Raw genomic sequence first — 72,089 nt, forward strand, 5'->3', positions numbered from 1 at the left:
ATGGCTATCAGAAGGTTTTTTTGGTTAATTGGGAGTCTGTTGGTCAACCTTGGTCCTATGGAGATCTTGGCATTAGACACCTAAAGGACCAAAATACCTCTTTAACGATAAAGTTAGGGTACAGTTTAATCTCCAAACAAGATACCTTATGGGTTAGTGTTCTTCAGTCCAAATATGATATGAAAGATACTTTATCGGATAATATCTCGTAAGGGAAATGCTCTTCTCTATGGAAAGCTTTTTCGAAGGTTTAGCCCTTAAATCGAGAAAATTTGTGTTGGTTAGTTGGTAATGAGACCAATATTAGGTGTTGAAGAGATCCGTAGATCCCGAAGGTAGGGCTTTTGATTGATCATATTTCGACCCATGTTAATATTAATCTAGATTGAATGCTTAATGATATGGTCAATGAGGAGGTTTCATGGAACTTGGAGTTTTTTCGTCTTTGGTTACCGAAGGTAATTATTAAATGTATTGTGGGTATTCCCTCACCCCATTCGTCTGTAGGTTATGACAGGATTATTTGGTCTTGGAATTCAAATGGCACATTCTCTCTTAAAAGTATTTATTGGTATATTTAGGAAAGGTCATAGATATCGAATGATGCACAGTGGAATATACCAAGGAAATTTTAGAGGCCCCAAAGGGTCTGATTCTTCATATGGCTTGTTCTAAAATAGAGGCTGATAACTAACGTGGAGTGTGCTAAGCGAGGAATAGGATATGATAGTTCTTGTGGTATATGCAGTTATCATTTTGAAGATATTTTACATGTTATTCGTGACTATCTGACATATAAAGAAATATGGATACAAGTTATCCCAAATGAAACTAGTGGAAGTTTGTTTTATAGAAGACCTTCTTCAGTGGGTAAAGTCTAATTTGCAGTGTCTTGCAAAACCAGTCGTCGGTGAGGTAAATTGGTCATGTTTATTTGCTTTACTAATCTAGTGGTTTGGAAAAATCGGAACCTTTTTCATTTTCAAGGCTTTTCTTGGAGCATAAGGGAGATTGTTAAAATTTCTTATATGTGGGCAAAATAGTTTATTTCTTTTCATAAGGAGGATGTATCCAGATGGAAGGGACAAAGCTTAAATGTCGAGATGCAAGAAAGTTGGATCAACCTATGCACTGATAGGGTGGTTCAAATTATTTCGAAAAACACTGCAGCGAGGGGAGTCATAACAATTGGAAATAAGGAAAAGATTATGGGATATAGTAGCAATTTTGGAAAATGCTCAGTCTTTGATATTAAACTGTGGGATATTTTTGATGGATTAGCTCTCATTCATAACAGGAGCTATGATGGTGTATTGATACAAACCGATAGTTTGAAGGTGGTAAAAGCCATTCAGAATTCCTTTTTTTCAAGTTCGAACTCTGCCCTCATTAGACGTATTGACCACTTGCTGCTGAATGGAGGTTCGCTGGATATTCAACATCTTCCTAGGGATTGAAAGAAAACTACAGATGTTTGGCCAAAATGGCTTTTGATAAACAGCAAGGACTGAAGACTTTTGAGGAGATTCTAAGAGAGGTGCTAGCAATTTCTCCTATAGCCCAAACAAGTGATAGCTCTGCTCAAAGAATTATTATATAGTTAAATTATCTTGTTTGTTTTACTCTACCAAAAAAAAAGACAAATAATACACCGACTAATTAAAATTAGAAATATATATTACATATTTATAAGCCCAATTTATATTATATAAATATAAGTCTAATATATTTAAATCAAATAAACTTATAACTATTGATATAATGCACCAAAAGAAAATATTATAAAAAATAATATTAATGTAATGTTAATTTAGTGTTGCAATGAAAATGGTTAAATATTTTTTATTATGTTTTTAATGTAATGTTTTTAATTTAGTGATGTAAATGTGTTATTTATTTGTTTTCTTTTAAACTTTTTGAACGAAAACAAAATAAAGAATTTGTCATTTTTTATAAGTAAAAATAATAGATAAAATACGGATATGAGAATTTCTATTGCATTATATATTTTTCATCATCTTTACAAGTAGCATACTCCTTTATATACATAGGAAGATTAGTCTCTTCATATTCTAATATATAAATAGGAAATGGGTTACAAGAATATGAAATGTTTAAGGTTAAAAAAGATGAAAGGTGGAAGGTTAAGGGAGATGAAAGGTGAAATGTTGAACATCCACTTAATAGCATTCATAACACTCCCCCTTGCATGTTCATTGTATAAAGGATATGCCTCATTAAAAACCTTACTAGTAAAAACCCTGTAGGACAAAAACCTAGTGAAAGAAAAAAGAGTACATAATCATTTGATACATAGTATATCACAATCCAAAAAAAATGTGGTGTGAATTTAATCCCTCTCATGTAAACATCACTTAAGATCTTTGAGACAATGCAATCCAATATTAAAAATTAAATTCTCTAATGTAGCAGTGGGGAGTGCCTTAGTAAAAAGAATTGTCAAATTCTCACTTGAATGAATATGTTGAACATTTATATCTCCAGTCTTTTGTAGATCATGAGTGAAGAAAATTTTTGGTGATATATGTTTTGTTCTATCACCCTTAATATATCATTCCATAAGCTGTACAATGCAAGTTGTATTATCTTCATATAAGACTGTTGAAGCTTCTTTTCCAGAGCATAAACCATAATCTTGTCATATGTGACGAATTATAGATATTAGCCACACACATTCATGACTAGCCTCATGGATTGCTAAAATCTCAGCATGATTAGAAGAAGTAGCAATAATTGTTTGTTTCATAGAGCGCCAAGAAATTGAAGTACCACTACATGTGAAAACATAACCAGTTTTTTATCGAGCATTATGAGTATCAGATAAGTACACTGCATCTGCAAAACCAACCAATTTTGTTTCGGGTAGGTTAGGGAAAAATAAACCTATATCTCTTGTATCTTAAAGATAATTAAAAACATGTTTAACCCCATTCTAATGTCTTCAGGTTGGACAAGAGTTAAACCTTGCAAATAAGTTGACAGCAAATGATATATCAGGTCGCGTATTACTGGCAAGACACATCAATGCACCAATAGCACTTAAATATGGTATTTTAGGACCAAAAAAGTCTTCATCATTTTCCTGAAGACAGAAAGGGTTTTTATTTACATCAAGTGACCTACCAACCATTGGGTGCTCAACGGATGTGCGTTATGCATGTAAAATCTTCTTCGCACTTTTTCTATATATGTTGTTTGATGAAAAACGATCCATTCTTTAGGTGCTCAATTTGTAACCCTAGATAAAATCTTGTTTTTCCAAGATCTTTCATTTCAAATTATTTCTTTAAGCACTCCATTGTCACTAAAATCTCTTCAAGAGTCCCAATGATATTTAAATCATCAACATACACAACAATTATAACAAATCCTGATCCTAACCTCTTTATAAAAATGCATGGGGAAACGAGATCATTTTTATAGCCTTCCTTCAATAAGTACTCATAAGGCGATAATACCACATGCACCCAGATTATTTCAATCCATAAAGAGGTCTGTTTAATTTGTTTGAGTAATGTTCTCGAGAACATGAATTAACTGCTTCTGGCAATTTAAAGCCTTCTGGGAGTTTCATGTAAATGTTATTATTAAATGGGCCAAATAAATAGGTTGTAACTACATCCATTAGGCGTAAATCAAACCCTTCTCTTATTGCCAAACTAACCAAGAACCTAAAAGTAGTTGTATCCACCACAGGAGAGTATGTCTCTTCATAATCAATACCATGTCTTTGTGAAAATCCTTGTGCAACAAAATGCACTTTATATCTTACAATTTCTCCCTTTTCATTTCTCTTTCTCATAAAAACCCATTTATACCCCATAGGTTTTACACCTTCAGGTGTACAAACTACATGTCTAAATACATCTCTCTTTGCAAGAGATTTTAACTCTGCCTCAATTGTTTATTTCCATTTTATCCAATCATCTCTTTGTCTACATTCTTCAATTGACATTGGTTCATGATCCACATTATCATTCAAAATATCTAGTGCTACATTGCATGCAAATATGTTATCAACATCGATTTGATTTCGGTTCCACTTAATTATTGACATGACATAATTTGTTAAGATCTCTTCATTATCAGGTACTTGAGATTTTTCTAGAACTTCAATCATGTCTAAAATCTCTTTTGGAGATCCTTTTAAAGTCATTGCTTCCTCGATCTAACCATCATCTTTTTTTGCTCTTTTTATTTTTTGAGGATTCTTACCTCTGGAACCAACTGGTCTACCACGCTTCAAATGTGCTTTAGAATCACTAGCAACTAGAGTTTTTCCTTCAGAGACATCAATTTTGTTCGAAAGATTTATAGTTGATATATGTGATTTTCTCACTGTTTTTGGATCAATAAATGCATCTGGCAATTGATTTGCTAAACTTTGTAAATGAATTATCTTCTAATTCTCCAATTCATATTTTTGCGTATGAGGATCAAGATGAGACAATGATAATTCATGCCAATCTTCTTTTCTTAGTTGTTTATTTTCTCCCCTTAACGTTGGAAAAACTGACTTATTAAAATGATAGTCAGCAAATCAAGCTGTAAATAAATTCCTCGTTGATGGCTCAAGATATTTAATTATGGATGGAGATTCATATCCAACATATATTCCTAACCTCCTTTAAGGACTCATCTTAGAGCATTGTGGTGGAACAATCGAAACATATACATCACATCCAAAAATTCTCAAATGGGAAATATTTGGTTCTTGATCAAAAACCATTTGCAACAAGGAGAACTTATAATAATTTTTTGGCCTAACTCGAATTAGTAATGCTGCATGTAGTATGGCATGTTCCCAAGCAGAAATTGGAAGTTTTGACTTCACAAGTAACGATCTTGAAATCAATTGAAGATTTTTTATTAATGATTCAGCAAGACTGTTTTCTAATATCTACATATTGAAATCAAATGTCAGGTTGTGAGTTGATAACAAGGATACATGCGACCATCTAGTCGAAGCATCTAAATGGTCCACATTGAGGGTGTATAGGTCCACATATATCTTCTTGTATTCGTTCTAGAAAAGTGATAGATTCATAATTTATCTTGGTTGGTTATGGTCGAGTGGTTAATTTACCTTGAGAGCAAACATCACATGAAAAATTATTAGCTTGAAGAATATGTTGGTTATTCAATGAATGTCCATATGAATTGTCAATAATTTTTTTCATCATAATTGAATTGGGATGGCCTAATCGGTCATGTCAAATAATAAAGTCATCAGTAAACTTTTGATTTGTTATAGCATGTGCTTCAATTGTACTAATTCTCGTGGAGTACAAACTAGAGGAGAGTGTGGACAATTTCTCCAAAATATTTTATTTCCTTGAATTATACTTGTAATTTGAAGTTATTAATCATTCCATTCACTTATTGTCTCAATATGATATCCATTATGACAAATATCTTTAAAACTCAAAAACTTTCTTTTGAGACTTAGGAGAGTATAACACATCATTAATTTGAAACTTAGTTTCTTTAGGGAACAATATATTAGCTCTTTTGGAGCCTTCTATGATTTTGGTACTATCAGATATAGTACTCAGACTAGCTTTTTGCATTGTTAAATGAGAAAAATATTTCTTAATCTTAAGCATAGTATGAGTAGTTGCACTATTTGCTAAGCATAAGCCTTCACCATTTATCGCTAATTGAATTTGAGAGGTTTTCATATTCTTCAAAGAAAACAAATAAATGTCACATAGATTTTCAAAATATATAAATATTTCATAAATATTTTAAAACATAATATAATAACCATGTTGTTATAACATAACAAACTTGCATAAAATTTATTCTTTAAAACTATAATAATAAAATTAAAAGATCAATTATTCCCTTCAGAGGTGCTGAAGAAATCAGCAACTTCCAAGTGAGTTGTACTAGTGATGCCATAATCATCTTTGTCATTCTCACAAACAAAATTTGTCTCTATTTTCTTCCTTTTGTCCTTCAATTATTGTTGATATAGTTCCATAAGATGCTTTGGTGTACGACAGGTATGGAACTAATGGTTTTTACCTCCACAACGATAACATAAACTTTCTACTTTCCTAGTTGTATTTTTATCATTCTTTTCATCCTTACGATCCCACTTCTGGTGGGTATTCCTGAAATGACCACCTCGTTCACGTCCACATCCTTGATCGTGACCATCACCACGGCCACGGTCATTTCCTCGACACGACTGCTAGTGTGGCCTTTATCATTTCCATTATATGATGTCACATTTGCTTCAAGGAATGGAGTAAAGCCAGTTGGACATGAACTATGATTTTTCATTAACAGTTCATTATTTTGTTTAGCCACAAGAAGACAAGATTTTAACTAAGAATATTTCTTAAAACTTTTTTCACGATATTGTGTCTACAGGACAACATTATTTGCGTGAAATGTGAAGTATTTTTTTCTAACATATCTTCATCAATTATGCTCTCTCCACATAATTTCTACTGGGAAATGATTCTAAACATAGCCGAGTTATATTCACTCACAGATTTAAAATATTGTAATCTCAAATGTAGTCAATCATAGAGAGTTTTAGGAAGTATTACAATTTTCTGGTGGTCATATCTTTCTTTTAGATTATTCCAAAGGACACGTGGATCTTTAACAGTCAAATATTTAGTCTTTAGTCCCTCATGGAGGTGATGTCGAAGAAATATCATAGCTTTGGCCTTATCTTGACTAGATGCTTCATTTATTTCATTAATACTTTCACCAAGGCCTTTTGCGTCTAAGTGTTTCAACATCTAACATTCAGGATAAATAATTCTTTCCAGTAATATCAAGAGACACAAATTCAAGTTTTGCAAGGTTTGACATTAACAATATAGCTACAATAGAAATATAAATGTAAGTAGTTCCTTAACAAACTTTCAAGCAAAAATAAGTAATCCCTTAACAAAACTTTGATCCAAACTAACGAAAAACAAAGGCTCTTGGATTAATTTAAGCACTCATGTTGATAACGTATTATAAACAAAAATAATAGATAAAAGATGTATATGAGAATATGAATATTTCTATTGCATTCTATATTTTTTCATCTTCTTTACAGGTAGCATACTCCTCTCTATATATAAGGAGATTAGACTCTTTATATTCTAATACATAAATAGGAAAGAGGTTTCAAGAAGATGATAGGTTTAAGATTAAAGAATATGGAAGGTGAAAGGTTGAACATCCACTTAATAGCATTTATAACATCATTGTATTTGTTATCTTAGAAAAAAAAGTTACAAATTTCGGTTAATTATGTAAATCAAAACTAATTCAATTTGATTAATGATTAAGAGTTCCAAACTTCAATTAATTCAATTAATAATATTTTGATTTGTTTAAATACCCTAGCTCATTCCACCAACTTTTTTTTGATTCAATGACAATAGAATTATGTTGTAAGTATAAGAGTTTAAGTTGAAACCAAATAATCTATTCCCCTCACCCAATTAAAAAAAAACACCCTAACTCATGCACTTGATACCAATTGAAGGATAACAAAACAAAACTATAACCGATTGAAAGGAGAATAGAACCAAAAGCTAAAAGAAAAAGATTTTTGCGGCAATTCTCAAATATACCAAAGTCCTTTACATCTTAAGTCAACAAACAACTTGGAAATTGTCAACCACCACAATTACAGTTTTTTTTTTTCACACAAAGCTTAACTTACACAAAATTATATCCACCAAACATTATCAACTCAATGCGCGAAAAGGATCACAAAAGAGAGACGAGCAAAGAAGCAGATCATTGCCATTCAATGTTGTCAGCACCCAATCATTTTGACAACTCATTTTCTATAAAAGTTCTAAAAAACATTTTTTGTGATGTTACATCTTCTATTCTGCATTAAACATAAATATTTAATTCGGCATCCAAAGGTTTTTATTTTTCCCTGAGTTCCGAAATGAATACAAAAATGAATAAAGAATAATAAAAACCCCTTTGTATGAATATATTATTCATGGAATTGCATAACTTTAGGCGCAAACTTTAACAATCTGTACAAAGCATCGGGCGAGAACTTCCTGGCGAACAAGTGACAGATATCTGTGGTATTTCCATTATACTGGCATTGGCTTTGGCTCCTCAATCTCTCCAAAAATTCAACTGTCACATTTGTCCTTATGAACTTAGCTGGGTGAGGCCCTCCTTTGGACCAATCTACCCATGTTAATGTCCTGTTGGAATTCTTGTTCGCAAATTTCATGGTCACGAAAGTCGGCAAATAATGTTCATCAGCATAGCAAGCGCCCTTGCAATACTTTTGGAACACTGGGAAATATATTTGGTCTGAAACAACTTCAATGGCGAGGTCACGGTCCATCTCGAACCATTGAGCTCCTTTCCTCCATTGTTGAATTGTGACCTGAGGTCTCATTCTCCGACTGTATCGGCCTCGGCCGACGGGGCCTGGTAAATCGTATGACTCTACGAAACTCTGAGAGGAGTTGATGAGGTAAGAGTAGACAGTGGAGAAGTTAAAGAGTGGAATACATGCTTCGGATAGAAGAACAAATCTTTGGTTAGAGTAATCCATCAGTGCATTGGCTAGAAGCCGGCGCTCGGCTTCGATCATGTTCACATTCCCCCATTCAACTTCCTGCATGCATCATCAGGTAATGCCAAAATAAAAATAAGCTTCACGTCATTGATAAAATCACAAATTAACAGTAACATGTAGGACCCGGTTGGCTGTGCTGTAATACTTTTAATATAGGGCATCTTACATATGCCTACCTTTCACTGTTGTGTTTATAAAGTATGCACATGGTGCTTTAATGATTTATTGTCATCAAATTCAGGGCATGGATCATTCTTATCTTTTCATTGTAAGTACAAATGGGCTCCACTACTAAATTAAGAAAAAGTTGTTTGATTAATGGAAATTCAAGGCAACACAGTTTAAAGCCTTTTGGATCCAAAAAAGGGTCAAAAATAAGGGAAAGCAAATAAAGTGACTGTGAATATCGAAAAAGAATGGCAACTTCAATAGAGCCAAAATCTGGTGCCAATGGTGAATTCTTAAGAATTCATTGCCGACCTAAATGAGTTTTATATTTGTTTTATTAGCCCAAAAGTGTGTTTTTGTACATGTATAATATTAATCGAAGAACAACAAAAAACAGATGCTTCCTAAAAATAGCGTACGCATTGAATTTCCATGTTCACAATAAATACCTTTTTACCATTCTCTACAATGTTGTTTAATGGCAGGATTTATTATCAGACGAGAGTGAATATAATATATGCTGACATATATGAATAAAAAAGGAAATGGAAAATTAAAATCTAACCTTGCTGGGAATTCTTCTGCCATGGAACACTGAGCCTTCAGGCTCTGTTAAGTTGAAAGATGGATCGGAGTGGACATAGATGGAATACAGCCCTTGATGCCCTTTGAAGAATTTCTCCCACAAAGGAGCTAATGGAACAGGCCCTTTTGTCAAGAACAAGAAAGCAACTTTAGGAACTCGATGGAATGGATATTGTGGGATTCGAGGAGCCAAAGAAGCCCTCCATAGTAGCTCTTTATCATCCATGTCATGCATCACATGTGGTGGCTCGAGAAATTCTGTTAATCCAATGCGGTCACCATAAGAGGTTCCAGAAACCGGATTAAATGGCTGGGAGGGCGGCGGCTGAGCCAATGTTGACGCTGATCTTGTACTCAAAGGTAACTGTGTGATATGTAAAGCAAGAGAATAGTTTTTGAGATGAAAACTGAGTATGACTCCAAGAGAGAGGCCGCACCCAAATAGTAAAAAATAAGAGAGGACATTGAAGAAATGCATTTGTGCATTAAAGAGCTTCCAATATGAGATTGATTGATTGCTGTTTTCACCCTTCATATTTGCCAAACAGGGAGTTTAGTCGAGAGTTTTGTATATATATATACGGAAACTCAAAACAAAGCCTTGCAGGGAAGAAAAGGGATTTTTCTTTTCTGACAGTTCTTTTCTTTGAGGACAAGAGATGCCAATGCAGATGGACAAAAAGAAAAGAACAAACAAGACACTTGGGAGAAAACTAAATTCCACACAGCAAACTGGACTCTCAGATTATTATAACTTTTTAGCTATTAAAGAACTAACCCAATGGAAAGCTTTTGCAATAAAACAGATGATGATCGATAAAACGAAGAAGTGATGAAAATTCTAGAAAGAGAAAGAGGCAAAAGGAATGGAGAACCGTGTGAGTCAGCTGAGTGGAATTTATGAAATTGTGAGGAAGTGGCTGGCTTTCTAGACCACTGGAAAGAGCGATGGGAAGGTCACATAGAGAATAGAAAGTCAAAACTGCCATTTATTTAATTAATTAGTTAATAAATCCAGCTTTAAGGGGGAACCTTTATTTTGGGTTTAAGTTACGTTGATGCTTATTAATAAGGAAATTAGGGAAGAGAGCGTTTTGTACGTGCTACAGAACATGCTGTTTAATGATGCAGAAGCGAGTATTTGAAAAGGCTAAATGCTTTCAAAAACAAGATACCAAACTCTTCGATGTTTCGCCGCCAATCAATGAATTTTCTCTATTTCCAAATTCCAACCAAGTAAAGTGGTTTGCGTGTTGGACTTTGACCAACCCGATGGCTACTCTGTCTTTACATCTTCCCATTTTCCTTTTCCTCTTTTGTACCAGGTTTAAAATTTAATAGATTCGATAACTGGTATTGATATTGTTGTCAATGTAAGAAATTATAGATTCGAGTGCATTGAAACGCATTATTTTCCTATTGATGGGTTGGGGAGTGACTATTAATAATTCTAAACATTATATCAAAAAAAAAACATAATTATAATCTATAATGAAATTATTAAAAAAATTAAACAAGTAATTTAATCGATAAAAAATAAAAAAATTTTATAAAAATTAAAAATATATATTTTAAAATTAATTTAATCGATTTTTAATTTTCTTTCTTTCTTTCAAACTAATAACTGGGAAAAAGTCATGTTTAGGATATGGGAACTTGGTGGCTGGGAATTCAAGAGTTGGTCTTTACGTATTATCACACAGGTTCTTGGAAGATGCATGGGATGGGGTTTTTGAGGGCCAAGTATTTGTGACAAATCAAACATTCCGATCACTCAATCACGTGGGTGAATGGAGAAGATCATGATGTTAATGTACCCACATAATCAGCGATATTTGGAGCAATTAATTAGTTGTGACAATTGTCATGTTTTAATTACTTTAGCCTAAAGAAAGTGACCTCCCACTCTCATGTAACTTGCAAGGACTCTTCTTCCAACAAAACCCATTTTATTAAGTTATGAAAAATTCAATATTTTTATTTATTTATTTTTAGAAAATAGATGGAAAAGGGTACGAATATAAGAGAAACTGAAAGAAAAAGAAAGAATAATATATAATTAATATGTATGGGTTAAAAAAGGACGTGATGTGATTAAGATATGAGTTCCATACCAAAAAATAATGGAAAAAAAGGGATGAAATGTGTTGTATTATTAGCTGTCCACATCAAGGGAAAATGCAACTAAAATTAATCATATTCAGGCCAAAGAAAAGGAGATATTTAATTAAAAATAACTTCTACAATAGACATTCATTACCTTATTAAATTAATAGGTTTAAATGTGGATAAAAAAAAAGAGGCCAAATTAATACTAATTATTTTATTATCTCTTATGTTTTTTTTTAATATTTCCACGCCTGATATTTTTATGTTTATTCTTAAAAGAATTGATGCAATTGTTTATATTCCTTATTGTTTCGACAGAGTCTTCAACCAATTTATTTTTTAAGTGCATGAGGTGTCAGTTTTCTATTCATCTCTTAGTGTATGGAGGAGGAAGTGAAAAAGTAGAAAAAATAAAATAAAATTTTGAGTGTGCTTGGCTGAGAAAAAAAAATGAAAGACAGGAGAGAGAAATCATTTTCCATATCAATGAATAAAAATCAATCATTTCAAATTGAAATAAAATGAAAAAGATATGTTTAGTTTAAAATGATGCATTTTTTAAATATTTTATTTTATTTCCTTCTATTTTTTAACTCTATCAAGCAATAGATAAAAAGATAAGGTGATTTTTTTTTCTATTTTCTCATCTCTTTTACCAAGCACACCTATAAAAAAAAAATTCACTCTTTTAATTTTCTTGTCGACCTACCAAGCAAAGCCTGAAAATATCTCTACAATTCTAATCTTATTCTTTTGGCATTAAAATTCGTTCAAAATTATGTATTTGGTTGGACTCGACTAAGGTAATTTGAGTTTTTCCTTCTCTAAAACTTATTCTAATTCGATTTATGACATGCAACTTTAGGTTGGGTTTACAATTCACATCAATATATTGGAAGATGGATAAAGAGAGAGATTATAGTTTGTGGCACTGGGGTGTTACCAAGTATCAAAAATGGTGGATACACATGAATTCACCCACTGAAATCTGCCAACCATGTATATATCATGTATTCACCCACTAAAAGTTACTTCCTTGATATTTTAATTCGTTTTTTTTCAATTGGCTTTTATCTTTCCTGAATATTATTTAGATTTATTTCCTCCATTTCATCTAGATGTAATGAATCTATTAACAGTCTTGGTGAGTTCTAATTTTCCCACGTATTCTTGATTTCTCCTATCATGTGTGACGGAAAATCATCAATCTCCAAGTCAGCTATTTTTTTAATAGTTACACGAATTCTTCGTCTCTATCATCCTGAGTGTTTCCAGTATCATATGTCAATATTCTTCTTCCATCAGTCCATAGGCTACAAGTTTTTTGTTGAAGTAAATATTGGGATTTGGTCATTAAATCTATTTCTGTTTGGATCTAATAATAACTAGGATTATTATAACACTTGTCAATATTTTTTGTCAAGTATCTTTTTTCTTCTTTAGCTGCTGAAAGGTTGGGACTTCCATTCATTTTTTTAATGATCCAAATTTGATATGGTTGATAAAATTTTTCTTTTTCAGCTATACCAATAAGACTACTAATTCCAAGATGAAAATAATAATAAAAATCATCTTCATACATCATACGTAATAATATAGATTTAATAAATGCAGAAAAATCTTTTAATAAATAGAAAAAAATTTAAACTGTTATTTCTTTAACAAAACCCCATTCAATACTGCTTATATCAAATGGTCCATGATCAAGTCTAAATTTTATAGTAGAGAATTTTTCATTTAAATCGTTTGTAAAAACATAGGCTTGTAAAAAGTATTCTGAAAATTTTTTTTGAAATTGGACTTGATGTTTGCAAATAGCTCCATTTATGTTTGTAAATATTTCCATTGATAAAATTTTTCTAGCCTTATTATATAAACATAACCTAAACATTTTATTCATAATAGAGTTATTTGTTCCTTTATTAATAAAATACTGAAATATATCAAGAAGATTGTTATTGTTTATCTCCTTAATATCTAAATAATTGATTTCTAGTTCTTCCCAATCTTGATATAAAATAGATTTCAATAATAAATCACGAGCTTCTTTTTCTTTAGTTATTTTTTCAACTAAGAATTGTGAAAGCTTAGTAAGAGCTCTCCTGAAATTAGTTCTTTGTTCAATAATATGGGTTTTTCATATATCATTAATAAAATTATATAATTCTGATGGTAAGCCTAAATTATAAAAATCTTTTATTTCTTGAATTTGTTGTGGTTTCAACAAATTTTCTGATGCACAAAATTTTTCTGCTCCTTTTATGATTTCAGCATAACTAGCTTGGAATGCTGAATTTGGATCTTGAGACCAAAGGAATTGACTTACTGTCGTGGTGTAAATGATAAATGAGTTCCAACTAGTTGTTTTACCATTGGATATGGAATATAATATCCTTGGTTAGGATAAAAAGATACTTGAGAAGGAATTGTCACAAATTCTTGATTAGGATTTGTCAATTTGAATGTTTTCTCTTCGTTAGGCCTTTATGAATAGTAGTCCATTCACCGACTTTTTCTAGAGGTTTTTTACCTCTATCCATATGGCCTGCTAAGATAATCAGCAATAATATTGTTAGTTCCTTTTACATATAAAACTTTAAAATTAAAAGTACATAATTCATTATACCACCTAATTCTTCTAGGTACCGTTTCCAAACTTTTATTAGTAAGGAAATGTTTAACTGCCTGATTATCAGTTTTTATAATAAATTTTTCAGGTGTTAAGTATATAATAAAGTTGCCTTTATTGCTAATAATTCTTTTTCATATATGACATAATTAATTTCATTTAGTTTAAATTTTCCCGAACTATATCCACATATTAATTCTTCTTTATTTATTGTTCTAGCTTTTAAAATATAACCCCAATAATTTTGAGGCGTTTGTTTCTAAAATTAATTTATCACCTTGTTTAGGTAAATAAACTTTTGAAATTTGATTAATTTCTAATTTTAAATTTTTTATGATTTCCGAATCTATTTTAGACCAGATAAAGGGTTTATCCTTTTTTTTAATTTTTCATATAACCTACCTATTTTTTCAGATAAGTTAGGAAAGAAATTTCTTTCATAATTAATAATTCCTAAAAATTGTTGAAGCTGCTTTTTATCTTCAATTTTTTCAGGAAATTCTTTTATTTTTACTATAATATGATTTTGTAGTTTAAGACCATCTGCAGATAAGTTTAATCCTAAGAATTTTATTTTTGTTTTTTCTAGCTCTATTTTCTTAAGACTTAGTATAATTCCATGTTTTATGAATTCTTGAGAAATGATATTTAAATGTTTTCTATGTAATTCTAATGTATCTGAAAATATTAAAATATCATCTATATAAACTACACAAAATTTTTTATATTTAATAAATATAGAATCCATCCATCTTTGAAAGATTTGTGGTGCATTACATAATCCAAATGTCATTACTTTCCATTGATAATGTCCATTAGGTGCACTAAAAGCTGTTAAAGGCTTGCACTCTTCTATTAGCATGATTTGCCAGAATCCTGATTTACAATCAAATTTACTAAAATATTTTGCTTGTTTAGCTTGATTAATTAAAACATCCTTTCTTCGAATAAAATAACCATCAAAAATAATATTTTGATTTAATCTTTTATAATTAATAACCATTCTAGCTTTTCTTTTTTTTTTATTTCGGCATGATTTCTAACCATAAAGGCTGGACTAGAATGTGCACTATTAGTTGTTTCTATTAATCATTTTTTTAATAATTATTTAATTTGTATATCAAATTCATCTATATCTTGTTTAGTATAGATCATTGGTTTAACTCTAATAATTTTATTGGGATTTTCTAATTTAATTTCACAATATCTAGGGTTATTTTGTCATAATTTTAGTGGTTCTTCACTAAAATTATTTTCTAATATTTTAAACCACCAATGACTTGTTTCAAGTTGTTTAATTTGTTCTTTTCTTGGTGGTGTAAAGTTTTTATCACAAACAAATTTATGATTTTCTACCAATGGTATTTCTACAGAAATTTTTTCTACAGATAACATAATTAAATTTTTATTAATAGAAAATAGTAAATGTTGATATATAAAATTATTACCTAATAATATATCTCCATGCATTGTTGGAAAGCATAATATTTTAGGTATCACAAATTTTATATTATTTATGTAAATTGGTATATTTCTAGCTTTATATTGAATTATTGTTTCATTACCATCTATTCCTATGGCTTTTATTGGATGTTTCATAGGTTCCCATTTTTCTAAAGGAATGTCATTCTTTCTACAAGTACTAATTGTAGCTCTAGTATCTAATAAAGCATGTAAACAATATATTTTATATTCTCTAAATTGAAATGTAATTTCAATATATGTGTAATATTTCCTGGATTGAAAATTTGAAAATGTAATTACATCACTTGTTTCAAGTTTCATTTGTTGGATTATTATCAAAGTTTGTATTTCTTCCATTCTAGTGTTTCTAGAAGATACAAAATTTCTACTTGGTTCTGTAGGAAAAATAGGAATATGAACTGTTTTCATTCCTATCGGTGTTGAAGGTATAGAACTTCTACTTGGATTTTCCTCATCTTCCTCTATTTGAGCATATGAGGGTAAAACCAAATTATCATTTGTATTTGTTATAGTTGTATTTTTAAAATATAATTTATCACCGGACGACATATATTCTATTGTACTTACAGGTTTATAAGTATTGGCACTAATTATCCTTTCTATCATCAAATCTCTTGGTATTGATAAATCTCTTAAATGTAATAATTTTGGTTGTATTTCAATAGTGATTTTATTAGGTTCAAAGAGTTCAATAATTTTGTTATTAATTTCTTTGATTTCTACTTCTGCTGTATTTGTATGTTTATTAATAGAAGTTCAACTAATTGCTAGATCTTCTGCTAAATCATTAACTTCAGAATTTTTTGTCTGAATTCTAAGACAAACATTCTTCTATCAAAGGATCTATAATAGATATAAAGTAATTTAGTTTAACTTTAAATCTTATTACTCCTGCGTGTAAATTTGATTGAATTCTTCCAATAAGTGCTTTTATTGAATTTTCAAATATTTTATCCAATAAAACTGCTATTATTAGTATATCATAACATTTTCTAAACAAAGCTCTTATAGTTATCATTATTATTCCTAAATGTATATATCTAACTTGAGGATATTTCTTTTTAATCCTCTTAATTTTATCTTTATTAATAATCCACCTCTAGTATCTTTAGCTACTGTATTACCACTTAGTTTTTCTATATGTCTTTGACTTCATATCTCATATTTAGATATTTTATAAATTTCTTCTTTAGAAATATGATTTTTATTTATTTTTTCTATCATTTCATCAGAAAAGTCTTTTTCTTCTCCAATTATATTTCCTAATTTTATATCTTGTTGTTCATTCTTAGGAATTTATTCTAATTGATTATTAGAACAACTTCCTATATTAAACATAAATATACATTATTCTTCATCTGTATCAGAATTTGTTTTTAATATTAATTCGTATAATATTTCCTCAAGATTTATTTCATCTTCTGAACATATTTCTAAATTTTATTTTTCAAGTGTTTTAATCATTTTTCTTGCACTTTTTTCTTTATTAGGACAATCTGGGGCTATATGTCCTTCTTCATCACATATAAAACATTTACATATTTGTTTTTTAGGGTTTTTTAAAAGTTTTTCTTCTAATAAATCTCTTTTTTATTATAACTAATTTTTTTTTATTTCCTGGTTTCCATCTAACCAGCTTATATCTTCTATTTTGTTTTTCTTATAAGTATTAGGACGCGTCCAAATTCCTATTAATTTTCTAGAATTTTTGTACAATGTTTATTACTTAGTTTATGCTTAACTTGTTTAGAAGTATTGCTTTGTAAACAATACATAGTTATTCTTTCTTTTGCAAAATTAATTCTATTTCTTATAGAATCTATGCTTTCTAGTTCTACACCAGCTATTTTACTATGCTTTTTTAAATAAGAATTGTACTTTTTTATACAAATCTCATCCCATGGTGGTAGTAATTTATGAAAATATTGGCTTTGTCCATAAATTTATATTTTCATTTTTTAGTTTTTAATATTCATGAAGAAATTTTTTAGAAAATTCTTCTAGGTATCCTATGTCACATAATTTTATTTTTGACAATACATAACTAGACAGACAATCCTAATCTTTTTCATCAGTATATCCACAAGATCCTGTTTTTAGAATAAAAGTTAACCATTTTAATAAACCTTTGGGAGTTCCAATCTGATTGATTGACTACCCTTTCTGTTCTTTTCCTTATTCTGATTCTTCTCATCTTCTTAGGAATTATAAAACATCTCCTTGAAATGTTCCAACAAAGTAGTTTAAAAATTTCTTTTGACCACATCTTATTGTTAACAAATATAGTCATAAATTGTGCCCAATCATCTATGATTTTTTCATAGTCTGCTATAGGAGTATAAATTAAATCTAAATATATTCCTCCTTGAGCAACATTTGTTTTGTTTAGAATAAAAGTTAACCCTTTTAATAAATCTTTGAGAGTTCCAATTTGATTGATTAACTGCCCTTTTTATTCTTTTCTTTTTTTTGATTCTTTCCATCTTCTTAGGAATTATAAAACATCTCCTTAAAATGTTCTAACATAGTTTAAAAGTTTTTCTTTTGACCACATATTATTGTTAACAAATATAATCATAGATTGTGCCCAATCATGTATGATTTTTTCATAGTCTGCTCTGCTATAAGAATATTAGTTAAATCTAAATATATACCTCCTTGAACAACATTTCTTTTGTTTAGATATCTATTCTGTGGGACTAGTTGAGTAGATGATTCTCTTAAATTTTCAGATTTTATTTCATTTGTAGCAATATTTCAGTTTGATTACCAAAAATCCTAGTTGTATTTTCAACTAGTTCATAGCTTAGCTTTATTAAAAGATCTTAAATAATCATCTCTTTGAAGATCTGGCTCTATTTTTCTTCTACCATAAGGATCTGTTTGATCAATATCCATTTATTATGGTATTTCTATATTTTCTTCATCATCTGCTGAAGTATATACCAATCTACATTTTATCATGCTGAACCAACCACACTTCATTTGGTTTACTTTGAAATTAACCTACAATGCCATTTTGACATGTATAGTATTACTATTCCTCACAAGGATTAACATGATGTCATAACCATCCATTAACATTTCACAATCTAGATAACAATTCAAACAAATATAATATCAACTATAAAGCTGTTGTTCCAACAACCCATTTTGCAATCCATTATATATGCTAGAAAATAAAAAATAATAATTGACTATTGAATTACCATTAGATGACTGCCAGAGCCTCTCACGAACTCCAAAAACCAAATCATGCCCCTTTCCCTGTTTTACTCAAATGAAAGCATGCTTTTTTACCCAGTGAATACCCAGCAATGCCAATCACTGTCCCAGTAATAAGTAGACTAGATATCTTCAGCTTCGGACACTTGAACTGAATCCTGCTACTAACATATGCACATGTCCACCTCAGAAAGAAAGGCACCCAAGTTTTATGGAACCTCTGAACAGAAAATTCCTACAGGATTCAATTGAGCACACTAGGTCGGATAACGAAACATTCTATCCCAATAGCCAATTTATGATAAAATGCAAAACCTGAATGAGCCCCAGAAGAAAATATATAATTAAATATCACTAGTTAATTTCTATCATCAGATAATGAAACTGGTTTAGATCTCACATGAATTCATAATTGCATGTAAAATGTACTAGTTTTCAGGATCTCCTTAGCTATGTGAATCAGAGAAGCTGCATGTATAAGAAAGCCATCCAACAGAGAAGGTTGGTAGGTGAGTGGTGGTCCAATGTTAAAGCTTTCCAGAGTTCGGTTCAAAAGCAACCACAAGGCTCTCAAATGCAACCAGACTGCCAATGAAGTTTTCCATAGAGAAGCCCTGCATTTTCTCACAGTAAAGGTTCCAGTTCGTCTCAATAATGTAAAAACACTGGAATGCTTTGTCCTAACAATTTTAAATCTGAAAGGAATATCTAATTTTAAGTACCATAGGTCCCTCAGGCACATGCTACTTCAAAACACATACTAATCATTTGAAGCTACATAATCCACACTCATCAATACATAGCTATGGTGATAATGGACAACCAACCTAATTATCTAGTATCAATAATCTATAATATAATACATTCTTAGTTCCAGTGACTAGTTAAATCTTTCCTTACATACACTTACGTTGAAAAATTTTTGTATTGACAACAGTTTTACTTGTTATTTCTAAATTATCATTTCAAATATCTTTATTGTAAATATCAATAAATATTATCCAATTCGTAAAGAAGAATTCTAATTGCATCGAAGACAAATGGAAACACTCAACTTGATATAAAAGTACAAGAAACCCAAGACTTACCAATGTGAAAAATATCACTCCACACTCTTCAAGTATAAACCCAATACTAACAACCAAAAGAGAGGTACTTAACCAGTGTGACAAAACACCACCCCAACAGTTCCCTGACATGTAAGGGGGCTAAAAACCGAGAAAGGGCTGACCATATTACAAACTCATAAGAGGCAACAAGAACAAAATCACCTTGGGCTCTAATACCATGTTAAACTTCTAGTGTAAAACCAATTGGCTTTATATGGAGAGACCCAACGTAGAATCTACGACCATACGAAATCTAATGAGAGATAACAGAACACAATACCAACTAATATAGGAAAATAATCATTTAAAAGCATGCTTGAGAAAATATTCAACTATCTAATCGTGGTGTCAAGTTTCCAGCAATTTCAGATGGAACTTCTAAAAATGTTTCAACTAGTATTTCAGCATAAAGCATGCTGGAGATTCATGTATAACTATGGACCTGAAAAGTGCTGTTAAAATATGTAATTGATCTAACATTTTCCTAATCCATACGAGTACAAGTTGACCAATTTCAGTTACTTTGATTTGATTTTATATGACATTAATAATCAAACAAAAATTTTAAAGAACAATACATGCTAGATATGAGGAAAATGACGAGTAGAGACTCAGTGCAGTTTTATAAAAACATGCAATCGATTATAAGCACAGACAAATATTTTATCCCAACATTTGGTAAATAATACCTTTGGTAGCTTCTTTTGCTGGTCTAGATGATCCACATGTAGCCTGACATTTGATGCAGCAGCAGTCCATAAATTGCGGTCTACCCCAGAATACACATTAGCAACTATGTCAAACAATGTCTCTGCTCCATTTTCTATGGCTTGCAAAATGCTTTCTTCTCTACTCCTTCGGTTCCTGATAAGAAGGAATTTCTCTGTCAAGAAAAATTCTACGTTGTTTGCAATTCCATGATGCTAGAGAATCATATTGTCCATTAAAAATTATTAATGGCACCATATATACTGTTGTACAACAAACAAAATGAGGTTTGATATATATATACATACTTATCATTTCTCAAAATTGCATAACTTAGTGTAAGTACCTATGAATGATATTACCAAAATAAAACATAAAACTTGAAAAGATAAACAGAAATGAGAAATGCTAATTGTCAATTGTCAATTGTTTAGCTATAACAAGAGATTTTCTAGGGTCCCAAGACAGATTTCCAAATAATTCGGGTAAAGAAGTAGTAGCTTCATACTTGAGATATCCACAAAGCATGTTCTTTGGCCACAGGTTGACTCTCCCATGCATGGGGATCAGGGTATGTGGTGAAAGCTCCAAAAATTTGTAACTTGTTTGGAAGTATTCCTACATAAAAAGTAGAAATTTCTTTTAGGAACAATGTTATACAAAAAGGCTCAAGTAAGTAGAAAAAAAGCCCCTATACTCTAAACAACTCCTGAGCTATTCTACATTTCTTAAGCCCCTATACTCTTGTAGTAACAAGATGAGCCATTTCTTCCATTTGTACCCAAATAACTTCCTATTTCAAACAAAAGATCGATTTATATTTTGGGCTTATTTGTGCTATGTTACTCCAACTTTTCATCTTCCCTAAAATACAGGTATTCAACACCCATACCCAACACATATTCGGACGTAGATATGAGCGTATAGTTCTCCAAATATATAGAAAAGCTTAGACAAAATTGAGCATACATGCATACCCAAGTCCATGTAACATAGTATTTGAGTACAAATAAAAAGGTAAAGGGTTTTTCTATGTAAATGTCGTGGAGGTTAGGGTTTTACTCAGGTCCAAATTAAACCCAACTGACTTAAGTTTCAATATATAATAAGCAACCCCTGTTTCTCCACAGTTAGCACTGTTCCCTTTCCCCAACTGCTATCAGCACCATTCAAGCCATGATGTTGCATTAAGAAAACTGAGATAGAACCATTTCTTTTATGTTGAAGAAAATAAAATCTGCACGGCAAGATTGAGCTAATAACATAGATAGTAGCAGAAGCCATACAAAAAGATTTGATGCTAAAAGAAGCAAAACAGAAGTAACTTCAGAAAGAATGCATTTATTATATGCCAACAATCAACTTGGTTATGGTCTTGGTTCAGAAAATAAAATTCTACTATTACACTCTCAATATGCCTTTCATGTTCTCCCATAACATTTAAATTAAAAAACAATTAAAGAAAAACTTTACCTAATGTTTAGTTAAATGATAGGAAACAAGAACTGAATAAATAAAGCTTATTGAATTTAGCCACTGAAATAGTATGCCAAAAAAAGAAATACTATGGCTTTTAAATGCACTTACAGTCATGTTTCCACCAGAAGTAATGTCCAGAGCAGCACTTCCTTGACTGTAACAAACCAACAGGCATATTAACAAGGGAGTTCCATGAATACAATAAGAAATAAGAATAGAAAAGCTTATATTATTTATTTAGGTTCAAAATCAAGTCATCTTTCATGGGTTCATCTTTCAAGACACAAACTTCTGCAACCCATTGTACAATAGGAACTTAAGTGAATAATCCATATATTTAACATGCTAAAAACCTTTAAAAGCTACAGACCAATCTCAAACCATAGGTTTTAAATCATCTTCATTCATGGGATTGGATGGGCATAAGTCCCCACAACATAAAGTTCACATCCAGTCTGACGGAACTGCTCTGTTCATTAAGCAAGATTAAATTTTTTGAAACATATTCTGATTAATGAAAAATCAAAGTTGCCAAAAGGTTGCCTCCACAACTATTTCTTTAAGTAAATTAACAAAAACTTACGACGTCATCACCTGCTAGAATATATTTTAAGCTAATACATGTATATAAGTATTAAGTTTTAATTATTAATGAATGTAGGATTTGTTTGCTTAAGATGGATCTAAAAGTTTTGCTATTTGACAATTTTAATACTGAATCCTAGTTGCTAAACAATTTTAACATATGGATCTCTTTTAATCTTCAAACCTTTGCAAAAGACCCTTTTTGTAGAACCTTGTTTTAACATCTACTATAGCAAATTTATTCACAATTCAACAAGTAAAAGTTTTTTATATCTCTTTCTTTTTTCTCCCTTTACTTTTGTAATTTCATGAGCTTGTCTCACTCCAACATCCCAATGGCTAGATGACTTTAGGACTTTCATCTTGAATGACAGCCTTAAGTTCAAGCTTAGTAAGGGAACGGAGCTTATTGAGAGGAAAGAGGTATAAACCTATAGTATGTAGCCTAAGGCCTAATGGACTCATCATTTACAAAAATAAATTTCATGAAAGTAAAATTTCCAGTCATATATGATTTTGACATTATAATGAGACAAACTTCTAAATTTCTTGAGATTAATCAATTTTATTAATTGTATTAAAATATATGAATGAATAGTAATAATAAGCTTTTGTTTCCAAGTAATCTTTTTGCCTCTAGTTTCTAATAATAAAAAAAGTATACTAACATGGAGAGTGAAAGAAAGATCTCTAAAACTATATTGAAGTTGTCTCAAAACAAATTAATCTATGGTTTTATACAACTCAAATGCTATACAGATAAAATATAAATATACAATTTTTTGGATTCAGCATTTGCAATTAACAATCTAATTGTATATTTTTGAACTTTTAAATTTTTATAGCAAACAATTTTTAAAGCACAAATACAACGTGCAAATTTCAGCACTTATTTTTCAGTTTTGAGTCCCAATTTTATCAAAAACAACCTTAGTTTAATCAAGAAGAAGATAAATCTTTCTTTCTACCAAAGTAAATATATGCAAACACTCGTCTCACCAATGTCAATATGCATATCTGATTGCAAACACTCATCTCACCAATGTCAATATGCACATCTGATTGCAAATACTCATCTCACCAATGTCAATATGCATATCTGTTACAAACACTCATCTCACCAGTGTCAATATGCATATCTGTTGCAAACACTCATCTCACCAATGTCAATATGCATATCTGTTGCAAACACTCGTCTCACCAATGTCAATATGCATATCTGATAGCAAACACTAGAGTTATGTAAATCGTACTTTTCATGCACAAACATATAAAGCATCTTCTTTTAGATTCTTTTATTATTCTATACAATTATACAAGAATTTTCGACAAAGTCTTACCCCACACAATGGTCGCCCACAATTAATGAGTTAGTACTAACATCAAGCAATGCCATGTGGCTATCTGTATGTCCCTGAATTAAGAAGAATAATTTTGTTAGATCCAGATAAAAGAGAAAGTTGCATATCCAAATTTCATATAAGAGATCAAAAAAATTAGTGATCATAAAGAAGAGGGGCATTTGCTGTATTATAAGTGAACATGTAATCATTTAGTGAAGATGATATACAGATAAACTAGCCAAGCACTGCACTGATAATTATGCATTCTTATTATGTTGTTTTGCAGATGCCATATTAGTTGATAAACACCTTTATGATCTTGGAATTGTCAACCAGGAATTGCACCTTGGGCTTCCTAATACTTGGTAAACAAATGTTACGTGTCAATATGTTGGGAAAGGTCATTAATTTGGGTTCTTTAATTAAGGCTTGGATTACGCTCCTATTTTTTTCCTTAAGTTTCTTGATTATGTTTTTATTTCAGTTTATTTATTTTCCTTTGAAGAAAACGTTTCCTCTTTATGCAATAAGCATGGTCCTTATTTAAAGGGACATATGAAATAATAAAAGGCTAAGCAGAATTTCTATCAAAAACCTTAAAGAGGTTTGCATCTCTCTAAGGAGTCTTAAGGTTTCAATCTCCATTTAATGAGATGAACTATCAATCCCAAAATCATGAATGTAAGAATGTGGCATCAAAGCCAACAATCCTCAACAATGGCAAAACAATGGTTGACAGAGTGGAGAGCAGAAATACGCAAAAAACTCGAGCATGTGCAAACAAAGAACACATATTAGGTCATACATTGTAGCATATTCACAAAAGTATTGCTAAAACCAAAACCAATTGTTTGATCAAATGTGTCAAGGAATAGACAAAACAATTGCCAGTAAATAGGTTAGTAGCGGTATAATTAATACGAAGGTAAACCCTCTAACTGAACAAAACCAAACCATGGCACCTTCTACCTATCTCTCTACCTTATCCTATGCATCAAACCCTCCTAAACCCATCTCGACAAAAACCGTGGTAGTCATAACCAACTCCACTTCCTTATCTTATTCATTAGCCCTTTATAAACTCATATACAACAAGTCATCTTTTTTCTTTAAACCTGATCCAAAAAACCTTCTACTCCATTATTCACCCCAAGCCTCACAATCAAACTCAATTACCATCAATTGAAATCCAACCACAAACTAAGCTTTCATCCACCCGCCCTGACCTAAACTTGTCATCCACCCAAATGACTTAAGCCCTAGCTCTACCATGCCACCTAGCCATCTACCTATCGTCCAGAGACACCAAACTCTACTCAAACCCTATATTGATAGTCCAATTGGAAGAATTAGAGCTTCCATTGAGTTTGAGAGGAAGCTGGGACACAGGATTAAATTGAACCAAGATGCTTGAAGGAGTTGGAGGAGCGTTGGCATTAGTTACAACTTGAGCCATGAAGGAATGAATAGAAGAGTGAGCAAAGAACAAATAACGATCTTGAAGATTTGATGGAAAAGAAAGATTATTCACTCGGTTAGAGAAAATTGGCTTGTGATACCATAAAGAGGTTTTGAGTGAGAAGCCAAAAACTGATGATTTTGCTAATGAATTTAGTTACCTATTTATACAAGAAGTAAAAGCAAATAACAAAAATAATACTAAGAAAAAAGAAATTTAAATAAGAATTCACAAAAATTAAATACAAGGACAAATTAAATTTAAACAAAAGGGTGAAATAAATTTAAACTAAACTAAAGGAATTGGTCTTCAGTACAATGCGTATCTTGTTGAGAATAGGAATTCTTTTTCTTATCAATTAACTCAAGTATTTACATGGATATATATAGACAACTATGTTGAACTACTTAAGGAAATACAATCTTCACAAGAAATAGAATCAATAAAATCCCAATACTTTTAGCCTTAAGAAATCAGATCAGCCTTGATTAACAAGCCTGTCAATAGTCAATGGTCAACATATCTTCAATACAATTTGATTATGATTTTATTTCCTAGGACTTGCTTATTAGTTTAAATAAATTTTCCTAATAAATTAAGATAGTTTGCTGTTATATTTTTGCTTTCTTAGAATGGTAAACCTCTATTTAAAAGGAAAATTATTAATGAATAAAAAAAGTTTAAAGTGTCAGTACATTAAGGTAGACAACTCCCTTAGAGTTCTGCAGGATGGACAAAAATAAGAATCAAACTAAAGGCAAAGACTCTAATCAATTTTGAACCCCTAGCAGTTCAAGTTCTAAGGTTTCAATCACCCTTTAATGAGCTAGAAGGTTTTGGTCTCCATTTGATGAGTTAAACTATCAATCCCAAAATCACAAATGTAACAACTCCATAATAGAGTACAACTAATATAGAAGCTCCTGGCTTTAAGTTCTAAGTATTCCCTACTTGAGAATATCAATGAAGTTTTTCCATAAATCTCATTCAAAGTTTAACTCGAACAACATGAGGATAAGTAATGCACAAGGTTAACTTTCAAGAAAATTACTACGTCACAACTTCAAAAATATGTTCCCCATTATTTTTTCCTATCTTGCAATCTGTCTGTTTAGGTAGGACCAGGCCACAATGTCTAGACTAGAGTGCAACCTAATCATTTAATCAAAAAGAACAGAATGAACAATTTGTAAGAGATCAAGAGTTATAAGAAAAATACTGGAGCAAAAATGACAGTCAATCTGTGACCACCAACTAAAATGTCTTCTTCTCCAGAAACTGAGGTATAACCAAGAGACCAGTCACCTGTCAACATATGACCACAACTAAGCCATGAAACAAAGAATCTCGAGGTATGTCAAGTTTATGAGTAACATTATGAAAAACTATTTAATAGGGTATATACTTGTTTCAGTCATGCAATGAATCATCAGGCTTGGATGAGGCATTTACCTACTAATACGCCTCGCAAGTTAAAGAAAGAAAAATATCCTCAGTAGCCTTTTGTTGTGAATCCATAATTAAAGGAAAGTAAACTTAAGAGTTGTGCCTCCCTTTTTAACTAGTAGGGTTAGCAGATAGGCTATAGAAACAAAATGATAAGAACTCAAATATAAACACCATTTCTGACCTTTTCCAATGCGACGCATAGTATTTTCATGCGCTAGCAGTGTAGCATTAGGATTGCATTTTTGGATAATTGAAAGACCTGAGAAAAACCATAAACCAATATATTCAGTATAGACTTTTCATGACAGCAAAGCAAATGGACCATATTATGCATCTAAAAAAGTAATTATAATCATTAATATACAACTAAGAGCACGTTACTTTGGAAGAATAATCTCAGTTGGCATGGAAATCGTAAGGGGTAGCCTGAAGTATATAACATTTTGAAAAAAACATGAAAATATGGTTCCAAATTAGGGTGAGCAAAAAATCAATTAGCCAATTAAACTAAAGTGAACCGAACTGAAACCTTGTTCTAAGCATAACTATTCCAGACATAGTTATTCTCAAACAACGGTTGTTCTGAACAACAACTATTCCAAACAACAGTTGTTTTTCCGGAAGAGATATTAAGTGAAGCAACATTGCTATCTGTTCTGAGTTAAACTTTGTTATTAACCTTAAAAGCGCAATTTCCTAAAACATAATTTTATCATATCTGGAAAGAGATAAATGTTAGTAGCCAAAACTGAGTATCTACAATAAGCCAATTACTTAAAAGGCTCACTACTTCCCTATTCAAAGCTCGATACTAGATATTAGAAGATAGGTTTCTACCTATCTATAAGTCCAAGAAATTTGTTCCCACAAGATCATGATCATATCAACCTCACTATTCGTTAAACAGCCTGAACATATCAACCCTAAATCCTACATTGATCAAGGATGATTGTTCTTTTCTCCCATGAAAATAATGAAAATTTAGTAAAAACAGCCCAAACAAATGGGAGACTTAATCATGAGCCATAAGTTAAAAAGCTCCCAATAATCTACAAATAGCAAGCTGGTCGATTCAAAATTTCCCCATTTATTATCATTTTTTACAATATAACCTGAATGAACAAATGCCCTAGTGCCAATTAGATTGGAAATAAGATATATTAGTTAACAAAGCAAACTCATCACTAATAGGTAGTAATACAAGATTTTCCTTCATGATAGTACACTAACATCTAAATTATTAAGGTAATAATGGGATGAATTCCATGAAATATACAAGGCCTGGCAAAGGAATTATAAGTCATAATTATGGAATTCTTATGCATAAATTCATGTTCCAGAAAACGTTTTTGTTGAGTATTGTCAAGACAAGACATTGACAAGACAAGAGACTAGTACATGTTACCTTCTTACTTGTGAAGTAAAGAACAGATCTCTTAGGTTAAAATATGGGGATACTTGGGAGAACAAGTAGGCACTTGTTTGGGAAACAAGTTCATCGAACATGACCCATTTTGAGAACTTCACTCAGTGGAGTCATCCAGGTGTCTGTGGAAAATGTTCTCATGTGACAGTTGTGTAACTAGCACTCTGACGTGCGAGATATCATGTCATCTTATATGAGTATTCTCATATTTCAACTCATCACAAATGGGTCCCAAGAAAGGATGCCTAAGGTAAGATGTTTGGAGCATGGCATGAATCATAGTGAAGTTAAATTGAGTCACATACAGTAAAATAAACTTGTCGCAAATGAAAGGTTAAATTTGAAGCTAAAAATTCGAAAACTTCAATTTCGAAAATTTGATGACAAGTTTTGAATAAAATCCATATATGTTTAAAATTAAACAAAGTGGACAGGGTTAATTGGATAAGATAATCTCTCAATTAAGAATGGATGAGATTCATAAATGATTAAGATAATGTGTTGATTTATACAAAAAGAATAAGATAATGTATTGTTTCATACATTCATGAAAGTCCTAATTAAGACATGGGTACGATGATCTCCTAACTATTACATACTATGTCCTGACCAAATTTCTTTTAAATGTTCAAATAGAGAAAAAACTTCTCACTTTGGTAGAATTTGATCAACCAAATTTGGCTTTCTCAAAAATGACTAAATTGAAATTACAAAATTGTCGTCTTGATTTCCAAGTCCCAGTTTGAGAATTGGAACTTAACTAAACCTCTAACTCTTGTGATTGACAATATAAATCAAGCTATTCAGATTTTATATAGACTGTGAAAAGTCGAACAGAAATCAGGCTCTGAAATCCAAAGAAAAATCAGTGAAGACATTGCTTACTTGGGTGTTCGATTTTGGCTAGCCTTTAGAAGGATAAAAGATTGAATTTACTTGCTACATTAAAGGACTAGATTAATTTATTCATCTGATAAATAAATCAAAGAGAATTAATCCTAATTATATTGCCTTGGCCGAACCTATAGCTATATGAGGATGAATTCATTTAAACAGTTTAAAGTTAAATTAAACACTAGGAGTCCAAAGGTAACTGTTGTGCTTCAATATTGGAGTTTTAACACTAGTAACACAAGTAAATCCTTTATTAACTTTTAGAAAAAAAAATATTTATTAACAACTTCTAGTTTGCTTGATAATTATTTATATCCAAGACAAAGCTGCAATAGGCATTCTAAGCCCTAGCTGCCCTTGTCTAAGCCTCCAGGCCTCATTTGTTTCACATTAACTGAAACCCATAAGCCATTACAACTCTATTCAGTCAAAATGTGAAACCAAAGAACATAACTTTTGTTTGTGATTGTCGATCGTACAACTAGCATTAGAAAAACCCCAAGACTCATGAAGGCTCCAGCAATCATCCATGTAGAGCACCACTGGAGGCAACACACTAGGGCTGCTTGTGACGTAGGAGAAATCCCGAGGAGACCAACCACGTTCAATATTTATTTTTATATTTAAAATTAAAAATTATTATTCATTTTTCATGTTTGTAGATTAAAATCAATTAAGAATCTTTCTTTGTGAGAAACAGCCGAATCAAAGGTGAAAATTAAAACAAGATAAAAAAGGGGAAAAAATGACAAAACTGACCAAAGGGACTGACACCACAGCACCACAATGGGCACTATAGCACTGCAATGGGCATTGTTGCACCAAAATTTCAGCAGAGCCAGCACTGCAACGCTGTTCTGGCACTGCGATGCTGGATCAATTTAGCCTCAGGGTTTCCTTTGTTCAACCCCCCCAACTTGGCCTTCTACTCTAACCTTTGGCACTTATTTTGAGAATTTTTAGGGCAGAAAATAAGTATATTTAAGAAAGATAAACCTAGGTTTAATGAGGTAATTAGATAGATGAAAAATGTTAAATAATGCAAAAATCACATAATATCAGATAGAAATACTTTGTGAAACTGACCTTCAACATGATCAAGATGATGATGAGTAACAAAGACAATTAACTTTTCAGGCAAGCAAGCTATGATCTGCTTGAGCTGGTCAAACGAAACAATAATGTCAATATCATGTTGAGTTATAAGTAAAACATGCCAAAATGAAAACTACACAGTTAGATAACCATAAACAAAAAGAAAATCATATAAATTTCTAAGGTGTTGATAAAAGTTTACTGTTTTATAATGATATGGACTAGGTACTGAGCTAAACAAAGATTCACACCTTTATATGATCGTCTTCTTTTCCCATTTTACTTGAGTATCTAGCCTTTAATTTGTTTTTGACAAAAGAGAAAAAGTAATTGCTATAGAAATATTCCATTCATATGTGAAAATGCTCCCATACTATAAAGTGTGAAACTGATGCCACCTATATTGTAATGCACAGACTTTCCTTTCATGATCAAACTAGGAAACTGAACATTATGTAATCACTCTCAAGTTGCTTCTGTAAAAATAACTTCTATATTGAACCGAAAGACCAGTTAAATTGACATCTCACAATTCCCAGAGAAGCTGCAAGCTCACTTAGAGGTTACTGCTTTTATTGAGAGATAAACTACGAAATCCAGCAAAGAATCCTCTTTAAAGTAATTCATGGATAAGCACACCTTTTTTGTTTTCAAGGAAGTGAGGTGTTAACTTGGACAACATACTCAAACTATAACTCTGACATAGCAGAATGCAGCTCATAATGAAATTAGTTTGTTCAAGGAAGCACGGGAAAACTCATGCTAACAAATAGGTTTTTCATACCTCTTCATGGTACTCATGTCGGCATCCTGGATCCACAATCAATGCATCTCCATGAGCAACAAAGCTGCAATCCCCAACTGTATCTGAAACTTGTTTAGGTGCAAATATTACCAAGTTCGTTGTAAGGAAGGGCTTCCTTGTTTTACTTCGCATAGGTAGAATTACAACTCCAGGAGGATACTCCTGAAAGAATAAATCTCAGTCCACAAAGACATTTTAATGCTAAATTCTAAATTCAAGTAATCACAACAATTAAAAATGTCAATCCTTTTTCTCCAAGTAAAATAAGATGGACAATCTTAAGCCAAATCCTATTTTATATGTATATGTGTACATAAAGGTATACATATATGTATACGTATACACATATGCATATAATATATATATGTTCCAAGACGCAAGCATTAAGAAAGGATTCCTATGGAGACTTAATGAAAGATGTTAAAAAAAACGAGGCTGACAGCCTTTACATTCATAAAGGAATTCTTCCTTAAAAATTCCAGAAATTATGACGAATACACGTCATACAATCAATAAAAACTCTGATAAAGGGCAACCCAAAATGTATGCACATAGATGAGAAATAAATCAATTTTTATTTCTAGGATGATGTACATAGCAGAGAATAAACAACTCCATTCATAGTCTTATAGACTTATATTGTTACAAGCGCTAGGAACTACCTGTATCTAGCAACACACTAGCAGTTAAACATCAATTCTGTACACTTCAAATTCGTACTTGCTAAAAGTGTATTATAAGTTGAAAATTATGAAAAGACGTGCCCAGAAAAGCAGACCTTAAACTTCCAGAAAAACTCTTCAAGCCAACTGGACATCAGAGGCTAAAAATCTGCAATCTTAAAAGTAGTACTTAAAGATTCTTTGCCAATAGAATCTTCATTTGCTAGAAGTAGGCAGTGGACTTTCATATTCATATTTTCACTTTGAAAAATTAAGAAGCACAGCCTAATCATCTCTCCAGTAACTCGCCTTTCTGGAGCAAACTTCATCGAAGCATGAAAACAAAGAGATGGATTTCTAATAATAGGGAATTAAGAATCAATCCACTGCCCTTAGAAGTTATACTTTCATAAAATTTGGTCATAAACACCCCTAAAATTGTTAATGTCTAGACCACATTCTTCCTTATGGCTAATGCAGCATGCAGTGATAGATCATTATCAGTTAGTCACTCGAAAGACAGCAAACCTGATAACGCAACGTGGGTGGTAATGTCCGTGCAGCTGACTGCAATGAGTCATTTATAAGAGCAAAAACTACCAAAGGCCCTACACGATCACTACAAGGTTTCACCTCCAGAAGCCAGGTAAGACAGCTTTCAGTAGACATCCACTTACACAGCCCTGAACAAGTAATGGAGCATTTCTAACAATAAGTTGCTTGTGCTACAGCATATTCTGGTGACAGAATCAACAAAATCATAACCCATAGGGTTTGAACAATAACATTCTAATAAGCTATGAAGCACAGACACAGACACACAATACGGGTACAACACGATACAGAACAGGGTCACCACTGCCACTCTAGCCGCTGTCAATGGTGTCGAAATATTGTAAAATACCCTCATTATATCTCTCTGAACTTCCTAATCACATGCACCAGATTAGAGTCTAGAAAATCTTAACGATAAAGTCTAGATCTAGGTTTCAAACAGAGATTTTCTATCACTATTATGATGTTTTCAACTATTTTCAACCACCAAAATCCCGTGTCCTTGTGTGTCTTGCCGTATCTGATTTTTTTATTTTTTTCCGTATTTTGATGTGTCCGGTAGGTATTCTGGCATGTCCATGTCGGATAACGTGTTGAGATAGGTACGAGGGACTTTCCGGCGTGTGTCCGGGCTTCATAGCTAATAAGCTTTTGGTAACAATTAAAGATAAAACCTGCCCTCTTTTTGGCGAGCCCCAATTTGATCAATATTACAACTTTAACAAACTCTCACCTGAAGCCCTTTGTAGATCAAGTTAATCTATGAATTAAAAATCTCCACTTTATTTTTTCACCCAATAACTTCTCTTATGCATTTTTAGAAATAAGCATCGAGATTCTAGAAGAATTAGCCAATACAAATTTAAACCAACTATATTTAGCTTGATGAACGAGTGCAATAAACATACCTTGACAATTTTGATTTCCGTCCAACAAATTGCCCATAATAAACACAGTATTAACTGGAAACTCAGGCCCGAACTCAGCTTCCTCCACATACTTGAACAAACTCCACTCCCCTACATCATTCACCGTTAAACCCAATTTTTCCAGCACCTAGAAAGAATAACCAATTAACCACCATCAGATAACAGAAACTCGAAAATGAAATTATTTATTTAAAAAGGAAATAAAATTGACCCCAGTAAGAGCAAGTTGGACATCAAATTTAGTCAAATCAATGTTGTGAGAGGACTGGGCGCCCTGGATAACAATCCCAGAGTGGGAGTGATCGTGTTGAAGGTTGAGAAGCGTGGAAGGAAGGTCCCAGAGATCAGAATCCACATAAGAATCGTACTGGTCTTCGCTGAATTTAGGCGGTGGAGTTTGCTTAAGGAGGAGGAATTCAGCGTCGTTTGACGGGTTTTTGAGGATAACAGCAAGATTATGAGTAGCCATTTTTTTCCAACTTTTTTGGTTGTTAGAGAAATGAGAAGAAGGTTGAATACATAGTGAGGAAGGTGATTAAAACCTACAGCTTAAATGGTTGTCGGCGTAGGGTAGGCTGCGGCGGGTAGGTAAATTATTGATTAAGAATTAAATAAAATAAAAGTGCTGATACTGGTACTGAGACAGGGAGTTGATAGCTTAGTTGGCGGTTGATGACCAGGGACGGAACTACGTGGACAGACGAGGTAGGGATGCCACTGAAGCAGCGCCGGGTGGATGCTACACCACCATAATTAGTAGGCTTTGCTTCACTACTCGCTCTACAGTGAATGTTGATTTTTACTATTTATTTTTAAAATCAACTAAATAGTTAAATGTAATTCTTTAAAAAATATACATTATTTTTTTTAATAATTATATACATAAAAATAAAGTAATAATTTAATATAACATGCAATTATTATAATAGCTTCATACTCACGGCGTAAAGAAAAAATCTGCCCGTCTCAAAATTCACCCCTTATGGAGCGAAAATGGATGGCCTCCAAGTTTTTTGGGTTAAAATCCTTTTAGCTCCTGCCAATTTTAAAATTGCACCAAATTGATCCCTCGCTCCCTGACAATATCAAAATTAGACAAATTGAACCTTTCCTCTATTTTTTGCGGGGGTTAAATACCTCGTAGATCCCTTTCAATTTTAAAATTACACAAATTAGGCCATCTTCATTTTTTTTAATTTTGATGTAGGCTTATCAATTTGCCCTTCTTGATCGAATGGTTAAATTGATATACACTTTGTATAGCCCAATATTTGCCCAACCCGTCACAAAATTAAACCAACCCTAACCAAACCCAATTTAGCCCAACAGACTAAAACCCTAAGCCCAGCCCAAACCTAAACAATTTTCAGCAAAAAAAGAGAGGAGAAGAACCCTAGCCGCCGCCCCACCTTGGCCCGCCACTACCAGTTGTCTGCCACCAGCACACCCACTTGCCTCCACCACTCTATGCCTGCAAAAGAAGACAAAAAAGGACAGCAAAGAAAAACACCAAAAAATGAAATTCTTTGTTTTTTTTTTTTGGATTTTGGGCTATATAAAAGCCCTATGGTCATTGTAAAAGGGAGGAGGATTTTGATGTTTTTTTTTGGAGATTTCAAAGGGAAGAATCGGTTGTTTTTGGGGGACCCCTTTTTTTTCTTCTTCTCTCTTTCAATTTCCTAACCAAAAGCAAACAATTGATATCCGAAATACTACAATCTTAACATCAAAAGGCAGAGATTCGAACACCCAAAAATCAGTAAATCAATAAGTCAAAAATCAGAACCGGAAACCTAAGGTGGTTGTGAATCTATTCTTGTTTTGTCTTTTGTTCTATTTTCCCATATATATATACTAAAAAAATATAAAAATAACAATATAATATAAAAATAAAAAATAAAAAAATAAAAAAAAAATATTTTTTTTACCTTTTTCGGCCCCCGCGTGCGGTGGCCGGCGCCGGCGCCGGCGAGCCTCCGGTGGCCGTCCGGTGACCGGCCCCCTTGGCCGGATTTTCCTTCCCCCTCCCTTCTCTCTCCCTTCTTTCTTCCCTCTCTCTTTTTTTTTTTTCTTTCCCTCTCCCCAAATGATTTTTTGGTTAGTTTAGGCCTTATATAGCCCCCAAAACGACGTCGTTTTGGAGGCTACACTTAAGCCCCAAAACGACGTCGTTTTGGCCATGCCCGACCCATCCGACCCGACCCGCTAGAGGATCCGCGTGTTCTCATTTGAATGGGATATTTATGCGCGCAGTCCTTCCGCTTTTTCAGGGTTTTGCAATTAAGTCATTTTCTTTTTTCCAATTTGGCCCCATAATTTCTCGCGCTTTTTGATTTAGTCCCCGCTAATGTGCTGCGTTTTAATGGAATGGAATAATTGTTGTTTCGGTCCCCCTATGTTTTGTGCGCGCTCAAATAAGCCCATTTCTCTTCATTTCCTTTCACATTTGCCCCACAACTTTGTTTTTAATTCAATTTTAGTCCTTTTTTTCGTTTATTTTTATATCTTTATTAAATATCCTTGTTATTTTTATATTATTAGTATTATTAGTATTAGTATTATTATTATGTATTAGTATATATTTTTATTATGTACGTGTATACATATATATATATATATATTCATATTTAATATTTTTATTTCACTTTTATTCTAATATTTTATTAATCTTATGTTTGTTTCTTTTATATTCCAATGTTATCATTATTATTATTATTATTATTTTTATTTTTATTAGTTTATGTTTTGTTATATATTTATATATTTATAATACGTATATATACTTGACATATTTGTATATACCTCGGTAATATTATTACTAGTTTTTAATATACGCATATATTACCTAAATATTTTAGTATTATGTATATTCTTCATGTATTATATATGTGTCCTTAATACTATACTTTATTTGTGTCATGTTTTTTTATGTCGTATTATTATATTTTAATATTATATTATATAATTATATATACATATATCTTTTATATATATTATCATTGTATATATTTTAATATTATTAGTTATATTTTACACTATTATATATATTTTTCTAATATTATATTGTATATACTGTTGTTTATATATATATGTGTATGTATTTATGTAGTGTAGAAAATAGTTTTATTATCATTCTTATCATTTCTAAGGTATCCATATACTATATATGTTCTACGTATGTTATATGGATTCTTAATATCGCTAAATATATATGTCATCATCTTATATATTATTTATATTAAAATATTTTAATATTCATAATTTCAAATTGTTGATACATTTTTATAATATATTTACGTACATACTTTTCATTTATTATAAATATACTTTTTATATTTTTATATCTCATATTTTTATTTATACATAGGTATAAGCATAAATACATACATCTTAATTCATATATATGTATATATACGTACTTATACATACTTAAATATATTTTTCATATTTCATAATTCTTATATACTTACATATATTTATGCATATTTTACATCATATACATACTTATATATATTCTTTATATTCTTAAAAATGCTTTTTGTATACTTCACATATTTTATAATTCACATACATATATTTTATATTATCACAATTTGTAAATATATATAAACACATATTTACATTTTTATTTTTATAATACTTACCGATTTTTTATATATGTATATATTTATCTATGTTTTCATATTCTATAATTTATATGCGTTTCTTATTTTATGGCTAAAAATTATACATGTATATACATTTTTACATAATTGTATTTATCGTCATCATTGTTATTTGGTGTTTGTTTATTTATCCATGTACACTTGTGCTTTTTCTAAAATGTTAGTTCTATTTATTTATTTGTATGCTTTGTTTATGTAATCGCCTCGTCATTTCATTTTTGCCTATTGTATTGTTGTTACTCACTTTACTTTGCTTACCTTGTCGTATTCGTTATTGTTTTGTCAAGCATTAACACCAAGCATCAAAAGGAAATTTTTCTAAATAAGGCAATATTTCGCGTTTGGAAAATCGAGAAAACGTGCCCTAACGTGCTGGGTTTCGATTTCTCGTTCGACTAAATAGCCAAATATCCTCTTAAAGCTTCAAAGTGTGGTTTCATTAAACTATAAGGTGATATTGGTTTCGATGGTTTAGAGTATCGTGTCCTAACGTGCTGGATGTGATATTCCTTCGGAACAAGAGAATCTTATATTTCAATTCACGTTATCAGAGTTTCTTTTAAGGATCGTATTTTTAAAACTCCTCAAATTTTCAATTTTCAACACTAAGACACTAATTAATCAACTAGGTACCAATTTTGGGCGTATCGAGGGTGCTAATCCTTCCTCGTGCGTAACTGACTCCCGAACTCATTTTTCTGAATTTCGTAGACCAAAATCGTTGTTTAAATAAAATTAAATCATTTATTAAAAACAACCACTTTTTGAGGTGACCCGATCACACCTCGTCAAAAAAGGATTGGTGGCGACTCCCGTTTTCATTCTTTTCTTTAAAATCCAAGTCGACCCCGTTTTCATCAAAAAAAATGGTGTCAACACACTTGGTATGTTTTTTTCTCTGGCATACTAGCAATCAATCCGTATTAAAAGGTAAAATTGTTTGTTTTCTTTTTTATTTATCAAAATCTGTGTTTTTTCTTATTCAACTTTTAAATTTGAACATATGTGTTCAATTTTCTATATGTTTTCTTACTAAAATTTAGTTTTCTATTGTAATCCCTTTTTATGTGTATTTTATATTTTTAAACCCTTTGTTTATATACTTTTGCAAACTCATACTACTTTATTTGATAGGTTACAGTTACACATTAATAATTAATATATAAATTTATAGATGAAAAAGAAAACATCTACGATTAATCCCTTTTTCAAAAGGAATAAATAATGTTAATCCTTTATAATAATGATATTAAAACTCGAAAATTTGAGGTCAATGTAAATTATAATACTAATCCATTGGAGCATAATATCAAGATGACTCTAGTGACATATTAATAAACTTTATTCTACGTTTTAGAATCTATAACCATTTTTCGTTCTGCTTAATGACACTATATATATTTTACATATTTATCTCATACCAAATCTTATTTAAAATTAAACTTTGTATGTATTTTTATTTATAATGTATAGTAGTAATATATTAGAATATCTAAAATTATAAATCAGTTACATATATGTTTATTTAAAAACTTTATTTCTCTTCATATTTTTATATATCGTAAGGTAAATCAAGATAATTTGGATATCTTTAATTTAAGGGTTCATTTTAAAACTAGTAATGGAAAATTTTAATTTTACACGGAATTTAGAAAAATATTTTTTATTTTTTTTTTTTTTTGCGATAGTTTGGATTAGTCAAGTTTGGTTCATAGATTACATTGAGTTGGTAATAGAAATATTGATAAGAGGAGTTTAGATATTTATATAAAGTAGATATGTTGGAAGTAGGGGTCGGGTTTGTTTAAATTTCAGATAATTTTGATCATAATATTATACGGGGCGGACCTATAATTTTTTAAATTTGAAATAATTTTGATCAAGAAATTTACATTTAGAAAAAAAAACAAAATAAGTTAAATGTTAAATATGTATTAAATATTGTAATTATTTAAACATTAATTCTTTTACCAAATTAATATTTAAATATACATTGTATTAGTTTATCAAATTAAACAAAATAAATGTTATTAAATTTATTATTAAAAAATTAAAAATTTTATAAAAAATCAAATTAAAAGAAAGCTTTGGGGAGGAGCATACGTATATTTATCCTATTTTTAAACATTAATTATATGATTAAAATAAAAAGAAATTTAAAAACTAAAAATTTATCAAATAGGAGGGCGGCTCCTGCCCCGCTAAACCGTGCCAAATTTCAATGATACAAGGATAATTTCAATATTGCATGCTACTTACCTAATCTTGCTTTGACTACTGTGATGTCTATGACATTTTTCCCCTCCTTCTTAATGAGCTTGAGTCAATTTCACTAAAACTCGTGTGAAAAATAATAAATATTAATGATTCAAACTCTCTCATTTTTTTAATATTTTTTCTGGTAATGTTTTAACTATATTCATTTATTTATTATAAGTGAGTTTTGTCTATTATTATCAATTAAAAAAACTTAAAATTTGTTTATTATACTGCCGACTACATTAATTTAATTTTAATTAATGTTAATATAAGTAATTTTACATTATTTAACTATTTATTAGTTGAGAAAAAAATAATATTTTTATATTATTTAATTATTTTTAACCTCAACATAATTTAATATCTTTTTATGTTTATAATGATTAATAACAATATGGTAAAATATGTTTCTACATAATATTCCACTTCTTCAATCAAATAGCAAAACCTTACATTCTAACAAAATGAATTGAACAAGATAATCTAATATGCCTAAATATGTTAAGGGTATGTGTCACCCTTTTTTACCTTATGTAATATTAAATTATGGCACATTCATAATGTGGGTGAAAAAAAATCTATGTAACAAATATATTTGTTAAAAATTAATATAAAAATTAAATGAGGCTTTGGTTGTGATGGAGCAATTATGGTTCCAGCTACAAAAGCATTGAAACTTAAGTTCTAGCTAGGTTAAAACCATAACTTATTATATTTGGAGTTGGCAATCTTTTGAACCTTAATTGTAATTGATATGTACCTTAGCAAGCTAAATCTCATATACAAATTGTACGCTTATTTAGTTTATATGTACGAGAGAGTTAGCACTTTATATTATTCTTTTAGGAACCATCTTATGAGTATATTTTTGTAAGTAAAATACAAGTGAGTCACTTGGTTCTACAACTGAGTTTTCAAGGAGAAAACTTAGTGGAGAGTGATCTAGATCTTTGTATGAATGTTAGGTTGCTACATGGTGAGTGGTAGAACTTAAATCATCATTTGTACGTGTTTGAAGATAATGGATTAGTTCTCTAAGCAAGGCCCCATAGATGTAGGTGGAAACCAAACTCCATAACCAAACTTTTGGCGTTATTGTTCTTTACTTGTTAGTTGCTTCAATTATAATTGCTCATATATATGCCAACATATCAACTCACAAAAAATAATTGTTTTCTTCAAATTGGCATTAGAGTTTGACATTTGACGTAGTAAGTGGTGATACTGGTGTTGATTTTTGTTAACAATGAAAGGCTCTTTAGTTTCACAACCCCTATGTTGAATGGATCCAACTACGCATACTGAAAGACAAGGATAAAGCCTTGATAAAGTCTATAGATGAAAACGATTGATGTGTTGTTATCATTAGATGAGAACGTCCTACAATTAATGTTTCTAAAGTTAAAACTCCTAAATCTGAACTCATTTATACTACTAAAGAAGAGAAGCTAGCTAATGCAAATTCCAAGGCCTTGAATGCCATTTTTTGTGCAGTTGATGATGAAGAATTCAAGAGGATCTTCAAGTGTATAATACCTAAAAAAGCTTGGGATATTCTCGAAACAACCCATGAATGAGCCAACACCACTAAGTAATAGAAATTGCAAATGCTAACCACCAAATTTGAGACACTTAAAATACAACAAAGTAAAATTCTTGGTGAGTTTTATGGGAAGTTATGTGATCTATCAAATTAGGGCTTTGCATTGGGTAATGAATATTCAAAATCAAATTTGGTGAAAAAAAGTTCTTAAATATCTACTTGGGAGATTTTTCATCAAAGTGACTGCAATTGAAGAGGCTAAAGGTATAAATAGTATATACATTGATGAAATTATAAAGTTATTGCAAAACTTTAAAATAAACCTTGTTGAATTTAAGAACATATCCAAATGTGAGAAGAACATAACTCTTCAAGTTGCAACAACTGGTAACACTACTATTAGGCTTGAAAAACCAATAGGGGTGAATAGGGATTTTAGAACTTCTACAAACTTTTCTAAAAATTAAAAAGGAAGAGAGAAATGTAACACCCCTAACCCACATCCGTCGTCAGAATAGGATTTCGGAGTATTACCGAAGCTTATCGATCAAACAGACATAAATTACAAACATTTATTACCATAATATATTTAGGTCAAAAACCAATTAAATTCATACATAATGGCCCTTATTTGAGCCCTCGAGGCCCAAAATATGTGTTAGAAACAAATCAGGACTAATTCAGAAACTTAGAGAATTTTTTGAGAAATATTAAAAATTTTCAAAGCTACAGGGTTCACACGACCGTGTAGGCCGTGTGACTCACACGGCCAAGAGACACACCCATGTCTCAGGCCGTGTGGGTATTTGAAATAGGGACACATGGCCATGTTCTAGCCCGTGTCTATACCCATGTAACTCTCTAACTTGGGTCACATGGCCAAGCCACACGCCCGTGTGCTAGACCGTATGACCTTTCGAAATGGCCTCACACACCCGTGTGCTAGCCGTATGTCTCACACAGCCGAGTCACAGGATCACGTGTCTGGCCGTGTGGACTCAAAATGCACCTTAAACAAAACGTTTACCAATCCCTGCAAGCTTGGACACTAAGCAACTCAAAAACCATTTGTTTAACCAGTTCAAAACACAATTGAACACATCTAAAACATGTCAAAACAATCTCCTAGGTGTCTAACCAATGTACCTTCATAGGTACCACAATTATATCATCAAATCATATAAATAAAACATCATTCAAATTCAATTTGTAAACATGCCAATTTCGATCTATTTTACCTATTTCATGTTCATTTAAACATTAACTTAAATATGTCATATTATGACCTCAAACATAAACACATATTTATATGTATATAACCATACAATATTAACTTATAATTTTATTTATAACCATTCCACAAAATGATTAATATTTAGATGTCCTAGGTACATGCCAACATAAAAGGAAAAACATTACCACGTTTGAATTCGGGACCGTTGTTGGATGCTGAATCGGTGATCAAAATTAAGTACCTAATCTGAACACGGAAAACAAAACCGTACGTTGAGTAAAACTCAGTGGTATTTCTATAATCCGAATATTTAAAGATAAGAAATTTCAAATATACGATTGAAATATAAACACATATTAATATTTAATTATTACAACAACAATATAATATTTCATTTGTTTCACAAATATCTCAATTCTCATACTTGCTATATAAATAGCTTTCCACAATTTATTTCACATTTCATTATACAATTGCATCATCCATTCCATATTCATTTCATGAATATATAACTCATTTATTCCATATATTTGCAACATATTTCACATTCTATTTTCAATTCACTATTTCACTTCCATTTTTCATACCATGCCATTTCAATATCAATTATAAAACTTTATTATTCATTTACCCATTTTAACATGAGTCGGACTCGGACGGATATACGGATCCAACCAAAACACACTAGTTTGGCACCCAGTGCCTCATCGGATAATTCGAAGTAATAATTTGACACATAGTGTCTCATCGACTAAATCGAAGTAAATTGGCACCCAATACCTCATCAAATTAATCCGAAGTAGTGAATTGACACTCAATGTCTTATCGACTCAAAGTCGAAAAAATATCTGAACTCTTCCAATCCTATGGTATGCCATCTATATCCGACTTAGCCCGAGTTAATAGGGTTTAATTTCACAACTCAAAAACAATCAATATCCAATATCAATTTTCATATAATCACACATATAAATTGAATTCAATATCAAAACACCAATACTCACATCAATTACTTACTATAAATATTTAATCAAAATACAACAATTAATAATTAGATTTGGATTATAGAAATACAAACCAGAAATTTCGAGCTATTCCTCGTCGACTTTATCTTTCCCATTTTTAGTTGAGGGTTTTGGTACGATGTTAGCTACGGAATTAAAACAATTAAAATTCATTAATATAACACAATTTAATCTCATATTTAATATTTTAAATTTTTACTCAGTATTTACCTAAATTTAGTCCTTAAACCGAAACTAATTTTATTTCTTCACAATCAATCTTATATTTTCATACAAATTTCACTTTAGACTAGATTTAACTCCCTAATTTCACATAAATCCCTAAATTTAAAATTTTCACAATTTAGTCCCTATTACTCAAAATTTACAATTTATTTTACAATTTAATCCTTTTTCATTTCTAACTTAAAAATCTATTAATTTAATCTCTAATACTAAAATTATTCAACATAAACAACACTTAAAAACTCAATAATTTCTAAAATTTTGACATGAGTCGGGTAGTATTTAATACTGGGATTCCAAAAACATAAACATTACAAGAAAATGGACTAAATTGACTAACCAATTGAGCTTGGAACTTTGAAACCCTAATTTTTCCTTCTTTATTTCTTTTATTTCTTTTTCTCCCTATTTCATTTGGCTTTCTCTGTTTCTTTCTTTCTTTTTCTATTTCCTTTTTCTTTTTATTTATTTGTTTTATTATATTAATATAATATATTATTATATAATAATATAATATATTTACTTAACATTTAAGGTTTACTTTATAATATATATAATAATAAATTTTCACATGTTTTAAATCTTATGCCGCCTCATTTATGAGCAATGGCATAATTGCTTCTTTGGTCACTTAAATTTTTCTTTAATCTATAATTCAACTTTCACCTTATATACAATTTAGTCATTATTCCTAATTACTCTTAATTCATGCAAATTCACCCAACCAAAACCTAATTAACCACACAAAAAAATATTTACGAATTTGATTTACGAAAATAGAGTCTCAAAAATATATTTTTCGACAACCGTGACTTTCGGGTCATTACAAGAAAAGCTTGAACAATCAATTTATAGTGATGTAGAACCTAATTTCCTACCTCCACTACCTTGGTATACTGTTGGGAAATGTTCCCATATTCTAGTAAACATGTAACTATTTTCTGTGTATTTGAACGATGAATAAATATATAAATCTATTATATCTTTTATGTTTCTGTCTTTCATTTTTTGCATACATAGCAAAATTGTGACAAATAAATATTAGCTCATTGATTGTCTAAGTTCAAACTGATGATAAGTGGCACTGTAAGAATGTTTACATTACGAGAAAGACAACTTACTTCAGTAGATAGTCTAAACGAGTTCGTAATCCTATAAAAGAATCAAAGTGAGAATTTGATTCAAATACTTAGAATGATTATTATGTCGTCTACAATTCCAATTAGGGAGATGGCTAGTCTTGGCTATCGGAGCAATTGACTCCACAGGTAGATACATAGATGTACTCATTAGAAGAATGATACATTGGACTAGACTCTAGTTGAATTAATTTTGAATCCGTTTGTGAATTAATTCATGATCTACTGTAATTCAGTGTAGTAGATTAAATTAGTTTTCACATTTAAGGAGCTTGAATATAAGCATTTTTATTACATTTTAGTTAAGTTTCTTTAGTTTTACTTATATCTAATAAAATTTGCAAAATGAGTCTTTTATTGAACTTAAGGGCCAAATGAGGCCTAAGGGAGAGCTAACATACTTTGTAAGTGTGTAAGAGACCATTAGAAGACATTTTAGGCCGATAGTGGATGCTATGTTACAACATGAAAAGTCCGATGTTGCAACATGGAGAGCAAAATAGAGAAAGGATGAAACTGCATTTGTTGTCACGACACTGACTAAGGGTGTCGTGACATACCCCTGAAGACATCCCAATGAGGAGCATATTGACTTCTATGCCGTGACACAGGTCCTGGTGTGTTGCAACATCGACTCTAGGACGGAAATTAAACACAAAGTAGGGGCATTTTGATCCGCATAATCAAACTTAAAGCTTAAGAATGTCAGGTGACTTAAGGTTAAGGATGACGATCACCAAAAGGCTATAAATAGGCTCCTTTGGCACATGTTACGGACACCATTCCATTAACCCAAATTCTCTTATTAGATTTAGTTTCGTTTTCTTTCTTTCTTAGGTTTTTCAGAGTTTAGTTATTTGTTCGTTACTTTCCTTCAAGAGATCTGATTTTTAAAGACAACAAACTTTTGAGGATCGTGTTATTATTTATATAAATTAGGCTTTTCTTAAACCTACTCTTTAGTTCATTCACCATGATTTATTCTTCCATCTCTTCCATATTGTTTATAAAAGCCATGAGGAACTAATCCTTCAATTAATTGTTTTGTAGGGTTACTCAACAGATTAGTTGTTTCAGAAAGGAAGAGCGTGAAACAAACCTTAGGCCTGACAACCCCAGGAAGTCATTAAGGTGGGAATTAACCCAAAATTGGTATTGCCCATTTGTGAACACCTTTACCCTAAGCTAGTCTGGACTGTAAGGTCGGAAGATAAGTAGTCATTGCTGACTCATTATTTTAGTGGAAGATTGAAAGATCCTGCTAGGGTAGCGACTAGTTGGTTGACGAGAAACCCGAAACAATAGTTGATTGGAATTGCCAAAGCAAGCTAATCACCCATCATCAAATTTGATTCCTTCTACTTTTCCTATCTCTTGAAATTTAGCTTTTCTTTTATGTTATTTTATTTTTATTATTAGTACTATAAAACTCCCCAAAAAATATTTTATTTATGTTTCCATACTATAACTGGATTAAAGTATTAATTAGATCTTTTAGTGTGTAGGTTAAAATTGATCTAGCCTTCGCATTCCTTGGGTACGATTCTCGGAGTACTCACCCACTCCGTTGTAAAACTATATTACAACTAGACCCGTATACTTGCAAATACCGCCTCATAATTCTATATTTTAATACAGTATTTACACTCTGCACATTAGTACGTCCGGAGACGGTCAATTCACTTATGAAGTTCTTGGTGTGACTTACCTAAATCTTGAGTTAGTCACTGACCAAGCGTATGTAACTTATGTGCTTTGATATAAGTGGAGAATTATGCTCTAAAGATGATCGAGCAGATGGCAAGTATGTTGGATACATGACTTGTGTATGACATGGGTTTACTAGCAATAATGGAATTCATAGCTCGATTAAAGAGTTAATGATATCCTCTCATTGGCATTGTGTGGATTGATAATTATGGAACGTGACCATGAGTTGCTTGTTCTCAAATGAGCAATTTATCAGTCATTAGTTGACAGTGATTATATTAATCATTAAAAAGATACAACGGTGACAATAAAATGAAATAGAATTGTATTGAATGAACAAATTTAACTCAAAGGAATCAAATATATCATATGAGGGTAATACACACATGGCAAGGTCATTAGACAAAGCAGTTGGATGAATTGCTTTCGTAAAGAGTATACAATAAAGAGTTTTCAATCATGGTGCTTCTTGTGGATTGACTCCATGATTAAGCAAATTGCGAATTATCGAAACGGTGTTTTTGGACATAATTGCAATTAACTCGAGCCTAATTGTATATGACCAATTGGTCCCTTCGTTAGCTCAACAAAAGTTCAATCGGACTGCATTTGAATTAGAAGAAAATTCTACGACTTTGAAAATAATTTAATTGAGTTGATTTATTCGATGTGGAATTAAATTAGATAGTCGTGTGAATTGTTCAATTAGAGAATTTGATTAAAGAATTTTCTTAAAAAATTAATTTGAAAACTCTCAGTGATTTTTAGAAAAATTAATTTTGATAAAGTAAAATTAAATTAATCAAATTAATTAAAATAAATATGATATTTTTAAAAATTAAAGCCATGTCTCAAGACCTTAACCCTTATGTCTCGAGAAATGAACCATGTCTCAAAACCATGAACTGAATCCTAATTTGGCTTCGATATTTTATGTCTTGAGACAATGTCACTAGATCACGATACTTTAGTTCCTTGATATTTTAAAGTTTGTGTGCATGTGTGCGCATGTTTTTTTTTAATTTTAAACTAGAAACATAGGAAATATTCAAGTACCAATAACGTCTAAAAATTTCATCACCAGCCATTTGGGTGTGATAGCTTATTTATTGCGTAACCATTATATAAGTTTCAAATAACAATGCATTTGGTAGCCTTTAAATAACAAGGTCATGTGATATTTTTAGTTAAGTTGGGTGATAGCTTTCACCTTTGTCATTGTATTATTAAATATCACCTGTGTTACTCAACTTTAATTATTTTTATTCCAATTTTGTTTTCACTTAACAATCACATGTTACAAAGTGGTTTTGAATAAAAAAATATAAATGTTTTTGTTTTAAACCCAAAAATTGCAAACACAAGGTTTAATTATTATGTGCTAAATTATACATATTCTTTGTCTAGCTCTTTTTCTCTCATTTTTGTCTTGCTTCGATTTTTTTATTTTAAATCTTCTTTAATTTGGCTTTTATTCTAACTTGGAATGGATTTTAAAGTTTATAATTTTTTTCTTGAATTTTAAATTTCAAATATGATTTTAGAAATTTTTACAAATATTGTATTGGGGATTGAACTGTATAAACAACAAAATAGAAAAGAAAGAGAAGATCGAATACAAATATTTACGTGAAAAACTCCTCTGGAGAAGATAAAAATCACGGGAAAAGAAAAATTCACTCATTCATCAAACCAACAAAGAGTACAAGATGGAGAAAATAAAACCTAAAAGAGCAAAACTTAAAACCCAAATACAAAGCTCTCTAAAAAACTCTCCCCAAAATTCTTCATCAAATCTCCCATAAGAGATATTTTATGAACTCTTTAAAATAGGGTTACAAATACCTTTTAAATAGTTAATATTAAAGCCCTAATATGACTAAAATATTCTTATATTAATTAGAGGTCAATTGGGGAAAGATAACATAGTTTAACTAGGAGAAGGAACCTGGTTTTTGTGGGAAACATGTCGTAACGTACCCATTCATGTCATCACGACTTCATTTGTTATCGCAACATCGGGAAGCTTCTCGTCGTGGCGTCGCCGACTGACTTTGGTGTTGCAATGCTGAAGTCCTTATGTCGTGATACAGGTTGCCTAAAATTGTCCCAAAATGCGAGGCACACTCCACAAATCTCCACATTGACTTGTATTTACAATACATTCTTCACCAGGCCCCATCACGCGCCGAACTCGATCTTTGCAAAATGTTAACCAAGCCCAAACCATTCTTGAATTTGGAAACTGAAAGACTCTTAGTCTTCAAATCAAGGTTGTATAATGCAACTAGGGCCAGTGATACATGAATGGATGTGTGCTTCAAAACATAAGGGAAAACATCGAGGAAATCAACTCCCTCCACTTGACTGTTACCATTTGTGACCAACCTTGTAACATCCCGCCCGACGAAGTGTAGTACTTGAGTATTAATTGAACTGAGGCTTATAGTGTGACCCTCGAGTAAGGAAAGAGTTGGGAATTTATTAAGTACTTAAGGTCTGCGAATGCACTCTTGGGCAAAAACCCTGATTAAAGTGACCTCTAAGGTTTGGCAGACTCTTCGATGGAGTATACGCTGCCCTAGCGGATAGATGAAATTAGTGAGTCCTATTGTTAAAAACCTAATCTAATAGGAATGATAAATATGTTGTTATCTTATTCTCTGATTAAAGTATTTAGTTGGCCTAATGAGGACTAATCAGGATTAAACAAAATTTCTGAAAATAAAAGGACGTGTCCTTAAGATGAGAGAGAAAATTATTAGTCATGGGTACTAAATGAAGGTTAGTAGAGGGAAATAAGCTTTTCCACTAAGTTTTCCTTTCGTGTACACCCATATAAAGGAAATCTTAGCTTCGTAAGCAAGTTCTATACTTTCTTTGGAAATTCATACTTCATTTCAACAATTCTCTTTGCATTTTCTGGGAAAGCGTTAAAGCTAATGCCTGTTTGAAGGATTAAAGTTCACTGTAAATAGCTAACTTCACCGTCGTGAAACCTAGTAAATAATGATGAAACTATAGCTATTTTTGTGATTATTTACGGGACCTTAGGGTTTCATGCTTTAGGGACAAACTAAAGACTAAGGGAAGGAACCTTCGAGATTCTAGGTTTCCTAATTAAGTGTTCTTGAAAGCTTGTTTAGTTCTTCTAAAAAAATGATCTAATAGGTTAACTATTTATATTACAGTTCAAAAAACTCCCAAAAGCTCTCGAGACAAGGGCAACGGACCTACTGTTTAGTCTCTGCTACATCTTCTAGTAATTTTCTTCATATCTCGTGCATGTGTTGTACATGTCTCGTTTAAGGTAAGTTTACCTATCTAGTGAAAAGTCTAGCTCTGAATATTGGTGTAAGAAATGAAAAGGCTTTACTTCGTGCTGAGTCATTACCCACTTTACTCTGAAAAATGAACCATATGGTTAGAACAAAAGAAGTGAATTCATGGCGTTGCCTTCATTGTAAAGATGCATTGAATTGGAAGATCGCGATACATGGATGATATTATGTAAACTCTAGTAAGGCAAGTGTAATGCAAACCATATTGGCAAAACGTAACAGAGAAAAAAGGAACGAACAAACGTTATAATCTCTAAACATGAACTAGGGTTTTTTGCTAGCACGAAGGAGGCTGTCTGCATGAATGCATGGGCGGAGTATATGTGCCAAAATGAGTCATATTCTGTTAAAGTTTGTGTAAGTTCGATATTCTCCAATAGGCAAGCTACATGAAGTTAGTCTGTGGGGTATCTTCACTAATGATCGAACTATATATCCCACGGAGTTGGGAAGAGTCTTTTTGTCTATGTGACATAAATATATTCTAATGTTTGCTTTGGAACTCATTAAGTTCTATGAACTTACTCCATTTATCTCCCCTTCTCAGGAGCACCGAAAAAGTAAAAGAACCCTCAAAGACTATGCCAGAGGATACATACTATGTAAGGCTTATAGTGTTTTTTATTATGCATGAAAAATGAGGGTGGCGTCAAGACTTAAAAATTGAAAAACAATATTTTGTAAAAAAATAAAAATGTATCCGTTAAACTGTGCTTTTTCCTTAAATCTTTAGAACTTTTATGTTTTAAAAGTGTTTGGGCCCTTAAGCTTAAATGTTTTATATATTATTGCTATAGCAAATACCTATTTGTTTTTGTAAACCTGAGGTTTCATCAATTACATTCCCGAAAGGAAAAGACTTTAAGGCTGTAATGCACCATTCTTGGATCTTCCTTAAGGGTCGGGAATGCGGCGCTACAAACCTTGCTTTAAACACTCTGCTTTATTCAGAACTGCTACAATCTAGAATGTGTGATTCCATCGAACTTCTCAATATCAAAATTCGTTGTCGCCATCCTTGAATAGGTCAGTTGCGGAAATGTAACATTGCTCTTATACCAATTTGTTGGGGATCGACACGTATAAACAACGAAATAGAAAAGGTAGAGAATATTGAATACAAATATTTACGTGGAAAACTCCTCCGAAGAGGATAAAAACCATAGGTAAAGAAAACTTCACTAATTTGGTAAACCAACAAAGAGTACAAGATGGATAAATAAAACCTAAAAGAGCAAAACTAAAAATACAAATACAAAGCTCTCTAAAAAACTCTCCCCAAAATTATTCATCAAATCTCACATTAGAGATATTCTATGAAATCTCTAAAATAGGGTTATAAAGACCCTTTAAATAGGCTAATATTAAAGTTTTAATATGACTAAAATATTCCTAAATTAATTAGAGTTCAACTGAAAAAAGATAACAAAGTTTAATTAGAAGAAGAAACTCAGTTTTTTATGGGAAACACGTCGCAACGTCCCCATTTACGTCGTCGCAATGTCGGGAAGCTTCTCGTCGTAACATTGCCGACTGACTTTGGTGTTGCGATACTGAAGTTCTCGTGTCGTGATACGGGCTGCCTAAAAGTGTTTGAAAATGCGAGTCACACTCTACATATTGAGATTGCTTTCAACAAATTGAATTGTTTTTTTTTCATATCACTTTGTTTGATTTTAAAATATCTACTAATATTGGGATTGCTTTCGACATATTGGAGTACCAAGATTTCGTATTGCTTGTACTTGAATAATCTATTTTGAATAAAATATATATTATTTGGCAAATACAAATAAAAAATTTTGAAATCATATTTTAAAATTGTTTATATGTAGTATGCTTTTTTTTCTTTGTTTATATGAATTTTTGGTCCAGACTTCGACTTATACAAAAAATAATTTGATGAAATATTATAAGTTATAGAATTCAAGTTAATTTTTTAAAAATTAATGAATTTGATATATATTATTTTTAAATTTTTAATCAAACTCAAGAAAAAAAATTAATTGTAAGCTAAAATTAGAAAAAAAATATAAAAAATAAAGAAGTTATTAGTAATATGATATATTAACAAATAACACTTATGTTTTTAACCTATAGTAAACACAGGGTAAAAAGAGTAATATGTATTTCAAATTTTAACAACCAAACACTTCATTCATCATTTTGAAACTTGTGTATTATATATCACTCATCTTTAGTAAAAGTACTATCGAGGCCATTATATTAGGAGCAAGATTGCATTTTACCCCTCTACTAAAAAAATGGATAAATTAGTCCTTGTACATTATATCAAAGAGTAATCTGGTCGTTTCTGTTAAAAATTTCATCCATTTCTACTGTGTAAAAATTAGTGTGGCTAACAAAATAATCAGACGACCACGTGTACCTCATTATGACATACAAAAACTAATTTTTAATGATAGAAATGGATTAAATTTTTAGTAGAAGAATCAACTTGCTCTCTATTCTAACACACAGGGACTAATTTGTAAATATTTTCAGTAAAGAAGTTAAAATGCAATCCATCTTTTAGTGTAAAAGGCCTCTATAGTATTTTTACTCTTCTCATTTGCATTAAGTGCACCAAATGTGGCCTATTGGGTAAAAACGAGTACTAATAATGAGGGAAATGGATTGGGACCAATTACAAGCCTAAAAGATCCAAGTAAACTAAAATCAACCTAATGTGGACTTAATAAAGCCTAACGTCAAAATCCAAAACATGGATCAATTTGCATTCAGCCCAAAGCTGGAAAAATAGTTGAACTTGATCCAATCAAATGGTTGACTCCAATTCAAATAGATTTCAGGTTGGTTTAACAAATTAAGTTTTCAATTTACTAGATTCAAATTTATTCCAGTTACGTCTCTGCACAAAATCTAGTTTCTACCATCATCATCATCATTTATAGTTATTATTTAAACAAAAAAAAAAGAAAAAAAGAAACTCATTGTCGACATGCATCGAGTTATTTAAGAGTAGTTTGAGTTCAACTAAATAGATTTTATGAGATAAGATAGAAATAGCAAATGTAGAAATATCATCATTCTTAATAAGCCATTGCTTGCATCCTGCAATGGATTGGTTTAAAGTTTAATGTTCAAACACTGATAAAAGTGATGGTAAATAAATAGATTAATTTAACTTGTGATAATGGGTTTTCTAACAGAAAGAAATGAGATCTTAAAATTTGAGGAGTAGCATGAAGCACCCACGGAAGTACTCGAACTGTGTATGTTTTTAAATAATAATAAAACACACATTTTGTATTAGGCTTTATCTCATATGTGTTAGAATCCAAAATCCATTTGTAGCTTCTACTAATATATAGGTAAGACTAAGACCAAGTCTAAGACCCTTCTCTGCTTGGGATTTTCCCTGCAGACAAAACCGTCCATAACTCAAGGCTTCTTCTTTATAATAAGAACAACTTTTTCTTTGTATATTAATATAATATGCTGGAATTGAAACCCTTTTCTCAGAGCTAAGTCTCATCTTCATATATATAAATAATTGAGTAGAGCGGGTGGGTTATATTAGTATAATGTTGAGTGATTGCAAACAAACATTTCCCATGTGATGTGATGTGATGTGATGAGTTTTACTCTCTACAAACCAAACCTCTAAACTTCTGTGTTCACACACTTTGTGTTTAGATGCTATGCTATTATGGTTGAAAATGAATGTCGGGGCGGCGCCAAAGTAGGCAAAGGTTTTATTCAAAATTGAAAAATTACATCTTAATACAATATCATATATATTGCTGAAACTAAAAAAAAAAAAAACAGAAAATGTTGGAGAATGAAAGGACTTGACATGTATATATATATTGGTAACTTTTTTTTTTTTTGAAATCAGAATTTCTACTAATTTCATGAGAAAAATTAAATCCCTGATTTCATAATTAAAGGAAGAAGTGAGCAAATATATACATACTATTCAAAGTACATCAATTATCAGCTTGTGATCAAAATCAAGGGTGGGACATAGGGTAACCAAGATATACGTCAAAACAAAGAGAGAGAGAGAGAGGGGATATATATATTTATAGAATCCGAAAAATGAAAATTTCAAATTACCCCAAAAGAAAAAAGAAACAAAAACTCCAAGGTATGCTTTGTCAAGGCATGTGGAGATGTCCCCTCCCAAACTCAAGTGTCTGCAGGTGAGACGTAGCGTGGGTTGTGCTTGTGTTAGCCCACCTATGTCTCTCACTTTATTAGATTACCATTTTTATTTTTGTCTCTCTTTCACACAAGATTTTTTCTTTCACAAGGGAGATTTGTTTTTTAACAAGCATCATAGACAAGAAGAAATAGGTTACAAATAATTTTAAATTTAATGTTAATTAATTTGAATTCACATGAATTTTGTCTCTATATGAATGATTTGATTAACTCATAAAGAAGATTTGACATTTAGAAATAATTTTATCTATCATGTTGTAAGTACGAGAGTTTTGATTCAATCTTTAACAATTCCATTCTCCTCTAAAAATAAATGAGACATAATAAATTTATTATATTTTCTTGAAATTAAAAGAAAATTATTATGAAGACATTAAAGACAAAAACTCTTTATTTAAACTAAAATGGCAAATTGGCAATGCTTTTATATCCTATATGCAGACACAATCTAGACTTGTAATAATATAAGCTTTTTTGGGGGGTTAGTGTAATATAATCTAAGTTTAGGTCCATGTTAGGTTTGTAATAAAATATAGTTAACATCATAATGTGATTTGATTAATTCAATTATATAGAGAGGGGGGAAGAGAGAGAAATGGGTCACTTCATCACATGTCTTAAAAGCTAACTCCACCCAACACTTTAATATTAGGATTATATAAAAGAGAAGTAGGTAGTGTCACTTGGAATATATGGAAGGGTCTCAATTTGAGTCACATCCACATTATTTGGGATTATGTTTTAAAAGTGCTTTGAACATATCCATAAAAGGGATTTCAACTTGAAAACTAAGTCACATTTTGGAACATCTTTCTATCCTTTTTGGATCCTTTAAAAAAAAGAATCCTTGCATAAAAGAAACACAAGATCATATCTCTACTATACTTTATTTTATTTCATATAAAGAGAGTTTAATTTGAAAATATGTAGAATTCAGCTTAGTTTTGTTGTTGCGGTTTGAAAACTAATGTGTTGTGAAAAAAATAATATGATAAAATTTTTTAGTACTGTGAAATAAATGAGATGAGAAGATATAATGTGAGAATGTTAAGAAGAATTTTATTAGATTATTTGTAATGATAATTACATTTTAAAATTTTGAATCCAAGCTCTCGTGTTGTTCTTGTCAAATAAAATTTTAGTAAATAAATAGGCTATTATACAAATTATTTTTTAAAAATTCTTTAAACATTTGAATATTTTAGAATTCGTGAATATATAATAGATGAATACAGTTTTAAATTTAAAATAAAACTGAGAATATAATTCTATACCTATTATAGAATGGCCGTCAAAAAGCATTTTTGGAGCTAATGAATAAATTTGCATTATGCTAATGCCAAATTCAATTAGAATAATATATATGAAAAATATAAAATAAAATTTTGTTTCAATCCATTGTGAATAATTAATCTTATCCAAAAATAATAATTAGTTGATTTATATATATATAAGGCTAGTTGAGGATTAATTAATTAAAAAATAAAATAATGATATCTATCTTAATACAACTTAAAAAGTAAAAAAAAAAAGGGTTAACTTTTGTTGATGAACACAAACAAAGTGGGGCATACATATTGATTCGGGAAATCTTAAAATGATAATATCGACATCCCTTTTAAAGAGCAAGCAAAGAAAATAGAGCATGATTAAGGCGGCCTTAAAAGGTGTAGGTTTTATATAAATAAGATGGGTGGGACAAGCACCACTGCTAAGACGACAGTTGTTTTATAATCAACGCCATTTTATAGGTTTGATTCCACATTTCTTCGCTCTCTAACGACGGCCAAGATGTGAGCCCCGAAATTGCACATGTGGTCCCCTCACATGCCCCCAACGTGCGCGGGTCCACCCCCGCTTCATGCTTTGCACCAATTACAATTTGGATGCTACCTCACATGTTTCATCCTCCATTAGTGGACTCATCCTTGTGGCGCTATTGATGTGATCCTTTGGATTTTTTTTATTTTAAATTTTAAATTTAATCCTTAAATTTCTATTTTTAGAAATTTAATTTTTTATTTTTAAAATTTTAAAATTCAAGTTTAATTGTTATTGTTGTTAAAATTTTTTGTTAAATAAAAATACTCAATTAGTAGTAATGTAATTAAAAAATTGGTATTGTAATGAACTTGAATTTTAAAAAGTAATTTTAATAGTACTAACAGTTGGACTTGAATTTTAAAATTTAAAAAGTAGGGACTAAATTTCAAATGAAGAATATAAGGATTGATGGCATATTTTAACTTTTGTATTGTGTAGGAAGTTAAATTATTTGTATGATTCTCTAAAATTTGACGTATTTGAAAGGTATAATGACAAATTAAGTCCTTAACGTTTATATTTTTTTGTCAATTTGATCTTTATTCTTTTTTTTATAGTTAAATTTGACCCTCAACCTTTTAAAAAGGGTCAAATTTTACCATTAATCTTTTAGAAAGAATCAAATTGATGTTTTTTAAATAGAAATATTGACTAAAACGCTAAATTTTTATTTTTTTGAGTTTTAAATATTTTATAAATTTTAAATTATTTATTGACGTGACATATAAGACAAATAGTGTGATATTAGCATGAAATGCACATGAATTACTATACAGGTTGCCATACCAATTGTTAAAAAATTAATGTTTTAGTCAACATTTCCGTTTAAGAAAAAAAAGTTGACTCTTTTGAAAAGATGAGGCTCAAATTTAACTAAAAACAATAATAATAGTCAAACTAACAAAAAGAAAAGGTAAAGGTTGAAAACTAAATTTATTATTATGTTTATTTAAAATTCATTAATATTAAGTTGGTCTTTGTTTATGTATGTTATCAAAAGTCATTATGTTTTTAACGATTTTTAAACTGATACACAGCAGTATGTTACAATGATGCAATTGAGGAAAACACTAAATAGTGATTGTTTAGAATCATCTGTTTCTATTAACATGGTGACCCACACAATTAGTTGTTTCCCAAGGTAGAGGCACTTTGGTTGCATTTGGCTGAAAATCCTAATGGGCAATAAATGAGTTAGGAGAGAAAATTCCCCTTATTTTCCTCTTTTAAGTTGTACCATTAGGTTACAAATTCCATTTTTGTTTTCCTTATACGGCTGAGGTAAACCAAGGGTCTTATACCCTAGTGTTCGTCATAATGCTAGCTTAGGATGTCTATAAATCCTACTAACCCCTTATATTTAATTAAAACATTTAATTCCATCTATTTTATATACTTTTTTTTGTTTAATTAAGTCCTATTTAGTTGAATATCAATTTTAACATTGAATATAAATTATAAACTAAGATTGAATACAAAATTAAATCAATTTAGCAAACAATTTTTACTATTATTTTTAAATCCTTTATCTAGTTAACTTCAGTCGATGAATGATATGTTTGTTTTATAACATGGAGTGATAAATCCTTTTTAGACAACTAGTTTGTTTTCACATGTTTACTTACCTAATGTTTTCATGTCAATGTCCAAAATCACTTACCTGGCCCTAGTTTGTTACTTTTTATTTAAAAGAAATGAAAGTATGATAATTCATATACAAGATAACACGTGATTATGTTAAAAGAAAGATGACAAAAAGAGGATGGGAAAGAACAATATATTATAAGAAAGATAGTAAAGAGGATAGGAAAAGAACAATATTTTCTTGATGACTTAATACAAGCTTAGGTATTTGTATACTACAAGAAAACATAAATTAGGAAACTATTAATAAAATCTTCTACATCAATCCTAAAATCAAGGGTTAAATGATTCTTAAAATTAAAGGACTAAAATCACTATAATTGATACACATGTCATAAAATCACTCCAATTGATTTTTGCACACTCCCCTTAAAGCTGATGAATAAACATTCTCCATTTTTAGCCTGTAAATGATTCTTAAAATATTCACTTATTGGTTTCTTTAGTGGTCACATCCACCAATTGACCCTTCGTTGACACATAGGGCATGCAAATCAATCCAACATCGAATTTCTCTTTTATGAAGTGTCTATTTATTTCAACGTGCTTTGTTTTGTCATGTTGCACTAGGTTGTGTGTGGATTGTCCGATTTGTATTTCTAAAAACTTATAAATTTGGATCGAGTAACGTGAAAAGTGTACAAAAACCAAGTTATAGTATAGAAACTATAGCAAAATAGTTTTGTAACTATTCCAAGGATCGTGTCCCTAAAGAGAGGTAATTATGGAACCGAGCCTTCCTTTGTTAATAAAACTCTAAACTAGGAAATCAATTACCAATATAGTTGTATTAGAGATTATTAACACAATAAAAAACATTGAAATCAAAGCTAAGCTACTCAATTAACAACACTAACTCTACAATTGATTCTTAATTCAACCTTCAATTACAACTTCGAGTATTGACTAATTGACTCACCTTGTGCCAGTGGTCTGAATTCTGGTTTAGCATTAGACCTTGCCATCACATCTTATTTTTTACTCATCTAGTTCACAAGATTACCGCTATGAAAGGTGCAATAATTTGAGGTGGACCCTCTGTCAACTAGTGAAATTGCATAATCAACATATGAGAATGCTTCTAGCACTGGTCCCATATTCCTCTTGAACAATATTCCTCAACTAAGATTAACTTTCAAGTATTGAAATATACAATAGGCAACCTATAAATTTACTTTAGGATTGTGCATAAAATAACTTACTATGCTTAGAAAATATGTTATATATGGTCTTTTATGTGAGATGTAACATCCCGAGATAGGGACTGAAAGTTTGTACTTTGCAAGCAGGGGGTTCGCCAGTGGCACGGCGAACTGGTGTCTGCCAAAAGACTTTAGTAGAGTTCGCTAGCAAGATCAGCGAGCTGTGTATGCCTAAGGAGGTGGTAAGGAGTGTTCGCCAGTTGGTTTGGCGAGTTGGGGTTTGCCAACAGGTTTAGCAAATTGGGGTTCACCAGTATAAGTCGAGTTACACTAGAATTAGGAAGTTGACTTGTTTTCCAATTAGGACACTATCCATGCACATAACCTTTTTCCTAAGTCAACTAGGGTATACTAAGAGAACTAAAACACTTAGTGCCTATAAATTAATTCATAAAATTTCTCTCATCGATTATTCTTTGTGCCAAGTCTCTATTCTGATTCGAAGTTCTTAGGAACTAAGGCAAACCTCTATTCTGTTAGGGTTAATTGTCTAGGAAACTAGGTTCGCTTGTATGTTTGAATTTTGTGTGCTTTGTTAAGTAATTTGTGCATGTTTATGTATGTTGCGAACTAGTCGGACCATCTACCAGCAAAGACAAAGGAAAAGAAAAAGTTGTTTAAATTCTCAGCTAATCGATGAGTGTTCAGGGATCATCATTTGTGCGCAAACCATTGTGTTTTCAGAAGCTTAGGGTTTTTGAAACTAAGTTCCAAGAGTAAGCTTTTCTATAAACTCTGTTTTCAAGATATGTGATTATGTTTTCAAAAAAATATGTTTTATGCGTGCTCATACGCAAGTTTATATTTTAAATGTTTTAAGATAAGTTTTAAAAGCATGATTTTATAAATTGTGTTTTGTGAGCTTTCTATGCGAGCTTTGTGTGAATAAGTATTTTTATGCAAGCTCCTTATGTTAGCCCCATGTTGGATACATTGGCATGCCAAATGATTGTGAGTACTCACTTATAAGTTCTATGATTTGGGCGTTGAAGCCTTGAGACATGTGAAGAGATAAATGAATGTCGAGCTACACTCCATTTAAAGAGACATGTTTGTGTACAAGAGAGTGTTTAGCTTTATGCTACACTTATGGAACATGTTAAGAACTCTCTGAGTCATAAGTGAGGCGCTATAATGAGATCCACTTATCCAACAGTAAGATATGACAAGTATAAGAACATATTTTATGTTTTTCAGCAAGATCAGTATAAAAACAAGAACAAGCACAAGGACATGTCAAGTGCATGAATAGGTTCTATTTTTTATTATAAAAATAAACCAAGTTTTTAAGTATGATTTCTAACAAGTACATGGGAAACTATTTTACAAACTTATATGTTTTTTTTGACAAACAGGTAATTATGAAATGGGTCTCCCACCTTCACAGCGAACCCAGCTCGTGAAATGGTTTTTAGACTAAGTTTTTATTTTAACTCCATATTTTAAGCATGCTTTGATGTTTTCTATATATTCACCGAGTTCTCAATGAACTCACTCACTCCTCTCTTACTTCACAGGTAAGTAGATCGTAGATAGCAGTGACAAGATGATTGATCCAAGCGAGGCTAACTAGGAAAGGTATCAACGAACCTTGGAAAAAGATGATGTGGATAATTTCTTAGGATTAGAATTGTTATATTAGATGACTTGGCTATAATAGAACTCAATTTTTTCTTAGGTTTATTTTATTTTTCAAATTCATGAACCATGGAGTTAAATACTTGTTTGTTTGATTATGTTGAATTCATTTAGTATGAATAAAGACTTAAGTTTCACTACCCTTCTATAAAGACTTAAGTTTTACTACCCTTCCTTTTATGCTTGCCATGTTATGTTCTTTAAATTTTGACTAAGTATGACTTAACCCCCTTATGCAAGCCAGCTTTTTATGCGAGGTTACCATGCATGCGGCCCCTATGTGTTTACAACCTCAACATTGCATGCGAACCCTTATTAGTGAAAGCCTTACTTGTTTAAGAGTTAAAGTGCGCGAACCCTTGAATGTATGACCTTTCTTGTTCCAAAGCCAGTACTGTAAGTGAACCCATGTTGTACGTTACTATCCAAACCCATAATGTTATGCGAGCCTATGGAGTGTAAAGTATGCAAACCTATGTTGTTGTGCAAACCTTAATATTAAGTCCTAAGCACTTATGTATTTTTTGTTCCAATATGCGAACCTTGAAAACCTCAGTATTTTTACCACATGCAAACCCTGAAGTCTTTACTGTTAGTTTATATGCAAACCTTTATTCTTTACGTAGATTTATGTGCTCACATGTTTTATATTTCATGCATGTTATTATAACATTCCATTGCATTGTGATAACTTAGCACTTTTTTTTATACTAAAAATTTATGGTGTGTTGGAGGTTATGTTGGGAGTTAATAGAGAGTCACTCCGGTAGCTAACGTTGCATGCCAGATTCGAGTATAACCAACTAAACTGAGTTTAACGTGTTACATGAGAGGTAAATGAGTCTTCTCACTAATCTTTGGTATAACTCTCTATCTACAACAACTTTATCATTAGCTTATGTGAGCTTATGATTATGATATATTGGGCGTTTACAGGTTTACATGCATCTTTCTTGCTTCTTTCAAAAGATCAATAGCGTACTTTTGTTGTGAGATAAAAGTTATTTGCATTAACTATGCCACCTCAATCACTAGGAAATAATTCGATTGCCTCCTAATTACTTTATCTCAGACTCTTTAGCCAAATATTTTTTCAAAGCATCTTATTTCCTGTTACATTAATATTATTTGTAAATACCAAAAGAGTTACATTGAGTTTGAGTGCTTAATGAATCATATGTGATCTCATTGACTCTATTTATATATTAAATCTAGCATTACTTTAGCAAATATTCTAAACCATACTCTATAAGAATATCTTAGGAAACATAAAGCTTTTTTTAGCTTAAATACCTAGGGTGTTCCTAAGTTGTCCCCAAATCCTGGTGGAATCTACACATATCTCTTCCTCAAGAATTTCATGCAGAAATGCTTTCTTTATGTCAAATTGTTCAAAATATTATTTTTAATTTGCAATCAAAGATAACAAATTCATAACTATACTCATTTTAGAAACTAAAGAAAAAGTCTATAAATAATCCATGCAATAGGTTTGAGTGTAACCTTAGCAACTAGTTGAGTTTTATATCTCTCAAGAAAACCATTTGCATCTAATTGCCCTTTCCCCTTTAAGCAATCTACCAATTCCTATGTTATTTTTCTCTGAATCCATCATTTATGTTTTCATGGCTTGTTTCTAATACTTGTTAGATAATGGTTCAAATAATGTCTTTGGAATATAAATGTTGTTTAAGCTCAAAAGAAAATGTTATGGGATGGAAAGAATTTTTCAATTGATACAAAATGGGATATGGAATATGAAACACCCTAAATCCAGCTTAAACGTTATGGCTGAATCTGGAAATGTTACGAAAAAGGATTTTGAAACCAACTTCCGTGTTAAAACACCTCATATTAATTGTTCTAAAAGAGCTTACGTTTTCAGGAAAACTTAATATTTTTCCCTTTAATGAATCCGTCGTTTATTGTCCTTTTATATAAAACATTGATTCACAACGGATGTTTATAAGGCATTATAGTTGAAAACCAAGTTTGATTTCAGAAAAATGTTTGTTTGAATAAACCATTGTTTTCGTAAATCGTTTTGTTAAATGTTGTAAAAATATAAAAAACACATCCAAAACCAAAATTAAATCAAATATTCCGGAGAGTCCCAAAAATTACAAATTCTCAAATTAATTCAGAATTTAAATAAAGCTAGTAATTAAACCAATTCATGAACTAGTGGTCATCGCCGAGACTCCGTCACACTGATTCACCTATATCTGAAGATTACCTGAACAGAACAGACAAATAGATGTGAGTTTTATAAACTCAGTGTGCAACTCACGGAAATATATACATGCATAAAATTAAGATTTCCAGTGCTTTAGAACAGAAGTGGACATAAGTTTCTAACAGAGTCAAATTATTCCAAAATTAGATTTTCAAAACATACAAATATACAGAGTCCTACCCCCATCCTTTACACACCATCTCCTTCCATCCCAACACACCATGTGGGGTATAAAACGCCTACCCATCCTTACACACCACATAGTGTCTAAACCACACTTATTAGAATAGTATGCAGAAAAGCTGCCAGTATATTGGTGATATGTCGCCTCATAGAACACTCCCTCCACATATACCAATCCCACCCCATATGTAGATACAAAATATAGATACACGGGTATAATAGAATTAACATGCGCATATACAGATATTATACATATTTATGCAAATCAATTAGACATATATATCAGTTTTCCCAAAATTAATCAATCTATCAGATTAACAAATCTCATGCATTAGGGTTTGTTTAGCCTTTACCGGTCCTACAGAACGCTCACAGTCGATTAGAACAACTCGTGTGACCTAAGGGAAAATTTTAATATTTTGGGCCCACATGCCTATGTGGCCCACACGGCTTGGCCCATAGCTCACACGCCCGTGTGGCTCACACGCCTATATTGGCCTAGCCTTGTGGCCCACACGGCCACAGACTTGCCCGGCGCACGGTTGGGCACACGCCCGTGTGGCGTCGACAGACCACTTTTTTGGCTTTCGCCGAACCTTATTTTTTCGTGTCTTCGTTACACACCTGGTTCGGATTTGACATGTATGCCCCCACAAGATAACCAGAACCTAGAGTTTATCAATAAATCATCAAATTAGACGCTTAAATCGATACTAAACCCAAAACTAAATCGATCATTTCAATCCATTATTCTACCCAATCCTTACCTTCAATCGAACAACGATAGTTCCACGCAATTGAATCACTGATGGACAACCCTAAGCCCCTTGGTCTTCCTTTAAACGACAATAACAGAATACCATCAACAACGAATCATCAATCAAAAGCAAAAACCACACCTACCAAACTTATCGAATCGAGAATTGAAATAGAAGGAAACGATAGATGAACCACAATACCAATCAATCAACAATAACGCACGGTTTCAACGAAATAAAAAATTGAAGAAATGAGAGAGGGAAAATTACTTAGGAGAGGGAGAGCATATAGGAGAGGGAAAACGTCAGAATGCTGGAAATTTTTGGGAAAAAGGAAAAATATAAAATAAAATAAATTAAAAATAAACTTAAACTAATCCCCACTCCAACCACTAACCACTTTATCCAATGGAATCCTACCTACTAAGCACCCTCAAACTCCCTCAGAATCCCAACTCCACTGAACCTCTATCAGAGAACCAAAACAAAAATTAACATTCATGCTCACACGAGGATTCAAACATGAGACCTCTAGCAAGCTGACATCTTACCATTCGAACCAGCAGGTTCATTCTGATATGAGTTTACTAAAGATAAAATATAACCCAACCAACCAAAGATAAGGCTAGAATCAAAATGACAGAATTTTCTAAAAAGTGGGACTTGAATCCAAGACATCAAACACACATTTAAAACATTTAACCACTGAAGGAAAAACTCAAATATGATAATATTCACAGAAACAAAATTAAATATTTCAGGGCGTTACAAGATATAATAGGTGTTTCATACATTATTTAGCTCCTTTTCTAATGGCAATAAGTATACTAAGGCTAGACTCTTGAATTGGAAATTGTAGTTACCTTATCTTAGATTTGGGGTTGGATTGTTGAACTTGCATCGTTTTTAAAACTGGAGCTTTTCTCCTTGAGTATACTTTGCAAATTCCTCATAGAATAATGAATTTTATTATCAAGAAAAAAATTTCTAGGCTATAGAATGAATACACAAACATAAAGTTTGGCTCATACTAAAGAAATATTAAGCAAATATAAAGACAACAAATCAAGAGAGAAAAATTAATCATTATCTTCTATGTATAAAGACTCCCTTCCTTTTGAAAATATGTGGTTGGGATTTGGGTGAAATAACCATTTTCTTTATCCGACCTAAATATTTACATTTCCATTCCAAATTGATTTTAGATCATATTGTGGAAGTTTGGAAACGTAACAACTACATTAAATTTTTTTATAGTTAAAAACCCCAAAAGACTCTAGTGTAGTCATCGATAAAAGAAACAAACCATCTAGCACTAGAAGCATTATGAACAATATAGAAGGACCCTATATATCATCGTGAATCAAATAAAAATGAGTAAAACTTTCAACATTGAGTCCTTTACATAATGAAGGAAACATAACTTTTAAGGTTTTAAATAAGGATGTCCAAACCTAAGATGATGAAGCCAAAATTTATCTTCATTAAAACTTTCAAATATAAATGAAAAATGTAATTGGTTTCTGACCATACTTGGATTATTTGATGTTTCAAGGTAGCATAGCCCATCATTCTCCTTATAAATTCCAATCCTCTTTCTCGAATCCTAGTCCTAAAATACTTCAATATGTGGAATGAAAGATCATAGTGCAATTTATGTCCGTAGCTCTTGAGTAAATGACCTAAGAACCCATTGCTGGCTTATCTAAAACATTTAATTCGTAGGAATTATAAAACTTACCTGAATATGTCTAAGAGATTAGTAGTACTAGTAGACATTTCAATAATTCCCAATAAGTTTTATTTTTTTTATCTTTTCAATCTCCTTTTTGTTAAACTCTTCTAGTCCTTAAGGCTTTTCTTAGTTGTCGAACATGTTGGAGGTTGTAGACATGATGAACTTCATTTGAAGTTGTAACACCTTGATACTCATCCCGATTGTCATGTCTTAATAAAAAAATGACACATTCATTGCCGGAGCCACTACCGTCGAAAACATTGTAATTAAATAATTTAAACATCCAAAAATTTCATAAATACAATCATTATACACTAAACAAACTTTTCTAAAACTCAATTGATCTTACTAAAATTCAATTTCAAGTACTGATACCATTTTTTGTTTTGATGTTTTAGAAAAATCAATTTAAATTAAAAGGTATCGATACTAGGTTTATAGTACTGATACTTACCTCTAAGTACCGATATCAATACCGTGGAATCGATACCGTTATAACGTTTGATGTTTTGCCAAAAAATTAAACAAAAATCAAACGTACTGATACCCTAATAAAGTACCGATACTCTAATATAAAATATTGATACTTTAGTCCAATATTGATACCATTTTGGGATTCTATTTTTGAAAAATTGATTGAAAAATACTATGTACCAATGCCTATACCAGAGTATCGATACCTTAGTGCCAAATATGTCAAAATCTTCCATTTTGGTACTCATTTCATGCCCAAACCAAAACATGCTCAATTTGGTGCCTATATACACACTTAAAACCTACACAAACCAATTCAAAACATACCTAACATTTCAATTCAACCATTCCTCAATCAACCAAAACATTTATTCATCAAATAAGCACCTACCCACACCATTTTTAACTTGTAAATTGTCAAACCATTCACCGTTATACAACCATTCAATTCCATCATTTTAAACATACTAACTCATTTATCTAAGCACTACATATATGGTCAATACATACTTATATCAACAAGGCTCTAATCATTCATGCCATATTTCCATTTCAAACTTGCATGTTTCTAACTTATCATCTATCAACATTTAACATATAATCAAGTCATAGCAACTTCAAATGAAAAACTTGCAAAACATCTTTACATGCCATTATCAAATTCTAAATCAAACATCCCAAACATAGAAAATAAAAAGGACTCCACTAGGTACATGCCAATTAACTAACACAAGAACTTCACCAAATTTTTCGAGTTCAAGATTCCAATTGGATGTTGACATCGATGCCCGGGATTCTTGTATTAACTTAACCCGTGCATGGAAAATAAAATTGTACGCTGAGTAATAAACTCAGTGATATTTCAACAGTTCAAAGATCAATGCAATTTAAGCTAATATATGCAAATCATGTCAACAATTTCATCATCTATATCATTTGATTAAATCCACACATTAAAAGGGTTAAGTTGAGACTTGTCTCATTAGCAATCAAATTCTAAATCGAATCATTAGATTCGTTCACGATCAAACCAATCTTCCGGGCTGATAATCCATTTCAAATAATATTTCACAATAGTAATTCATTTTAAATATCGTTTTCACATTTTTCATTTTTAAGTCCCTATTAACCTAACTCGGACTCGAACAGATACGCAGATCCAACAAACACACCAATTTGGCACCAAATGCCTTATTGGACAATTCCGATATATTGGATTCGTTCACGATCACACCAATTTCACTTTTTAAAACTTTAAAATTTTAAAAAATTGGTACATAGGCTAGCTAGATTAAGCTCCCATGATCTCAAAAATATAAAAATTATAAGAAAACGGACTAAATAGCATTAACCAATTTTTGTTTAAAAGCTTGGAAACTCCTTTAATGGCGTTAAACATATGTTTTCTTTGATTCAATTCAGTAGATAAAATGATGTTCTCTCTCCTTCCATTGAATTTTGTTATTTATGGTGGCATTAGCATGCTAATTAGCTAATTAATCTTACTTTGATTAAACAAATTTCATTTTAATCTAATTAATCCATCAAGTCACTTATCGTCCACTATCTAGTATTTAACTATGGTGTAATTATTATTCTAGTCCTTAATTTAATTCCTACATAAGTCATTGATTCATTTTCTATTTAAAAATCTATAACAATTAAATTTTTACCATTTTTACAATTTAGTCATTCTACCTTAATTAATCACTAATTCGACAAAATTACTTATCCAAAATTTAATTTACCCATATAATAACTCTGTAAATATTTAATAAAAATATTTACAAGCTCGATTTACGAAAAAGGGATCCCACAACTACATTCTACGAAACTACTAACTTTCGAGTCGTTACAGAAGTAAGAGGAAGAACAAATGAAGTACCCAAAAAAATCAGTAATAAAGGCTGAAATATTAAAGAGAGGAAAAAATGTTAGGATCACCAAAACAGTCAATAATGAAGATTGCAAGAGAAAAGTCAACAATTAAAGCTGAAGTTATCTCCCAAAAAGCTATTTTTGGCTCTAATACCATGTTGAAAGAATTTTAGTGAAAAGAGGATGGAAAAAGAAGAATGTGTTAAAAGAAAGATACTAAAGAGGATATGAAAAGAATAGTGTTTTCTTTAATGATTTGTTTGTAACAATGATATAAGCTTAAGTATTTATATGCAACTGGAAAATACAAGCTAACCTAAGTATTTATACAAAAAAAAAACTAGGAAACTACCTCTAAATCAATCATAAAATCAAGGTTTAATTGATTGTTAAAATTAAGGTACTAAAATTACTATAATTGTTACATAATATTTTAAAATCACTTTAATTGATTTATTCACAATTAAAGTCAAGATTACTTATATGACTAAAACATTAAAACGTATCTAGAGATACTTGAGTAAGCTACCAAATGAAGTTCTCATAGTGGTCCATGTTCAATGATTATGTTCATTTAACAAACACTTAAATATGATCCATAAGATCCCTATACTTAAAATGATAAGACTATTTGCCTACTTTATAAATAAAAAGGTTTAGAATGCACTAGTCTTTGAGCATTGTTAATGAGTTGCATTGATACTATATAGTGATATAAATAGTTTTATTTATCATTTTATAATTAATTTTTAAGACCTCTGTGCTTAATGCATTTTATTTAAATACCAAATACTAATTAATGACAATTTAATTTATTCTAAGGATAAAGAAAAACCTTAAATCACAAAAATTATTGATAGCAAATGCACTAATAATAGTGGATTTCTACCTAATCTTATTAGTTATGGGCGTATACTAGTAATCTCCCATTTGCACTCGAGTCAGTTAATGACACATCTTGTATCAAACTCTTTTGATTGGTAACTAGGGTTGAGTTCAATTTAGTCCATTTTTTTTGTATGGTGTATGATAAATCCTTTCAGTTCTCAATTTTCCACATTAATTTTGGGTTTTGGATTTATTTTGACAAAATTATCTTTGTTTATGGCTTTAGGACATTATTTAGTAATGTTTCAAAGTTTGTTTCATAAACATTTCTAAATATATTAAGGTTAAAATATGTCATAAGTCCTTCTAAATATATTAAGGTTAAAATATGTCATAAGTCCTTATACTCTTCGTAAATTTGAAACTTAGTATTTATACTTTTATTTCTAGGAATTTAGTCCTTTTACTTTTCAAATTTCAAAACTCAAGTCCAACTATTAACGCTAAAATTATTTTGTTAAATTCATGTTCATTACAAATTTTTTTACTTCAAAATGTTACACCAAAAAATTTAACGAAAAAGTTAATAGTATTAACAATGAGACCAAAATTTTAAAATTTGAAAAGTAGAGGGATTAAATTCTTAAAAATAAAAGTACAAGCACTAAATTTCAAATTTTTGAAGAGTACAGGGATCTATGGTATATTTTAACTGAATATTAATGTTGGAAGTAAATAGAAAATAGTCAATAACTCTTATATAGAATTTAAAAAATATTTATATATTTTAAGTGATTTTCACTATTTTAAATATAAAATATTTATTTTTATATCATAAAATTAAATATATAAATGGAATTTGACTCTAGATCGATAATTACAATTTTTTTATCTTGTATTCTAGAAATTATTTAAATACCAAAATACAAGTCAATATTCAATTTTTTTTCTCAACCTTGACAACTATGTTCGAGACATGACTTTAGTACTTTTTTTTACAAAAAATGTTTAGTCTATTCTCTTTGATAATTTTTATCATCACCCTCATAAAAGTCCATTTAGATTAAAAAAAACTAGTTCTTTTTCTCGTGACTCTTTTGTTACTTTAACAATTATTGAAAATTTTTATTGGTTCATTGAGTTAATGTTCCAAATATATATCCATGAAATAAGAGCTTTAACTTATTTTTTCCCTTCACGAATTCAATATACACCTTACAATTGAGCCCTTTTCCGTAATTGATGACAATTTTTCCTAAAAAAGTTTCAAAAGTCTTATCCTTTCAAGCTTATTGAAAAAAGAAACTAGATGATGATTTTTGTATTAGGTTGAGTGAACATATAATTCAACAACATGAAAAGGTTAATGTTGAAGTTCAATCATGAAATACCAACAACTTTCACGAAGTGGAGAAAAATTTCAGCTTATACTTTAGGTCATCATCCATAACCCATTTACTAAGTTGCTCAAACATGTTAGTGCAACCATCCATTTTTTTTATGAGTCCTCATTGGGTTACTATTTAAAATTAACAACTTGTATTGAAATAATTCCTTCAAAATGTTAGATTTCTCATTATCAAACAATTATATGCTGATTTTAAAATTCGAGATTCGTGTTAGACATCATTATATATATGACTTGACAAATATCATTTTTATAAACTTGATAAATTTTAAATTTTAAGTTTTAAATTATTGTTCTCAATACTTTATTAAAATAATTTCCTTCTTTTACTACTTCTAAATTTGTATTCCTTAAATTTCTCATTAAGCTAAAATTGATTTTATCTCATCATGGTCATGAGTGACACAACAAGTTATAATAGAACTAATTAGGTGTCTAACATAGCTCACCAATTATGTCTCTATGCAACTTTTTAATCAATTAGGTGAGAACCCTTTTTAAACACATCATATTCATTTTGCCTAACCACCTCAATGTCATTGTAGTCAAGTGTGACACACTTGAACTACAATATATTAGTTAAGACCTAATCCTTTTAAGAAAAAAAAGTTAAAAATTTGACTTTAAATGACTCAAGTGCTCTTCAACTAAAAGAGCTTTGCTTTAGTCATGGAAGCGGAAAGCAACTCATTCAAATTAATTTATTGATGAGGTTCTCACTACTTTTAAGATTTGACATATATAGCACTTATTTCAATTATTTGAGATATAAAATTATAATAAATATATTATGTGCTGATAGATTTGCCCACGAGTCAAATTTTGATAAATTTTTTTACATCGAATCATCTTGGTTTGACCTAAACTTTTAATTTCTTATCTTAATTATTTTTATTTTTATATTATTACATTTTAAAATAAAATATAATTATCAAATTAAACTATTGAGCCTAATTAATAATTTTATATTTATATTGTAAATAAATATATTTATATATATGTAATTAAAATATATTTATATCTATAAAATATATATTATTAAGAAATTAAAAATTAAACTATAATTACATATAAACCTAAACATGGATAAACTCAAAATTGTTCATCGAAATAGACCAATATCAACACATAACAATACTACAACAAAAGCAATACACCCATCAACACATTATTGACAACCTTACATGGAATGCTATTGCTTATTGTATGACACTAGACCCAATATTGGTCAAATACATTAATATTGCACATAATTTTATTTCAAAAATAATTTCTACGTTGTTTTTATTTGAATGCTACTACATTTTATTATTTACTATATTTTACTTTAAATATTTTAAATGATTATTACTAAATTTGGAAATTAATGATAAATATGAAATAAATAAAGATGTAATAAAATACAATATGAAAATAATTAAAACATCCAATGACACACACAAAATATGACATTAATAAAAAATGATATTGATACTACACAAATATGTGAACTTGCAAAATTCTATACAAGGCTAATTATTAATAGGAGAATATTTGATGTACTGCTGGTGCATATGTCTCATACACCGCAAGTGAAGGGCTTATAAATAGCAAAGAGCTTATAAATAAATACTAGTAACTTTATTTAAACATAATGAAATAATAATTAATTATAAATAAAAGCTAAAACCCTAAATATGAGATATACAAGACCCTAAATCCTATACCTTAAATTCAAGATTCTAAATCTAAGACTTATAAATATTTATTTATAATAGCTACGTTTAATATTTAATTATGTTTAAATAAAATTATTATTTATTTATAAGTCATCCATATTTTTATTTAATTTAATGATGAAGTATCATGTTATTATTTATTAATGATGTATGAAACTTATGCACTGACAATACATTGAATACTATTCTATTATTAATACCTAAAAGTTTATATATAAATACACATAAAATCTGATCTTGAAAATCATGAATGCATTTTTTTTCTAAATTGAATAGTGATCACAAATTATGCATAAGATTAAATGGAATTATGCATAAGATTAAATGGATTGAATACAACAAAAATAAAACATAAGAAAGTTAAAATAAACAATATATAAATACATTAAAATACATAAAATATTAAATATGAAGCAATTCATGAATTTATAATATTTCAAGAAAGCTAACGTTAATAGAAAATATAATTTTATATCCTTCTCAATTTTATTTTGTTGAGGCAAGTTTTTGAGGTGATTGGTTAAGTGTTAAATGAATGTGGCTACTTCCATCATCATTGCGATAATTTTCTATTGTTACTTGTCATATTTGAAGTTGGCAATTTATTTAAACAAAATCTTTAGGCTTTGAATGAAGTTGATATTTTGTATGTATGCAAGCACGACTTTGAACAACAATCTATTTAAAGTAACTTTCCTTTGAGATTGGATTGGGTCGAATCATGCATGTTGAATCCCTTGGATTGTAGAGATCGAATCCAAGAGCATTGAAGACATATCTCCAAAATAGTCCACTTTAGATAGGTATTTATTAGTATGTTGTATTTTGCTATTTTATAGTTGTTGCTATTAAGGGATTTGGATTGCAATTGATTTCTAGTATGTTAGCAAATCTTGAAACCTCTTATATGTTGAGAGGCTTCTATAGGTT

The 72,089-nt window shown here is 30.7% G+C and overlaps 2 protein-coding genes across 5 annotated transcripts; both read right to left on the reverse strand.

The window, feature by feature from the left end:
* Nucleotides 1-7,768: 7,768 nt before the first annotated feature.
* Nucleotides 7,769-10,373, reverse strand: LOC107909563 (glycosyltransferase BC10). Its single transcript, XM_016837144.2, has 2 exons — nt 9,333-10,373; nt 7,769-8,638 (listed from the first exon to the last, which is right to left on the reverse strand). The coding sequence occupies exons 1-2, from the start codon at nt 9,885-9,887 to the stop codon at nt 7,994-7,996; spliced, it is 1,200 nt and encodes a 399-aa protein (XP_016692633.2). The 5' UTR covers nt 9,888-10,373; the 3' UTR covers nt 7,769-7,993.
* Nucleotides 10,374-18,637: 8,264 nt separating this feature from the next.
* On the reverse strand, nt 18,638-34,078 carry LOC107909562 (uncharacterized). 4 transcript variants are annotated; one of them, XR_005910514.1, is made up of 13 exons: nt 33,510-34,078; nt 33,278-33,425; nt 32,343-32,497; nt 31,132-31,314; nt 30,339-30,414; nt 27,114-27,191; nt 26,703-26,788; nt 24,022-24,095; nt 22,205-22,250; nt 21,126-21,235; nt 20,599-20,773; nt 19,201-19,414; nt 18,638-19,115 (listed from the first exon to the last, which is right to left on the reverse strand). XR_005910514.1 is itself a non-coding variant. In XM_041088979.1 (12 exons), the coding sequence occupies exons 1-12, from the start codon at nt 33,765-33,767 to the stop codon at nt 18,829-18,831; spliced, it is 1,596 nt and encodes a 531-aa protein (XP_040944913.1). In that variant the 5' UTR covers nt 33,768-34,078; the 3' UTR covers nt 18,638-18,828. The 4 variants fall into 4 exon arrangements, 2 of the variants coding, with proteins under 2 accessions (XP_040944913.1, XP_040944914.1); XR_005910515.1 differs by having other exon boundaries at nt 18,896-19,035; XM_041088979.1 differs by lacking the exon at nt 19,201-19,414 and having other exon boundaries at nt 18,638-19,035.
* Between the last annotated feature and the right edge of the window lie 38,011 nt (nt 34,079-72,089).

This window comes from Gossypium hirsutum, chromosome D02 (assembly GCF_007990345.1).
Source record: "Gossypium hirsutum isolate 1008001.06 chromosome D02, Gossypium_hirsutum_v2.1, whole genome shotgun sequence".
Lineage (NCBI taxonomy): Eukaryota > Viridiplantae > Streptophyta > Magnoliopsida > Malvales > Malvaceae > Gossypium > Gossypium hirsutum.

Excerpts from the sequence above, each read along its gene's own strand:
- LOC107909563 (XM_016837144.2), bottom strand. The coding sequence starts at position 9,887 with ATGAAGGGTGAAAACAGCAATCAATCAATCTCATATTGGAAGCTCTTT. Across the intron at positions 8,639-9,332 it reads GCAGAAGAATTCCCAGCAAG|GAAGTTGAATGGGGGAATGT; the intron begins GTTAGATTTTAA and ends TGATGCATGCAG.
- LOC107909562 (XM_041088979.1), bottom strand. The coding sequence starts at position 33,767 with ATGGCTACTCATAATCTTGCTGTTATCCTCAAAAACCCGTCAAACGAC. Across the intron at positions 22,251-24,021 it reads GTGGGCGACCATTGTGTGGG|TCAAGGAAGTGCTGCTCTGG; the intron begins GTAAGACTTTGT and ends GGTTTGTTACAG. Across the intron at positions 20,774-21,125 it reads ATGCTTTGTGGATATCTCAA|GAACCGAAGGAGTAGAGAAG; the intron begins GTATGAAGCTAC and ends CCTTCTTATCAG.